Here is a 61420-nt window from a genome sequence, read left to right as displayed (position 1 = left end):
ATAACATTATTATACCGTTGTATAAATATAATATTCAGTTACCGTTTCGATGAGTTATTATTATTTTCGTATTTTATATAATACCTATATCGGCGAAAACAGATGCGGAGAAAATTGTTGTTTTATGCTTACACCGCGGGGGAATGAATGCCGGGATTATTGTTTCTAAATAATTTCGGTGTTCTACCATCAGTTCCGTTCGATAAACCACCGCGATTCCAGCATACGCACTTCACGGCTCACGTTAACCGTTTTCTCCATAGCCTATGATGATTGTAGGGGTACCTAAATATAATATATATTATAATACATTAATACCCATACTTACGGCCATCCGCCAATATGCGTTTACTTGTAAAAAAAAACAAACGAAAACGATGAGTTGAACAATTATTCGAAATAAAGGTTTGCAATGTTTGTAAACATTTTTTGGTATACATGGGAATGATTTAATATGTATTTACGAACCGTTTATTGACTCGACGATAGTCGATATATTTAACTATTATATACTTAATGTAATAACATACATAATATATTACATTGGCGTATTTAGAGGGTTCGTGTCCCGGAGATTAACCTCCCCTCTCCGAACCGATAAAAGGGTCACTACAATGTAGGGATGAATTTACCAATTATTATTTTTCAACAACTGGCGCATTACTACTATAATACTTCGACAACACAATATTATACTAATATTATTTAAACTGTTTATCCATAATATTTATTATTCAATATATACATATTTCAAAATAAATCAATAAACAAAAAAGCATACATAATACAGTGTTAATGATTGTGATAAATGATAATATGTGTTCTTCCTTAGCCCTTCCATAAAGACATAATATCAAAGCAGAATATTTTTTTTCAAACTCGAAGCAATTATGTTAAAATATTCCTGATTTCACGTAGGTTTGTGGTTACACGCTTTGCAGGGACAGGACAAAAAGTTTTACATGAAATTCTTGTTTCTATATTGATGAGTGCACAATTTAATTTTAAAAGTTGAATTAAGTATTTAAAAAATGTTTAAATCATATTTATACATTTATACGGTTACCGGTTACTTTTATTAGTAAGTAATTACTCCCGAAAGTATAAAACTTAGAAAACTGTAAATGTTAAACTCTCCATTTTATCTTACAATATTTAATCAAATTAATCGATGCTTATGACAACATTTTTCTTTTAATCTAACTATTCTAACTTCATAACACTAAAATTATCAGAAACACTCAATAGTCAAGAACATTAGAGTCTAATTTAAAGGACAAATTATTACAAAATACGAAATACCTAATTAAAACTGTGGGAAATAGATCAACAATTCCATGCAGTTAATACATTATAATATATGTATATAAGGTGCTTACTTAGGTTATATTAATAGTAATTAAGAAAGAAACTATCATAAGGAAAAACCACTTTATAGTAGGTGTTATAAGATAATATACTCTATCGTATTCATGGTAGCTGCAAAAATTACACCAGCTGAAGTTGATCATGAAATATTATTTTAGTGATCAGAAATCAGAAGATGATAAAATTAATTTTCCTCCATCGGCGGTGTATTAAAGTTTCAACAGTTGAAAATTTACTTAAATTTGTCTAGGTAAATTACGAAAATAACAATGTAAAATTAATTTTACATCTCCGTAGTTAGCCGTTACAGTCAGTCCAGGTCTAAAAAACACGAAATAAGTATTTTATTTTTCTGGGAAATTATTGTAATAAATTCTAAATCACATAGATACAAACATGTTTTATTTTTAGATTTCTTACTAGGTTGGCCATGATTCTTTTAAATTTTTTCTTTATGAAAAGAAAGAAATGTTACACCAAAATACTAAAAATATATCTTGATAAAAATTTGTATATCTAAGTACAAACATATTGCATAAAAATACAATTTTAAATGTCCATAATTTACCTATTATTGTTTGTTTTGATATAATATTGGTAAATACAGTCAGCTAGTGGCTGGCGGTTACTTTCACTTTCACTGCCATTAACTTTAAAAGAACAATTTAACCTCTTAATGTATGTTGGCACATAAAATGCCATAAAAAAGACGAATAAATAAATAAATTAAAAATACATAATAGCTGTATGGAAACACATTAAAAATGGATTTTCAAAAAAAAAATTGTCCATCAAGAGACAGTCAGATAACATGTAATACCCAGCTGATACTTTAACTTTGATAGTACCTAAAACAATTTGGCATCAATTGAAAACTTTAGAAACTTTTAACCTTACATCTTTGGTACTACCTATATGTAGAGTAAAATTTGAAGAAGCCCATTTAAATATAGGTCTGATTTTTCTAGATAGTTAATTTAATCTACAAGTCACAACACGCACGGCCGCGGCGCGACTCGTTATATAGATGCAATAAATGCATATTATATTATGAAACTTTCATATATAATATTAATATATAATAAAGTTTTAATGGCAACGAAAAAAATAGTTTAATAGAAACACATAATATACATTTGGTTATGGTTCTCAAAAGTATTTCGTTGAACAGATAATTTCATTAAATGAAAGTTCGTTAATTTGTACCAGCATAATGGTAAAATTTAAAGAATTTGTAAGTTTCACTGTAGCTATATAATTATTACGGTAATAGTTTATCACATTAAAAATAAATAAATTATTATAATATATAACAGCTCCCGCTATTTGAATTTAACTTTTCCAGTACGTTGAGTATTAATTCTACGATGTATAATGTTTCGATATTAATTAATATAGATAGAGGTACATTCAAATTATCTACATATATATTGTTGTATTCACAATTTTTAACAATTAAAAGTTTACACTCTAACTACTAGCTAGCACTCTATTCTAAAAATGGCCACTATCATAAATGAAAATATACTTTAATTTCACTATTAATTATTGAAAATTAAAATGTTAATAACATGCTTATCGTAACGTACGAGTATTATGTGGCATACAGTATAATATAATATTAAATATACATATCATGAACCAAAACGTTTTTATAAATAAGTTAATCTCTTTAATACAGAACACAATACTACCTACACGTATATAGTTCGAAATTGTAAAGGCCAAAAACTGTGATGAATCGTTTGTTTGGAAAAAACAATGAGAAGTACCTGTGCACTTTATTCTCGTAAATATAAGGGACTAAATATAAAATACAAATTACATTATGGTATTTATAATTGTTGTTACCACCACACCCATATAATATGTATATAATATTATATATAGGTATATGGTATACGGTATAACCCATATATTATATGGGTTTATATACGTATAGTATCTACATTCTATATGCCATGTGTTAAAATAAATTTTATTTAATATAATTCACACAGAATCTGTACAAATTACATTGTTTGAATTTAAAAATTACACACACAATAATAAATGGACTATAATATTGTATCATAAAATAAAGTGTCCTCTCATATACCTACATACAAATAAAGATATTTTTTATCAAGTTGTTTGTACACCTATAAATATTTTTGACAGCTATCTTATTAAAAAAGTAAAATTAACATAAAGTATAAATAACGAAAAAAATTGATATGCACTGTCTTTGTCATATTTTTGACTATCTTGTCTTCATAAAACCACATGAATATATGAATATATGATGTATAGTCATATTGCACTCGGCACAGCAATTCCATAAGTAATCCTACATTCCTATGCCAATTTGATTAAAGGCAAAAAATATTCATTACAAAAATAAAAAAATATTATTGTTTTGATAAAAGATGATTTTTAATTTCAGAAAAAAAGCTCAATATCTTTTTAATAAAAATTGATCATTTTAAACTAGTGTGCGTGGTATTATATACTTATAATTAATAAAGACATAAACTATGAAACATAATAACACATAATATTAACATCTTGTCAGTCAGATATCAAAAGCGCTATTATTGTTATCATTCATTTTTATCTGAAACCAAATTTGAAGGACTATTAATATTAAATTCGTTCCAGAAAAATGAAAATAATATACAAACTACAGGAGTGAAAAATACATTTTATAGTGCATACCTGAATACTTGTAGGGATTAGAATGAACAAAAAAATAATAGCGTGTGGTGCAGTTTTAATCGGAAATGCAAAATGTACTCCAAACATAATGCGATACATAAACCGAACACACATCAATATCGAAAATACGGCCATGGTTATATGTAGGTAAGCCAAAACGGAGGAGTCGCTTTGATGTATTGTAGTTTTCGAGTGTACCTCGAAATTGAGTAGGTCACTGTAATGGAAGGGTTTAATTTGAATTCAATGATAAATCACTGTATACGATAATATAGTGATTCTAAGCGTATATAGACGGTGTGTCCGCAACCTATACGGTTAGACAATTTCCGGGACGAAACTTTAAACTTGTTGAGAATTCTTTGAAATGGTCGGAAATATCAAAAGTTGAAACAGGGAGTAAATTATTTTAATTAATGTCACATTTAAATTACATTTTAGATTGTTTGATTAAATATACAATACATACGTAAATAAAGTTATACATTTATTATAACTAAAAAAAATTGTCATTTTCGTTAATCGATCAAATATTATAAACTAAAATTAAACATACATAAACAATTATACTTGCGTTGTGTTTTTGTGTCCAGAGAATTATTATCGGAAGGTTATAAATTATAATGTACGAATATTTATGATACAAGAACTTAAGTTCTTAAATTAAAATTGAATAATGTTAAATCAAATTTGATAATATTATGCTGGATATTATGTGGTACAAAAATGTTCTTTATTATTATAATAATATGTTAAATATTTAATCATTTTTTGTAATCTTTTTTTTTTGTTTTTCCAGATTGTTTTAAAAAGTACGTAGTATGTATTTTATCTGCTCCAAAATGTGATGACAGACACAAACAAAATGTTTAAAAAACATTGTATTATTGTGTAAAACTAATAAATTCATTGCTCCACTCTACAGAATCTAAAATACACACGTCACATCTGAACACCAATTCGATCACTCTGAGCTCTGCAAAATTTCAAATGAGAAATTCATTACAAACCATAATATTTAGTTGTATAATTATAGTATTAAATGTAAATAGTTTATGGAAATTAATTAACATTTTTTAATTATATAAATATATTTTTTGTATTATATTATTAGATATATAATTGCATAAAATGAAGGCATATACCTATATATATCATATTTTACCTTGATAAAATAAATATTTGTATACTTTTCGATTTTGAGAGGGAACATATATTCCAGAAGACCCGCGGTGTCTATTCCGTTTCCGGCTTTTATATTATATTATAAATTTTAACAAAGTCTATAATCAATCATCGACTCATTTTTGTTTTAAAAATAACATTGTGTTCTTTATCGGTTTTATAATAAATGATAATGAGAAAAATAAAATTATAATTCACTTACGAAGTATAAAATTCTACTTAAAGATCAAAATATTGTTATATTGCAGTTTTAAAAACATTATACGTTTTATTTCAAAATGTACAATCATTATGAATTATGATGTTATTATAAACAATATATAAACCAATAACCCTTTTTTTCAAGATTCATTTAAAATGTTTGCAAATATTGTTTGCTAACGAGTTATTTAAAAACGAGTTATTTAAAAAAATCCAATTGATGTATTTACATATAACATAACGGGTTTCGTCAGCAAAATATTGAATTCCCTAAAAAATCGTGATAAAACGTACGCAAGTAGACAAAAAATACTTACTCGAAATAAAAATGTATCCTCCGAGTAATAAACAAACAGAAAGATATCTAATGCGATCCGTAAATAATACAATTATCAAGACCCTTTAGGCATAATATATTTAAAAAAAATTTAAATAGGTAGGTACATACACTTACCTATGTGTATACTTATATAGTGGACAAGTTTAATTATGTTACCGTCATGAAACGAAACGGTTAATTTTGACGTAATACACACGACGGCGACGTGTCCAACCATGTCTCTCCCGAGATAAAACCCCTTAACGACAATCTGTTATTATTATACCATGTTTAAGATTTCGAAACACGTTCGTCCCAGCAGACGTACCTTCGTATCAGCAGCTGCTCAGCGCCTCACTACGTTAAACCCCATCTTAATTTGTCAATTGTCACCCTCTTCGTCGCTCGACTTAGAGAAAGGAATGCAATAATTACATTAACATTCGGATTCAAAATGTAATACATTATATTGGACATAGGTTGTGTTATAAATGTGATAACCTGATAATATCAGGGTAAGTGGGTAACACTTATCTAATAATAATCTCGAAATGATGTATATAGTATTTTTGAGGGAGTGCAGTTGTAGACGAGCGTCTTAATTTGTGTTCAATGGCATACCTTCTAATAAAACATATTGTGAATTTCACACGGCTCACTATGGCTGTACGTCATCGTCATTCACAGTTTTTCAACACCATAGAAAACAGACATTGTTTTGGACAGTTAAAAAATTATCAGTCATTTTACTCTCTTGAATAATTAATAAAAAAAATATATATAATACCTATTCATATCGTCTTAACTGGGATTAAAACAAAAATAGTACATAATTATGTCATCGCTCATCATCATAAATCAATTAAATTGTTTAATTAAAGTTTTAGTTTAAATGCCATGATATAATTTTGTGAAATTAATATAAATTATTATTTTGATTATTATAAGTTAATGACTATGAAAACATTTTCCAAAAAAATATTAATACACATAAATACGGGGTGATATATTTAACTAACTATATTACCATACAATTTTTAAGCTATTATTCTAAATCATCTTTTGTATTTTTAAATAGTTTTAAATACATATTATTATTTATTATAACATTATAAATTATAGATGTATACAACTACGTTTTTGTATTTCTATTTTATTGTAAAGTAATTGTTCAGGTTTTTTAGGTTTTTTCACAACAAACTATAAGATTTGCATATCATACACTCTACTTGTAAGTTGTAACTGCGTATGATAATAAAAGTTGCTTTGAAATTATTGTTGTTATTTCTTTGTCGAAATTTGTTGATTGACAGCATGTTTACAGCCGACACAGACCCACAGACCACAATAGTATAGAACCTCAACTCATAATCAATCCTGTAGCTATATATGTGTCATCGGCGTTGCAATATTTAGATACATAGCAACATAACTATAACTCGATATCCCTATAACATCATAAAATCACATATTATTATGTCTTGATTTAAAATTTGTAAACTGATACTAGTATCAGGTACCTAGGTACATATACACACTGAGAACTATATTTTCAACAAAAAAACTCCTTTAATAATAGAATATTATACTAAAGTTTTAAATAATATTCATAGATTTGTAAGTTGCTAAAAGTTTCTGTAAATGAAAAACTTAGATTATTTCAACTTTAAGATACATTGCCAAGAATGTTTCAAATTTATCTCTGTGTGTACCTAATACTGAATGTACAATACGCAATACGCATATAATATTAATAAGGCTGATATAGAATACTGCAATAGATCAGTATGTCATCGAGGTGATTACTTTTTTAACAGACATAAATTGTATTATCTTCTCAGTCAACTATTGTTGTAGTATTGAAAATGTAAAGTATTAAAAATTATAACACAACATTTCTGAAAAAAAATAGTCACATTTTTAATTATATTTTATTGTTATATTTTTTTGAATAGTTTCTATGTTTGAAAACTCTTATGGCTTATTTTTAAATTCATATTTTTATTTGATGAAGATATTGGCTCTTCTTCATAGTTTCTAATTGCCATTTTAGTAAGGGGTCTATGACCCTTTTTTATTAAATGCTTACTATAAAACTATACATATTATATAATATGATTGAAAAAAGTATCTAAACTAATAACTAAATAAAACTCGTTTGCTAACATTTTTGAAAAATAAATTTTAAAAAAGCACAAGTCTCGGATCCTAAGTTGGAGAACAATGATACAGCTAATAGGTCATATGCGGATTATATATGCAACGTTCTAACAACGGACACAGATTTATTTGTCAAGTCTAATTGATGAAATCAGTACAGACAAAAAGAAAATTATGCAAAATTTCGAAATTACTAATTATATGTTCTGGACAAATAGAGTTTAGTTTTTTATATTTCGAAAATAAACCTTCAGGAAAACGAAAGTTTTGATATTCTGGGGCCCATTCATTCATTTTCCAGATTATTATATCCTCTCAAAAAATATATGATTTATAGAAATATCATAAAAAATATTAGAAAGCAAAAACAGAAGTTGAGGTATATTTCTTTTTTAAGGACTCCTTACATAGCAAGGACAATCTTATCAGTTCTCACTATTAAAATTAAATAAACAAATTAATAAAATAATAAAAATAAAACTTTCAACCACAATAACAATGCTATTTTAAAAGTATTTGTATACGCTTAGGGCGCACAATTGCCCAATAGGTATAATAATATTAGGTTGTACATTAGCCCCTCAGTCACTGTTAATAAATAATAACCTTATATTATATTTGCTAAATATGATAACTCATATATTTTGATATATTATCATACTTTTATACACATGAAATTAGTCACTGAAATACTGAATTGTATAATTTAATTTAAATTATTAAAGAACTTATCATCATGTAAAAAACAAGCCTATCAAGGCTTTTTCTTTAATAAAAAAAAAAATAAATAAATTACATTTAACAATGAAGAACATTTAAAAACTATATTAACAGAGTATTTATATATCAACTATATTATACTACTATATAAAATGAAGTCGTCTTCTTTTATTCGGGATAAACTCCCAAAGTACTTATTCAATCGCCGTGCAGTTTTTTTTTATATTAAAGAGGACATCACAGAGAAGGTATTATGCACACATTTAGTCCGATAAATTTAATAAATAATTAGTTATTATTAATTAAAATACACGAATAAAATTGTATACCTATACCTTTTTTAGTAAGAACTAGTCGCTGGCTGAAAATAAATAACAATCAACTCGACAACCACGCAGATGCTTCTAGGCAGGTCGGTATCGATGTGAAATAATAAACAATTATTATAATTATTTAGTTTAGCAAAAAAAAAGCGATTAATTTTATCTGAGTATCTATTATAAGTATATTTATAATCAATGATGTTACATTAGTTATTGGTAAAAAATAACTAATAACCAATCGAATTTTCACAAATTGCTCGAGTTGCACTTATAGCTGCTCATCGGCGTATATACAGTCAAAATAAAAAATAAAAATAAAATAAAAAATATTTTTCATGTAGAGTATTTACCTAGCGTAGTGTACTATAATAATAGTATAATATAATATAACATAATATCCTACCTGGTAACATATTGCTCGCATTATAACAAGTGTGTCTCTTGTATAGATTTTGCATTTTCAACGGGCAACGAAGTGCACGGGATCAGCTAGTATTACTATATTAGTAATATTAGTAGGTATTACTTAATGGTAATTGTGTCAAATGACGATTAGTTTTGCAGCGTCAGACAGAAACTTGACAAGCCTAGTAGACAGTTGGTAATTTTTCGTTAAAAAAAATGTTTTATAAATGTTCGTACTGGCGATAATCGATTTTCGAAGAATTATGGTGGAATATTTTGGTTCCAACAACGACAGGAGAAAAACCATTATATATTTGTATGGTATAATAGAAAATAATTATACCCACCAAATCGGTTGTATCAATTTCATAGCAAAAAATATAACGCAACTTGTATGTTTATATGTAGGCACAATAAAACGTTAAATAAATACGGTATTTTGAATAATTAGTTCTTGTTAAAAAAAAAAAACTAACACATATTTCAATAATAGATTTCATTAACCCAGTTACAGTAATAACTAATAAATAATATGGAGGAGTTGTTGATGATAAAATTTAGTTAAACAGAGACAATTCGTTAAGTTATAAAATAATAAAATATAATCAAAGACTAGGTATTTGCCAAATTCAATGGACCAGTAGTACATGTTGTGACAACCACTGCAGTAATGTTAAAATATTGTAACATATAAAATGTCCATTCGTTATTTGTATAACCACTGGTTAGAGGCAGCGCACTTCCATATTTTTGAGTTATGCAAGACGTAGTGTACCTACTGCTTTGTTTGGATAATAGCGTTTAGCTAAACTACACTTCAATATTTATCCATCGTAAATAGTGTAATTTTACTACTTTTCAGATGCATTAAAAGTTTTTATCTGATAAAATTATTTTGTTTTGTCCAAAACTAAAATAAATGAAATGCATTCTAAATTTTAAATATATAACTTATTATTGATCTAACAAAATAATGAAACTGTAAATCACTTTCATAAGCACAACCCATTTGTTAAAAAAATTAATTACGTTTTTGTGGACACTTGCAAGTGTAACAGGTTGTACTTCAGATAGCCCTTTCTGAAATCAGAACCTAATGTAGTAAAGTCTAAGGATATTATTTGTTCAACTAAAAAATATAGTAGGTACCTAGAGAGTATTATGAAACTTAATATGCATATTTGCATGGCCGTAGAGATGATTGTACTGATTGTAGTAGGTATGGTGAATTTATATTATTACTGTTATTATTATTATTGTTGTTGTTGTTAAGATTAATTTCTTATCACATGCGTAAATAGTTAATTTTACCGGATAGATTTTTTTAACCATCTTGGCTCTAAAGTCTAGAGTATTATATGTACATTCAAAAAATGCAGAGATAATAGCAATTCACAAACTATCTAGTAAAACATAAAGTAACAATAAATTTTTAGTTCTCATCAACTTAAAATTAATTTAAAAACCTATGCATTTCCAATTTAAATACGTGTAGTACTAAGTTCACTTCAATAATATGAAATATAGTTTAATTCAACGAGATAATCGTAAAACAACTGGTTTGGCTTTGGCACAGTACAATGTTTCTGATTATAATTATTATTATTATTATTATTATTATTATTATTTTTATTATTATTATTATTATTATTATGTAAAATATTTGAATAATATTTTGGTTTTATTCCTACCGTCATTATTGTGTGCGCGTGTTATTATTAATAAAACTAATTTTTAGACAAAAAAATGTAATAGATATTAGGTACGTATTAGCCACAAGAAATTATGCTTAACATCATATACTTAGAAATAAATTTACTTTCTTTTTATTTGTCGTCTATTTTATTGTACACAATTATATCTAAATAGGTGTAGACGTCATGTGGAATAAGATTGGAATTTAAAATATAAATATTATAAATGCAATATGAAAAACAAATCATTATAGACCTATTAAAAAAAAAAAAAAAAGAAAGATTATTTGTATACATTTTTTTTGTATAAATTACTAATAATTATGACTTAATGTTTTTAAAAAGCCAATACAACAATTTCGAAAACAATAAACTTTTTTAATGGTGGGTTTTAAATTGACTAATATTATTTATCAGAAAATTACGTTACGTCATTGTACTAAATAAAAAATAAAGCAATGAAGTAATTACAAGTGTCAATTAATGTTTTTGTTGACAGTTGTTATAATTTCCCGCTCCAAACCACATCGAACACTTTAATATTAAAAATATTTTAAGTGACAATACCATTTATAATTTTTACTTTTTAGTAACATTCTGTATAGCTTGTGCAATAGATATAATATATTGCTAAAAGAAGAAAATCTAATAAAAATAACAACAAATTCAGAAACTTTCTAACTTTCAAACTATGCATAAAATACATCTGATATATTATCATGAATAAGACAAGATACTCCAGGGAAATCGATTTAGCTGTAGGCAGAATAGAAAATTGGAATTCAAAGGCTATAATATGTTAAAATAAATTTGACACGTGATAAATAATTGCGAATATCAACGGATAAAGTCCCGAGTTGGTACAAATTAAAATCGTTTTTATACCTAATACTATTATAGATTGATGATCTCTATTATCTTCAACGTATTTGCATATTGATTCAAGTCAAAAGACGATTGATAAGGAATACAATTTTATGTAGGCCAATCATCATTGGTGCAAATAGGGAAATTTAAACCTCCAAAAATCTGCAAAGTCCCCACAAATCAAATATTCCTAACCTATTAAGTAGTACTTAGAAAATATCATTGTTTTTTTTACAATTTTGAGATTAAAACCAATAAAAATTATTGAAAAAAACTTATTTAAAATGTTGTTTTTGTATCTAGTATCTATTATCATGTTATATTTTTCCATACCCAGCAGATTAATTTACCTATTATAAATGTATGAACATTAAATATATAACAAATTAGATCATAATAAATGTATAAAAACGTCCTCTCTTATCGGTTCTTAATTGATTCCAACGTTATTTCATTCTGATATTTTTTTCTGGATCAAGCACAAATAATATTAAGTCATAAACGATATTTTAACTCGAAAGTAAATTTATCGAACCTATGTCAGTGAGTCGAGCCTGTGTGTAGGTAATTCAATATAATTTGAGGAACATATTTTTGCACATTAATCGCATAGCAAACAGAAAATACAAGCTCCGGACCCCATAGTCAGTACCTATGTATATAATACGAACTCAAAATATTATACCTATAAAATGGAGATTTTTAAAACCCAAACGACATTTTAATGTGTTTGTTTGTGTTTTTGAGAACAACACGTGAACTAGCCATATGATATGGTTATATGATTCACGAAATATAAAACATCTACAGTTCTACTACAGGTTTGAACTTTTAAATTCAATTCAGTCGTTCGCGCAATAATACATAATATTATCCTCTATATATATATCCTCTTATATTCTCCTCTGTGGTGATTGACATCAATAATATATATCCATAACTTAACTGTTTTCCAAATACCTATATCGTTGTACATTTTGTTAATTTTAGTTCTATCTTGTGTAAGAAATAAAATAAAATATACTCACATAAGTCACATAAACGTTTATAACTTATAGTACAGGCGGTACCTATATCTTCAAGACATGAAAGACTCCGTAATTCAAACACCTAAAATCAAATTAATAAACATAAGAATTATGAACATGTTAAATCTACATGTTTTATGATTGCACCAGTGGTTTTCAGCGATAAGTGAAAAATAAAAATATTCGAAATTGGTATGTATTTATATATATTTTATACATTATTATACTATTATATTGTTATTTATTCTAATATTATACACTATTGCAAACTAAGCTTTTGTGCAAACAGTAATCTTTGGAATTTTTTTTCGGTAACATTTTGTTTTTTTTTAAGTTTTTTTACAAATATTTTGAAAAGAACTGGAAGTTTTCTACTTTCGCCTTCCTAAAATACCAAATAGATCACATTTTCTACAATAAACTACCCTCAATGTTTACTATCAAAGAATTTTCCCTACTGTAAAAAACGAGTACATTTTAAAATACACAAAAAACAACAACACATCATTGTGGAACCAATTCATTTATCTCAAAGCAGGTTGTATATTAGACTTTTGATTTCTTAGTATACGGAATTTAACTTTTCTTTGTAATACATTTTTCTGACTTAATATAGGTTATACGCTTCTCAGACCCTCCGCTTTAACTATCAGCAAAGAACGTTTAATTGTGTTGCTATTATTCGTTGAAACGCGTTCCCTTTAACTTGATAATTTATATCGTTTTTATTGTTTGAGTTATTTTTGGTTTTTTAACAGTAACTGAATATTTTATGTAAATTAAAAATAAAATCAACCCACCATAACAATTTGAAATACCACCTCTTTATGAAAATTGAGTGCCTGTACACAAGAAAAAATTTCAATGCAGCACGTAGCTTAGAAAAATGTTGAAACTTGGAACAGTGAGCAGCAGATTGAATCGATGTCATGAGCTTAAAGGATATTACAATATACTGCAAATAAACCGATCCTGTCTCATCGGCAAAACATAAATTCTATTTAATTTAACAAAGTAAATTCAAAGTTGCTAACTTATATATACGAATAACATTGTTAGTTGTTACACTTTTGTGTAAATTTATTAACAGTAATTAACATTGTTACGAACAACTTAGAAGTAAAATTACTTTATACGCGTATATAATATATATATATATTATATATATACCTTACATTTATTCATATAATTTTGCTGCTTTTCAAACTCAGCTTAATAATATTTAAACTCGCAGATAATTATTATAATTATTATATACGAGTATAAAACCGTATAGGTGCTACATATACTTATTATAATTTTTATAAATACTTCACAACCAATATGAATTTTTAGGACGATATTAAATTTAGTACAGTTTTTTACCACACCTATGTATATATTATATAACAATTTGTCATGTCCCCGTGCTCGTATATATAATATATTATTATATTAACTGCCGGACAGTTCAATTACCTCCACGACGGTCCCTCTGCAGCACTGCAGGTGTATATAGCACGACCGGATGATGAATATATATTTTTTAATTATACACTCCTGGCTGGTATTATTTCGAGTACGTGTGTTTTTTTGCACAGGTGTTTGTTTTGCGACGCAGTCCAAACAAATCAGAATTCGGTTCCTTGTTATTGTTTCGCTAAAACGAAATATCATAACTTCTCATTGGAGTTATGGACTTTTAACAATTTACTTATACTCTGTTTCTCTCTCCCCGCTGTCAGTACCGGACGACGCGCAACGACTGCTGTAATGCTGTGATACAATTGTCTCTCGAAAAATGTCGAAGAGCCGCTACTTGGATGTGATAACATGCCGTTTAATGATCATCGTCGCATTGATCGGAACGTACGACAACAACTGCAACTACTGCCGGGCGGATCAATCAGTGACTGTCACGAACTACCCACCGTACTTACATCAAGACCACTACTTCCGGTCGGACGGACTTCAGGGAGGCAGCAGCTTCGCAATCCAGGTCGCCGACGACGGAAACCGGACGGACGTGCAACGATTACTGGAGCGGACTTCGAACATAGTGTCCAAGTTCCTGCCGTTCGTCACTTCGGCCGATGTGCACACGCAATGCTACAAGCACACCGCCGCGTATCTCACTCAACTAGACGACTTTCAACTTTGGGCGACAAAAAGTAAGCCACAGCGCATTAAAAATTAACTAAGATCTAAAATTATTATAAATAATAAATGTATACATAGATATGACTATAATATCTTATTATACTATTTTTAGTATTGTTTACACAATGATAATAACAGATGGTATATTTAAGTCGACACGGTATAATACTGTAGGTACATTACAATTTCTATTTGTAATTTATATTATTATTGTAGAGGTCGAACGTCATTAAAAACTGGCATAATATATTATATAGAGAGGAAGGAGAGCAATAATAAAGTACCTATCTACCTCATATAAGGAGACCAACCTAATGGAGCCGCTTGCGATAGCTTAGTCCCCCCCTTCACCCCACCACAAAAAAAAATATTATTAACGATGTTCAACGAATTATCACTTTATAGCGTCCAAACGTTTAATATTGGATCGATTTGTCATGTTATTTTTAAACTATTTAAAGATTTAATTCTATTGAGTTTTAGTTTTTAAGTCAATAGTTATTATCTTTGTGGTTAGACTCGCCTCACCTCTGAAATAAAACATTTTAAATATTATTAAAGAGGTATACAAAAACAACTAAAAGCATATTATTGATTTTTTGCTGTTATAGAAAAAATGTTCGTTTAATGAATTAATAATTTAATAATTATATTATAATAAAATGTTAATTACATATAAATAAAAACTGCGTAAAAACCAAGCAAATTTAATCTCTTGTGATTTGCATGTCATAAGCATAATATCATAAATATTATTGTTTATTTTCAAAATGTTAAAAATATCAACAGCAACATACAACTATGAACTATACTCACTAAACACATGAAAGGCTGTGAGAAAAATGTTACAAATTCTACACTTTTCAAATATTAAAAAATACGAAGAAAAATTAAGATGTTTATTTAAAATTTGGAAATCAAAAAATAAATATAAAACAATTTACCTATCATAATAAAGTATTATTATATTATTATTCTTATGTCATAAAAGTAAAATTTAAAAATGATTGTTATTCTAGGACTATATTTATTAATCTCATAATTTTGTTGAAATTCATAAAATTAACAATGTCTTCTACAAAGATTTTCTATGGATAGTAGATATTTATTATGTCTTGAATTTCAACCTGCAAAATACAAATAACCAAAATTGTTTTCATTAAAACGAGCACAGTGGCACAACATACATTTTACCATTTACCTAACAGTTTTTGTGAAAGAATCTAAAATGCACTAAGTATATCAACTTACTTAGCAAACATATAGGATCACCAACTTTTTATCTTAGTCTTGTTCATATGCACTTTGCGCAATTGATAAGATGCATATAATTACCATTAATTGTGATGAACTAGTGCCTTATCGAAAACTTTCCAATATGAAACGACGTTGGTGATATTTATGCATTAAGCTCTATATTTTGATACTAGAAACACTTTTCATGTGGTATAACTTCTATTTACACGAGACCGTTTCCAGTTGTAAAAGACTAATGGTAGTTAAATAGAATAGAGACTCACGTCTCACAAGTTTGCATGTTATGAAATATGAGCTAATGAGCACCAGTGTTGAATATTATCAAGATACATGTTTCGAGAGAGATTATTTTATACATATTTATATATAATTTTCGGCGATTGAAGAATAAACACATGAATGTAATTACAATAATAATTTTAACTTATAGTTAATAAAAATAACAAAACATACCGGCGCCAACTGCAGGTTCCGCGACGGCAGTAATAAATGACTAATGAGTAATGACAATAATCGGCACCTATTATTATCTAACCTATTACGTTTACATTTATAATAATATTTTCCATTGCTGGTTCGTTCATTCTTGATAAACAATATAACAGTAATCGAAATATAAAAATATACTACTACAATTCTGCTTGATAAAATATACTTTTTATTTGCTAATTTCGTTGCTTAATGATTAGTTATCTGGGGGATTGAGATTTGGGGGGAAACATATTTGCACCACTGTAGTATGTACAGATTAGACTCATTGCTCAACTACATTCGGTTCAAGTGATTTCTGCGACCCCTAGTATTTACGTCCTGTCACGAGTTATATTACTTCACGATTAACAAACAACAATATTCCATTTACCAATGGACTCGTCACGTTTGGCCTGGTAATCTTAGGAACAGCTTCTTCGATCGTACTTCCGGTTATCTGTTCATCAGTAGTGAACCTATTGCAATATTTCAATTTGGCAACTTGTATGATATTTATCATAATGTAGAAAAAAAAATTAAGAGAGCGATAAGTAGAATAATTGGTCAAACGAAGTTGCAAACAACAAAAAGTATCAGTTGCGTTCACAGACAATGGAAGGGGAGTTAAGTTATAAAATCATGTATATCCAAATATTATTTTTATGTATCTACTAGCAGCTGACATGCACTTCGTTGTCCGTTTTATGATTCAAACTTTGTAACTAAACATGTTTGTATCGACCATCATCAATATCAAAATACTTATAGCAAAATACTTTATACTATAAAGCATCACTTTAAAATGTTAATTTTGGAAAATTTATTTTTGGCGTTCACTAATTTAGTGGTACTACGGTACCATAAAAATTTCAAGTCCCAAGCTACCATTGTTTAGGCTCTACTTTGATCAGTCAGTGAGTCAACAGGACACTTTCAATTATATTATATTATAGCCATCCCGCCCGGATTTGCCTGTGTCAAATAGGGAGCCCGCGAGACTCGCTTGTGATTATGCGAGCAGTATATTATCAGGTAGGCAATCCATCTTCGATGGACTGCGAACCCTTAAGGTGAGTACTTAAATGTATAATTTCTAACTCTTAAGTTTCAAAGTTATTCGAAGTTTGTAGTTTTTACTTAATCCAACTTAAGGCTCTTGGTTTATTTCCGAACGTGATTCAAACTATACTCGCTGAACTGACCTGGTAACTCTAAGACAATCTAAAATGTTCGTTGAAGTCAGTAGAGTGATTTTTGAGTTGGGCAACAAACATAGAGGTAGAATAATAATTGTATAAAAAAGCTCTCATATTAATTGTTTTAAGATATAACTTATTTATTCGAAACCATTATAAGAGTGACAATTTGATGCATGCTTTTACCTTATCTGCTGCCCGAGTACCTAACCGATGGAAATCTTTTATATAAAAAAATTCAAATTTCTATTAGTGCAGTTTGCAATTCTAACCTTATATCAATGACAACTATAAATAAACAAAAAAAATGTCCAATTTCCATCGTGAATCTTTAGCTATCATAACACTGGGCACAGATTGCTTATTTTAATAATAATTACCGTTGACATTTATTACACAAATTCCCACAAGCATCTAAAGCTATTGCATATACCTGCCACATAAATCTATTATAACTTGGTCAAAACATTTAAAAGTATTAGGAAGATTCAGGTAATCAGTAACTACTTAATATATAAGCCTATGTACCTTATAGTTAGATATTATAACATAGACAGACTGGACATGCTTCGCCGGAGGAATTTTCTTCTTCAAAAAAATCATGCATGATAACACTATTCGTATTATAATATTTGATTACTATATTACAATTTATACTATTAAAAATATATACTATACAGCTGATCCCGTGCACTTTGTTGTCCGTTAAAAATGCCATTTCTATATGAGACTTGGTGGTGATAATGCGAGTATTGAGCTATTTATTATGCCTATCTGCTGTGGGTTGCTTGATGAGTACTTCATATAAATAATATGTTTTATTTTGATTTTGATTGCGGGCAAGCCAATGAGCAGCTATAAGTGCAACTCAGCCACCTCGGTAGACAATGTGCGAAAATTCAATTGTATGCATGCTTATGCCTGATCTGCCCAATGAACCACTGAAGGCAACCAATAAACAAAAAAAATACCAATTTCTACTAAATATATTTGTATTTCTCCTATAACCAATAGCAACTATTTATAAACAAATATTTCCTTTGTAAATCTTAAAATTCCCGTTTGAACAACTCCCCGGGTCGGACCTATCGGGTCCAATTGTGAATCCAAACCATCCAGGGCGTCACTCAAACCCATACCAAAAAATTCATTCAAATCGGTCCAGCCGTTTAGTAGGAGTTCAGTGACATACACACGCACAGTCGAATTAAACGTTTAAAGAAGATAGTCATAAATAGCCGATATAGGCGTGTGTCCGTATATCTACGGGATATTGCAAAATATGGATATAGATTGTGGTGTTATACCTCCATAAAAATCACTATGGTAACATAATAATAAAACTGGCAGTCGTCGAATTTCAAAATATTATTTAATTTCACACGAGTAAAAAAACAGGCTCCAGGGGATGATATATCACCCTCATCACCCCAATAAACGCAATACCAGGCAGCAGGCCTACCTACCATAAATAGATTACAATCTGTTTGCTAAAATAATATTTCATTGCCTATATACGTGACAGAAGAATGCGTCATACACCGACATTGACTTTCTTTATATTAGGATCATGTTTGTTGTTTCTTTCTGCAAGGAAATAATACATTATAAGCTCATCTCATAAATAAATGAAACAATAAATAAAACCAAATTGTTTTATGTAATATAATAGTAAACGACTACAGTTTAATGCAAAAATATAATATTTGCATTAAAATAAAAACATAATAAGCTTTAGGTAATCTGTATATTAAACTGAATAATATTTGAATCTATTGTGTATAGGCACCAACTATATTAAACAAGTATACAACCGATAATCATGGAACTGAGTATCGCGTATTCACGAAACTCGACAGATATTTTTCATTGTGAAATAAAAAATTATAAAATACTTTAAATTATGAGGTGTGATTAGTAAACAAAAATAAATAAACAAAACGTAGTCATTATTTTCTTCACATTTCAATATTCCATTATACGATCAACTAAAAGTTTTGATGATTTTTAATTTGTATAATACTAGTTATACTATAATATACAGGTAATTATTTCATTAAATATATATTAATATGTTAAAACATTATGAGCAATTATGACAGATAAAATCAAAGAGATATTTTGAAGGGTTCGGCATCTCAATTTGTCTAACTATTGTTATAGGTGAATTTAATCAAAGTTTACTCAAAAACCATAAAAAACAATTTTACATGTATGCGTTTTGGTTATGTTATGTGTGGATATACAGAGAGAGAAAAAACAAATGGTGAGCTGACATCCACTAACACACGCCACCAAAATTATCACAGAATAACAAAGAATTGCACATGAATAATAATAATTTTACATTAAGTAATTTAATAATTTTTATAGATTAGTAAACGTTGTTAAGGTGTTATAACGGAGAAATTAAGTTTGTTAAACATGATTATTATTAGTGATAAGTGATAACGGCCAGTTAAACGAATTCTCTGAAGTTTATACAATTATCATAAAGTTGGAAACACAATGTACTGATGTAGACACCGTAGTATTACTATAGAAAGTATAAAAGAAATCAGTTTTTAAAAAAGGCCAGGGGTAGGTTAATCTGCCACTGGGCATATAACGCATACTTATGTGTGTGTGCCTATGCGACGTAACTATATTACATAACAAATTATTTTCAAATAATAAATACATAGTCTACATCGAAGACATTCCTACAATATTTAAACTAAATTATTGATCTGTATACCGTGTTTACTATTTGCTTTTAGTGTTTGACGCATCTGCTAAATTTATACCGACTGGTTGGTTTGACGGATCTACATACAATCTTGGGAACTTTGACGAATGCGTCGATGTCGAAGTATTTGAACGCGATGATTATATCCAAGGACAATACTGTCTAGTAGAAATCGAAATAAATCCCATAGCTCATTCCAAATTTAGATCACGTAAACACGTTTTTAATGAATCCTCGTGGGATACACTGCAGGCAAGTCGAGATATTAACACTGTATATTTTTTTTTTTTGACGAGAGAATAAACCCGTAGATTTTAAAAGAAAAAAACAATTACACATAAAACAACGAAATGAAAGTTTAACAAATTGATTCAGGTTTAATTGTGTGCTTACCTACAATAAATGATACAATTTTTTTCGTACAATAAACAGCAAACAAATTGTTATAACGCCCCTATCCCGTGCTTTTTTTCAGGAATTGGCATTCGACCCGAACAAAAGTATGCGGAACAGAATTTACATAGCGTACTGTGTACCACACACATGTAACAGCGGAGACGTGTCGAAACACATGGAAAGCATCCTGCGGGATATCCCTCAGAAAAAAATAACGACCAATGTTGGGACCGTCAAGTGTCAGAAGAATACTGCATTACCGTGGACCTGGGGAGATTATACATTTTTGTACGTGCTATTGATAAAATATTACATAAATAATATTGAGTTATCTATTCGACCCAAGCTCCCGCGATAGAACGAGTAGTTGCTGTAATGCTGTATAGAACATCTGACAGGAAGCGATTATTAAATGTGTAATTCTTTTTATATAATTTTACTATTTTAGGACACAAGACAGTAAGATAATAAGACAATTGGTGTAACACAAAATATTTGTCTCTCTTAAATTAGGTACCACTCATATACGTGTATAATTATTTTAGGTATTATAAAATTTATTATTATTATTTTTGTATTCAAAATAATAATACTATCTCTATTTTTTTATGCCAATTGCGAGTGGCGTTAAGTTTCCTCCGTTTGTACAAGGACAAATTTATCTATGTAGGAAATTAAACTTGTTCTATTAAATTTCCAATCAATTCAATTAGAATTGCGATAACATATTTGAATTTGTTGTGAAGAATTTAAGTCCACTTGACATCGATTTTCCGAATTTTTGAATTAATCTCAAGTTACACTAAAATACATTGGATAAATTGGAACATTCAAATTTAAAATATATAATTTATTGGTAAGCTTAAGGCAAGAGAAACGAAAATGTGGGAAAGTCCATTCCAAGTAAAATTCAAAACCAATTTAAATCTTTTTCGGGATCTCTATGCATCATTAGATAGACCTTTGCGATGGAAATATAAGACAAGTACGTCTATATTCCTATATTGCTTGTGTGATTGACATATTGTGGCGGAAAATCACTGTTTTCAATAAAGTCTCTAAGCGTTTAATTACCAAATTTTCACGGCTACAATAAATCAGCTGCTAGTCATCCACTCCGTTCTGCAAAACTGTGTACACGTAATATTATATTGTTATAATGGACTCTGCAAAAACAATAAATCACTGATAAATTAACTTGGCAATATATTATATATTTACTTTTCTTGTACGTCACTCATGACTTTTGAGAAATAAAAATTGTCTTAAAATATAAAAATATGCAAAGTCGTTAATTTCTGGACTTTATTAATCGTGTTAAAATAAATATTAAGAGCTATTAAGTTCGCACTAGCTTCACTTAATCTTTATTAACCATAAAACCAATTAAACGAAAAAAAACTCAGCGTCTCAACAATTAATAATGTCAAACAGGACAGTTGCGGCTGCGATTTTGTGCGCCTGGTATAGTGGTATTACAATAATTACACTACAGTTTTTTTTATTTATTTTGGGTCATTTTAAAACATTTAGATATCCTCTGATCGGTTGGTAAACCATACACAATCGTTTTCAGCTTGATATGCATTAACGTACGTGTCAATTTTGAATTTATTATTAACAAGCGTGAATAATGTTGTGTAGGGGATTATTCGTGAAAATCTAATATGGAACAGATATAATGACAAATTAATTTTGTATGTGGTGATAAAACAGTATGCCCATCTATTGAGAGGGATTAGTTGATGAATATAATATGATAGAAATACGAAAATATTTTACTTTAATTTTGAAAAAATTGTTTATTTGTTTAGGTCAATAATTGGATTCTCTTTAATTTCTATTGGCATGAGTACCTTCTATGACTTGTTTACTTCAATGTCTTCATTCGAGCATTTTCAGTTTTCGGGTAAGTCCCTGTAAAAAATGTTTGTATGTAGTATGTACCAAATATACGGAATTGTTATTTGTTAACCATATTACAGAAAAATCGAAAAAACATCTCATACTTCAGTCATTTTCACTATCGAAAAACGTTCGCAAGTTGCTTACCTTCCCGAAGACATCAGACAACCTAGAATGCATTCATGGACTAAAATTTATATCGATGTGTTTCATTATTGTTGGGCATCGCTTTATGTTTTCCTTAGGCTCGCCAATAATGAACACCAATTTTATAGAATACGTAAGTAAACTGTTCGTAATTACTAATTATCAAATAACTATAATATTTTATATTTTACATATTATATTACAGTTCTCATTACATATATTATTTATACAGACTATACATTTTAATAAATTTTGTTAATTGATAATGATTTGATATTTTATGATATATAACCTATAAAGTTCTCACAATGCAATAATGATACACTATTGTGTCATCTTCGAAATTTTAAAAAACTCTGCGGTCTCATGCTCGTCTTAAATACCTACAAATACAGTACAAACAGATATAGTTTTTTCGTCATTAGAATTAACTTATAAAATAATATATAAAAATTTAAATTATGGTGTTCTGATTTATTATCTATCGGCTTTCTTAAAAAAAGATAACAATAATAATGTACATGTTCAAAATTTCAAATGTTTCAATGTGCACAGGGCACTTCTCTAAAATTAAAAACTATACACGGCTGAATATTAATTTAATTTTCAAAACTGTATTTTCTCTATTTTAAAATCACAATAACAGAATATACCGAACAAATAATGAAATAAAGTCCATGTAGCTTTAAAAATAACAGCAATATTTGGAATAATATACACAATATTATACATTCCCCAAAATTAATAATTATTTGAACCACCGTACGGAGTACATAGGGATATACCTATTATCCTATGAATATAACCTCAGACCATCTATACTCCTACCACTAGGGGAATATGAAAAAAATATTATGTAAAACTAAAACATGATTTTTGAGTTTTGGTTTAGTTTTATAGCAAACTTGAAGCCATGATCATACTTAACGGACCCATACTAGTGGATACATTTTTCATAATAAGTGGCTTCCTTGCATGTTACTTACTATTGGAGCACATCCAAAAGAACCCAAAAGCTTTTCAAATACCACTTTTTTACATACACCGTTACGTAAGGTAGGTACTTAACAACAATAATTATCGATATAATAAGAAATTCACAGTGGAAAATGTTGATAACAAAGCAAAAATATTATTTACTTGATAGGTTGACACCAGTTTACGCGATAGTAATTGGATTTTACTGTACGATTTTTATAAGAATAGGATCAGGACCTCTGTGGAACGAGAAAGTGGGCTCGGAAGTGGAAAGGTGCCACGAGAGCTGGTGGACCAACATACTGTACATAAATAACTACATTGAACCTCAAAAATTGGTCAGTTAAAAAAAGTAAAATTGTAGTTGGTAGCACCGTTGATGAAGATTTAGAAATATTTTATGGGATGGGGGCTTGATTTTTTTTTTAAATTTAAATACCTTAGCAAAACATTCTCAAAACCCCACTTTTCTAAGGTTGAAAATAACTGGGTTCTGATTGATCTCGACTTTATTGAACATCTTTAATAATAAATGAGATATTTTTATTTCTTGGATGAGATGGGCCGATCAAAGATAAAACCATTAACTTCAAAAATATATCAAAATAGAATAATAATTTTAAATCAATAATACAACAAAAAATTCCAATATTACATACTCGTAATTCATTATTAGATAATAATATTTGTGGAATGTGGAAGTTGTTTATTCTGGTGGGTTGGGGAGTTATTTGAGTAGGGGCTTTGGGTACCGTATGGTACCGTATTGATTCAACTTAAAAAAAGGCAATTTATTAGATAAGCTGAATTGGTTCCCGTTTCTGTTAACTAATATTTATAAAAATAATTCAAATATTAAATTTTAAGCTATTATTAGCAAATAAAATCATACTTAAAAAACTGTATGGCGGACTACGTTAATAGTAATTTGCACGATAAAAATATTTGAAGAAAGTTTCATCAGAAAATTATCATCTTAACAATAATACATTTTAAATTCAGTTTATGAATTATTTTATTTAACTATTATTATTCCTTTTAAATTGGCAGCCCTAATAGTCTGTAAAAATGGGAATAGAAATGTAGATACTTGGTCATTTTACTGTGATAAACGGGAACCAACTATCGAACAGTTATGGGATATATCACAAATTTATACGAGATCCACTTCGGTCAAATGGGAACCAATTCAGCTACAGAGGGGTAATCCATTTCTCCCAATCTCCACCCGTACGTAATACCTAGGTATCTATATAATATTAACATTATAATTTTACTACGTTTATGTTTATTATTATTCATTATGTATAATAATATATTTACCTACGGTATGGAAAATTAATTTTTACCTCGTCCACCATGCAGTGTATGATACAGTCTTGGTACATCGCATGCGACACGCACTTGTTCTTGACAGCCCCGATCATCGTCAGTCTATTGTACCACAAACCGAAAATCGGGAACTCTGTGCTGGCACTCATATTGGCCGGGTCGATTTTCACTACTTTCTTCGTCACGTATTCGGGCAAACTGGACGCCTTCCTGTTAGTACACATCAAGACACTACGAAATCCCATCGACAACAAAACATTCCGCAGCCTCTATATACCGACGCACACGAGAGCCACTCCATACTACGTCGGCATGCTGACGGGCTTGGTACGGCACAAGATGAAAAACACTTCCTGCAAAATCAATAAAGTGCGTACTTACCTATTAATCGTAATGACGTATACCTACTATTCTGTTTGTAGGCACACGGACAACAGTAACAAACCGCTAGGGATAGTTGTCACTCGTCAGTCGTCTCTCATTCTCTTAAATGTCTCTCCGAATGCTACATTGGAAGGACGGAATGTATAACGAGGTGCATAACTACTAGGTGCCGTAACGAACTCGCAGAAACGATACTTTGTTTTATTTAAGAAATTGGCCCAGATCTTAATCAACCGAAAAATCTCCCTCTACAGAATTAATTACCTAATTTGCACATTATATAATATTTGTTTTGGCTCTGATGTAATCAGTTTGTTTGTAGGAACCTATTTGTTGTAAATCAAAAACCCACCCCCGTCGAAAACAAGTATGATTTCTTGAAAATTATTCATTATTAAAATATGATCTAGTTCATAAGCAAATAGGCATAATTAGAAGGCTTGGGTTTACTTAGCCACTCCTCAGTTTTATCCGTAGCCCCTCAGTTTTTAATGATATTATTTTAGTTTAAAATATCAATAAAATTATCAAGGCCTGTGCAGCTAAAATAATTCTGGATAAACCCATCTTAAAAATAATTCCCTATTGCGAATATGCATAAGCATGTAATTGAACCAAGATCATAGACTCATTAATTTTCTCTAACTTTTTTTGTTCAAATCCGTTTGTTAAAACAAGTATAAGTTCCATTTTTTCTATAAATAATTTATAACTTTCCCTTGATAAAATAATATTCTAGATAGTATGTTGTATTAGTAGAATAGTATGTACCAGCATACTATACAACTACAATTAATATCAATTAGGTACTCATAAAATAACTATTAAGAAATGAAAACCTCTTATGTCATAGATAATTATAATATTGTCCAGCCAGCCCCTGTTGGGGAAAGAAAAAACAGAAATCATAATAATAAACTAAATCATGTATTAAAATAGCTCCGTCTTGAGATTAATCTCATAACAAATAATTCTTATCACAAATAATACATATCGATGAAATTGTTAATCATTTTATTGCTGGTATTTCTTTTTCAACTTCTAATGTTAATTATTATACCTATAACTGACGGAACATGAATACCTTTGAAGCAAAATTCAAAATATATAGGACATAGATTAGGTGTATATAAAATATGAAAAACAATTATTAAAGTTAGTCGATGCAAACAAAACTTTCCGAGGTCATGGTGAAGTCAGCAGGTGGGCCCACGTCCGAATAACGTAATATTATACAAATAGGTTATAAGTAGCAGGTACCTATACAAAATGATTATTTTGTCACTAAAAAATAATTATTTGATTAAACTAGGCGTTTAAAAACAATTTTTTTTGAGTACAATATACATTGTTATAATTTATTACAACACAAAATTTTTGTTGAAAAAATAATATTATTTACTATTTTTTTTGTTAGGTTTACTTGTTTGTACACAAAACATAGGTTTTTAATTTTCAATTCCACAGCAGAATTTTTGTCTAAGCAACTTCGAACTAGTTATACAGTAGTTATATCTAGTTATAACTTATAACTTATAAGTATCAAAAGTTTTAAAAGTTTTGATGAACGGTGTTGAAGGTATTCCATTATTTTGCGGGATGCCCTTGCGCCACTCAAGAGTAGGTACATCACTCTTGTCATTTCACATTTAAACGTTTATAATTAGACTTTAAAGTACTAGGGTCTAGGAATATAATATTTTTTCAATAATGTTGATGTTTTCTAAAATATATTGAGAAAATGACTGACTGGTTAGTTGTAGCTAATAGCTATAAGAAAATTATTATGTACAATCAACCAAACCGTGGAGCTGAAATGTGTGCAAAATACGGAACATCATTACATCAAAGAATACTATTTTAAACAGTGGCAGATTAAAGTGAATAGTCAAAAAACAATAGGTACTTTTTAGACCTAAAAAAATGTTTTGTCATTTTTGTATTGACTAATAAATATTTTATTCTGTATAACCTAAATATAATACAATAATAGATTAAATGGTATTTAGAAGTTTTCTGCGTGGATCCCTTAGTTAGTGTCACAAGTGCATCCGGAATAAGGTATCACCCAATAGCGAGTTTCCTGAGTGTTTCCCAAAAAAGACCATATTTTTTTGAGTAACCCAAGTAGCTGCTTGGATGCACTAATCAATAGAATTCCTGTCACACTCTGGATACCCCTGTTGGCTGCTTATAGTATGTAATATATTATATATTTATGTATATCTTGCTAGTAAAACCTACGTAGGTATAACGTCGTTATCTACAAGACGGCAAGGCGAAATAATCGAAAAACAACCAAAATTTATCGACTAAATCTCTTTTACTGAGCACTATTCAATAATTATTCCGGTATCTCGTAATTATTATGCCCATTGACCTTACAATAAGAAGTACAACTGTAAACATATGTATTATATTATTATAACGTTTCCTCATCGGTGGTAAATGGTAGCAATGTTAATATTATTAAATGATTTGTTTGTATTGTTTATCAATCAGTACGTGGTATGGTCGAGTTGGATCGTTTCGATAGTCCTCATATTCGGTACGTTGTTCTCGGCCTGGTGGTTCTACAAGCCAAACTACAAGTACGACGCTTTCGTTGCCGCTCTGTACGGCGCACTGTACCGCATCACGTGGGCCGCGGGTGTTAGTTGGACAATCATCGCAGTATCCACCGGTAACGGAGGTAAAAACAATACCGGCCAACGATATTTACCCGGAAAAGTGCTTACCTATGGTCACTCTGGACATAGCCCATAGACCAGAGATGGCGAACCTATGACACGCGCACACTATTTTAGTGACACACACGAATGTGTAAAAGTTTGATAATAATTGAAGGGTTATCGAACTAGGCCTAGCTGACACGCAGGGAAAACAAAATCCGACCAACATTTTTATTTGGCACGCTGGTACAAAAGGTTCGCCATCCCTGCCATAGACTATCATAGCTGCGCCGTCCACGTTATTAATAATAATTATTAGTGTTCTAATGAGTTCGCATATTATGTACTATAGGTTTTATCGAACCCATCCTGTGCTGGAAACCGGTAATAACACTAAGCCGGTTGACGTACTGCGCATTCTTGTGCCACGGTGGACTGCAGTTGTATACAGTCGGCTCCATTCGGACACCGTTTCACGCGTCCGTCTATAACCTGGTAAATATTATTAATAAATAATTGATACCACCTCATTATTATTTTATTTTTAAACTCGTTTTTAAATTGCTATTGTTATCGTCATCGTAGGTGTGGTTGTCACTTGGAGACATTACACTAGCGTTCCTGGCAGCTTTCTGTTTGACATTACTCTACGAATCACCCATAATCGGTTTGGAAAAAATTTTCTTCAATCCAGGTTTATATGCAAACTGTTATAATTGACTTTGATAAAATAATACATTACCAAATTTGAGATGGGCGTATTTTAATTTTCAGGTAATAAATCATGTTATGTTAACGACATAAGGACTAAGATAAGCAATCTAAAAACAAAACCAGAAAAATTTCAACAAATCACAACTCCATAGTCCAGTTATAATAATATTTAAGATTTTAACTCGTGTCTGTACATCCTCAGTTCCTCCACGTTTTCATTTCATATTGTCTTATTGTACCAACTTTTGCTATATATTTTTTAACCATTCATAAAACTATGATTTAGTGTAAAAAATAGAATTAATACTATGCATATTATAAAATTAATATAATGTATATAATGTATAAATAAGTTTATTTGAATTGATAATTTTACTTAATTGTAAGAAATGTTTACCTACACTCATAAAATAAATACTTGTAATTAAATATACGCATAAATAATTAAGCACAGTTATAATAATGTTATGTGTGAGATAGGAGGTAAGAACACTTAGCTTGGAATTATACAATTAAAAAAAAAATATTGTGCAATATAAAAATCACTTGAATAGAAATATATTTTTTTTTATTAGTCCATAGTCCATACCTACTACATTTAATATTTTTTGAGAGACATTAATTTATACATTATCAAAGTATATGTAATATGTTTAATTATCCATATTATAAGTTTATCTCAGCAACAGAATTTTTTGTTAATCACATTCTAATTCCATCACATAAAAAAATTGTCACTTAAATGTGTAGTCAGCAAGGTTTAGCATGTTTAGTCTGAACAGTCAAAATTTATTTTACTAAATAATTTAAATGGGGAAAAATGTACATTAATGACCTAGATCAGAGGTATTCAAACTTCTTCATCTCACAGCTCAGTGTCTGCACAAAATGTTGATGGCTTCCAAATTATAAACGACAAAAATCAATGTTTATAATTTTATAATATGTACTTATGTAAATTATATTTTATATAATTTATTTGTCATATTATGATGTAATAAAAAAAATTATAAATAAGTTGGTTATGTAGAAAAAATTATAATTAAATATTTTGTTTAGTCTTAGTAAATATAAATCGATAAAAAAATTAATTAATATTACTTAAAACTAAATTTTTAATGATGGATGAGCTTGTTTATTTTTCATAATATGTTCAAATCATGGTTCAAGTTTAGAAATAGCTTTTGACCAATATTTTGTTTTAATTACATCTAACATAGAAAATGCGGTCATAAACACACCATTTTTAGTCACTAGTAATTTACTAATATGTAATAAATTAATAACTTTGGTATACATATGATAAAAAGCCTTAAAATAAGAAATATATATTGGTTTTCAATTATAAGACAAGGCTCTCTACGTCAATTCCTGCTGCGCACTGTTTGAATACCTCTGACCTAGACTATTTTTGGATAATGTTACTGGCACAGTGAAGAAGTTACTCCAATATTATGTATACTCAGATTTAAATAGGGGCATTATTATAACAATTATTTTTTTATCAATAACTTATTTTTACAATATTCTGATTCTAAAGAATAAATTAATACACACTCATTTTATAGAGCTGTTTTTATTAAACATCTACATTATATTATTGATTTACTTCATCACTTTCATACATTTTTTTCATTTAAACAGCTTTTATGTTGTCCTAAATGTAATAATGGACAATTATTTTTTTTTGTATAATATGCTATAGGAATTGTGTCATAAAAAGATAATTTGCATAATGGTTTTTGAAAATTCGAAAAATGATCCTCAAATTTACAGTTTAACTAATATTACAATCTGGTAAAGGAAATTACGGTGGCTATTTGAATGTATTCATAAAATGTTGCCTGAAATAGTGCAATTATTATAATATTAAATACTAAGTTTGTCATATTCTATTATTGTAATATGGTATTTTTGAAGTTGATAGTGACAAACCCTAGAATGGTGCAAAAATGTAAGAGAAATAACAACTCAGAATCTATAAACAGAATATTCTATTTCTTAAGCTCCTCATATTTTAGTAGAATATTAGGTTACCAAAACTTGACATAGGTAGTATCGAAAGAATGATCGATTAGAATTTTAGCGCAAAATTACTGATGTTATAGAACACATTACTCATACTGGCCAATGAATGTAAAGAACTAATTTAATAGACCTCATACAAAACTTACCTAATTTTAAATTTGTATAGTTCTTATAATTTTGATTTTATGAAAACTTTATTTCCCTTAGAGTTATATGAACAATATTTAAATTAATGCTGACTTCAACAAAATATATAATTACTACCTATTAATTTTATAACAAGAATATCATTTAGCAAATAATTGAACCTCAGTAAATTAAATTATGGATTTATTTATTTTATGATTGATCATTTGTTTTAGTTCATCACCAAAAATAATTATCATTCAGGGCATGATTTTATTACTTAAAATCTGAGATACACAAATTATTTCAAAATTTTAAAGGTTAAATTACTAGTTCTATTGTTGGAAGGTATGCAAGAAGATCTTAAATATAGTCAGGAAGCGTAAAGGAGGACCATAACTAAGTATGTATCAGGACTAACACACCAAGATATTCCACAGAACTCAAAAGAAATCAAATTATTTATCTAAGTGTATTGTATATTTTAAGTAAACCAAACTAATGGTAGGTACAATGAATAAAAATAACTTACAAAAGTCAACTTATTATAAAGCTATCAAATTTTATGTGATCTTTTGGAAATACCAAGCGATCTTGAGTAAAAAAAATTACAAATTAGATCATTAAAAAAAAATCATTAGGATTTCTGTAGAATACTAACAGAAATATTGAAGTTTTAAATTATAGGGAACAATAATAAATTGGGGCGTACTAAAGTTCATATTAAATGGAACCTGTATCATCGTTGTTTAAAATTTTTATCTTAGGAATGTGACGTACGACGTTGTCTTGGTGAGTAGCTCCTTGAACGTGACCGTGAAGGCGGTGCACGGCGTTTGGGAGATCGTGATCGTGATCTAAAATACATTTTAAATAGTTATATATCATAATAATAACACATACTATAGCCAATTCCATTTCTCGCCGGAGAATATTAATCATACTTACTTATTGCAGCTCCTATTAAAAATACTTATAAAAAACATGTCATAGGTAATTGTTTAAAAAACAAAACAAAAAACTAAATACCTTTTAACTTACAACTCTCAATTTTCAATGAAAGAATAAATAATACCATATGTTGTTTAGATGGAGAGTGTGAGTGGAGACGTTAAAACAGCCAAGAAAGCATACGAGTGCTTGTGAAGAGTTGATCGTAGGGTAGAGGCGTTGGAAGAATATTGTAGAATAGTGTAGAATAGGCTGTTTCCACCCGCATGATGTTAAATAACACGTTACGGTATTTCAATTCGGTAGAATTGATGGAGCGAAGTACGAAAATTGTTGGTCAAGTCATATTGTCAGTGTGAGATTTTTTTATAAGATGGGATGATAAATTTTTTTAGTATGGGCGAAAACCAATGATCCTTTTCCTGTAAATTATCCCAAAAATAAAAAAGATCCAATTAAAGCCCAATTAGAAAAAAACAAATAAACAAAAAAAATTATTTTCCTAAGAGAAGTGAACCTCATATTAAAAAACAAACTTACCAGAACAAGGTAGGACAAGGAAATAAACGAAAATTATATTTGCAAAAAATCAATGAGATAAAAAAAGGCAAATTCATTCAGCAAAAATACATTATTAATGATCAACAGAAATTCAAAATGTAATAAATTATTTTCTAGAAGAAAAAGTTAATTAATTAATGTTTTTTTTATATTTAAAAAATTATCTGGAAAGTATACTGAACCCACTGTTTAAACGAAACTCAAATTAAAACACAAATTCAAAGTTATTATTGCATTCAGAATTAATTAATAAAATGTTACCTCTCATTATACCTATCATTGTAGCGTGGAGGACCTCTGTTGTATCCACCACCTCCACCGCCGCCACCACCACCACCTCTGCGATCACCTCCTCCACCACCACCGCGACCATCGCGTCCACCACGAGGTCTATTGCTTGACATTTCAACACGCACGCGAACTCCACAGATACGGCTAAACAAATTGAACTTATTACTACAGGTATTTGAAATAGTTTTACATATATCATGTTAACTTACGTTCCATCAAGTCCCCTGACTGCATCTTCAGCATCTCTAGGATCTTCAAATTCAACAAAAGCAAAACCCGGTGGATTTCTAGCAATCCACGTATTTTTCAATGGACCATACTTGGTGAATGATGCTTCAATTTCATGTTTAGTACCATTTTGGCCCAAATTACCAATGTATACCTTGCATGATTGATCCCAATCACGATGAGACATGTTTGTTTAAGTCTTGACAACTAGAAAAACAAAAAAAAATTATTTAACCATAAACTTGTCAATAAATATTTAGAAGAAAAAATATTAAGTATGCACAAAAACCTACTTATAAATTTCAATAGTAAATAAATATGTAGATACATAAGAAGTATTTTTGATTGGGAAATTACAGATCTTAATTGAATATAAAAATCTCATTTAAAACAACACCTAAATTCAAAACTTGGCCATTGAGTATACACTTATTTATAATACCAACAATTGAACAATGTAAAAACCAGGACGTTGCACTCAAATCATTTATTCAGATTTCTAATACCAGATGTATGGTAAATAATTTTAAATAAACATTTGGATGTTATTGACTATTATCATAATACGAGTGTTAAGTAGTTCAGGAAAAACTTATATAAAAACTATGTACCTAATATTCAACCCATAAAATATTACTGATAAATTATACTAATTGATGAATGGATGAAACTAAGTGTTGGCAACAAAAAATATTTAATAATAAATACCTATCGTTGTAAGACTATTCGTCAATTTACCACAAAATAAACATACCCAGGTACATAGAAATATGGCATCACATGCAATTTGTGAAATAAAATTTTTTTCGGGTTTTAATTAATTTGGATATTTTGAAAAACAAAACATTAAAATTATATGGAGAGCTTAAGATTGTTTAAAAGAACGCCACACACGCACATGTTCTCTCTGTTTTACAAACACGTAACATACCAAATTTACACTCAGCAGTTCACGATTTATGCTGTTGGCTTAAAAATTAGAGTGGATTGACCTATTATGAAACTTGATGAAATATTATACACACATACCTCACTTAAACACTGAATTATAGTTAACCCCCAACAAAACACAGATAAAGTTCTTACCATCAAGTTTCATAATAGGCCAATCAATTCTAATTTTTAAGCGAACGACATAAAAGTAAATTTGGCATGTTACGCGTTTGTAAGATGGAGACAACACATGGTGTGACGTCCTCTTAAGGGGTATTGTGAATACCAGTTAATTAGGATATAGGTTCCTCTGAAAACACCATAATTATGGTACAACAATAACAACCCTACTTAATCACCGATAATATAGTAAAAATTTCCAATAACAATCCCATTTTTCATTTTTTATCACAATTCCATTTTAGTTAAAAAAATTAAATTTCAATTGCCTAACAAAAACTGAGATAAAACAAAACATTAACCTTGGAAAACGCTAAACATTAATAATATTTTAGGAATATTAGTTTCTTCTAATGATCTGAAAGGATAATAACAAATAAACATTATTTATAAATAAAACACTAAAATTGTCAACATGACTTATTAATAGGTTCATTATGCGACTAGCAAATAATAGCATTTTGTACTAACTTTATAAAAATGTTTACAAATGCTATTTTCCAAAATACATAATAGACACAACACAAACTTGATACCTAACATTTTACGTAATTAAATGTATAAGATTTTATGGTAGATGGGTTCCTATATATGTATATTTTTTACTTACTTCAAATTGAAAAAAACTCATTATCTAATAAAACATTCCAAATTTAGAAACAAAAATTGATTATATTCACATAGGTACTAATATTAGTACAAATAATATCAAATAAATAAAAACGCTAAGACAAAGAAAAAATAATTTTTTATATACTATAAACTTTTTCTCTACATTTGACAGACAGAGACAACACATGCATGAGAAGCTTCCTCTGAAGTGTTTATAAAATCAATAAGGTATTTTTTTGTTTAATTAAGTCTTTAAACTGATTTTACCTACCAAGTTGTTAACTAGTTATGAAGCTTCTTATAAAATGATACTTAGTCAGACACTTTTAATACCGCCCAAAGATCTTGATATTACAATTTATTATATGTAAATAGCATGCAAAAATGTTAAGACATTTGTTCTTAATTATATTAGGTACTGTTAAGTGATATTAGTAGATACTAAGTACCTACAGTAATTTTTTTCATTATATTATATGTTTAGCATGTCAATAAATACTACAAGTAGAAATATCATCAGGGGAATTTTACATATCATTTTCATTGAATATAAAAAAAATACCTATGAATCTAAGCACTTACAAACTCTTAAACTGAATAGAGTATAGGGAGGTTGATGCAAATCAATTACAACGGGCAAAACATAATTAACAGAATAGAGAGGAAAAAATTATGCCTCTCCTCAATTGCATTAACAGGGCAGGCAGAATAGCAATCTTCGCGCGGCGAGAAATGTTTAAGATTTAAACCCTCAGACATGGAAAATCTGTAGGATTACGACAACACAACAGAAAAAATATCAGTAAAATATCTACATATTTATACATGATTAGTAAATAGAAAACAAAAACCCGCTTCCTGAAGAAGTCATGAAATCGGGGGAAAAAAATGTCCGCCCCGCAAAGGAAGATCAAGCGGCGGCGGCGGCGCCGACTCGTTCATCCCTTTGTCGATTATGCGACCAACCTACCGGCAACGATTCTCGGTAAAATAGAGTTGTAAATACAGTTATTTATTATTAATATAATTAATTGTCGCTTTTGCATACGATGTTGACGATATATACTCACGTTTCGAAATTATATTTTGGTGAATCGTGTGGGCGGCGTACACTTGCTTGTATCTCAGCTGCTGCGACAAGAATGTGAAAACTTAAAAATTTTAAAACCGGTAGTTGTTCGTTACGTGACTAAATGTAAACCCGATGCGATATCGTCGTCAACGAGGTCTACGTAGACTACGAGGGGGGAAAGAAAACAAAAAGAACAACTAATAACGATAAATGACAAAACGCTCACACAGCGGCCGAGTCATCAGCAGCCAGTGGAGTAGAAGTAGAGTCGTGGAGGACCCCGTTCGCAGTGGTCGGCGGCGCTGAAATAGCGAAATGGTGGAAGACGACGATAATATGTAAACAAAATGGATGACGGACCCGGACGCGATGGTGCGACGTTGCCGATGTCAATGTCGCACGGTATGGAAGCAAAACGACCGGCTTGCCCAGCAACGTCGCGTGAAACATTTCAAAATAATAACAACAACTACCTGTTTAGTTGTTTATAATACTTTTTTATCAAAGGCCCTGGTTCCGGAATTCCAGATTCGTGTTTTACATGCGTTCGCATTAAAACAATAGAATAAATGATAGATATATTATGTAGTGTTATATAATATTATTACTATAAGTATTTACTTTGTAGTGTCCTACCACAACCACAAAATAGAATATAGATTACGATTTACATTTTACGATACAAGAATATACGATTCGAATGATGTGATTTATAAACCGTGTTTATTACATTAAACTGAAAGAGTCATGAGAATATAGTGATACAGTCGTTCTACCTCTTGAGTCATGCTATTAGAGAACATAAGACATAAACATAACGTGAAATATTATAATATAATAAGGTAATATTTGTGTATCATGTGTGGTGGTGTAATTTACATAGAAAAGTTATAAAAAATGTTAATAGTATGTACCTACTGTATAAGTACTTTGAACAGATTCCTAATGAATTACCATATTATCAATAAACAGAATGCAGATAAATTACTGAACTCAATACCTCTAAATATATACAGCCAGTCAGATTTTGTGTGCACAGTACTCTGGACGATAACTAATCAGTAGTCATGACTTCCCATCTATTCAAGCCGTTTAGTAGTATACCTGAACCAAAAAGATGGCCTCTACTGGGACACACGCATTTGTTCATCCCAAAAATTGGTAGGCATTATTTATATCGTTTTATTCGCTTTCTTATTTGTTGGATTCTGGATTACTTCAAATTTTTTTTATAAAAAAGGTCCTTATGACTCTCGACGTCTCACAGAAGCGATGGGTGACATAGAACGTATGTTGGGCCCAGTGTTTAAACTGATGTTGGGTGGCACTTCAATGGTCGTTGTTACAAGAGTGGAAGACGCCAAAACAATGTTTGCCCATGAAGGCAAGCACCCAGCAAGACCCATATTTCCAGCTTTAAACTTACTCAGAAAAAAACCATTTGGCACCGGAGGATTAGTATCTGAGTAAGAATAATTAACTACATATATAACATTATAAAGAATTTAAAATAAATATTTTATATTTTTTAAATAACCAACTGTTACTGAAACTTTTGCTTATGGGATGTCAATATTTGGGTTTAATTTTGTTTTCTGTTACTTTTTTTCGCAATCTTTATTTTTCAATTCAACCACATTTGTGAAATAAATAGTTAATTTTTCAGAACTGTACGACTTATAAGTTGTATCAATTTATCATGATATGGGTAAATCATATTAAATATCAACACATTTAATTTTAAAAAATGTGTGTCCAACTCTAATATTTAACTTATAAGTGCATAAAAGATTTGAAAAGTGTATGATAAAAAAAAATATGTGTTTTTACCTACCTTATACTTTTGGTTTCAGTTATAAATTTACTTCACAGTACAGTTCCTACCTAGTTAGAGTTCAAGGTGAATTACAAAAATGTAAACAATTATTATATACTCTGAGATTTTTTGTTTTGTGTATAAGAGATAGTGTTTAATTACAATACCATTTTAAATCATAGACACACAATAAAAATACATACTGATAGAATAATATTAAATATTGTGACTTAAGTGCTGTTGAGAAATTTTAAATTGCTATTAATTCAATGTCCATAGATTTATCTGTTTTCTTAATTGTTTCTTAACAATGTTATTCGTTGTTAGATTGACAATTAATTGAAATAAATATCTGATTGCAGAAATGGTGTCGAATGGTATAGACTGAGGAGAGCTATTGCTCCGTTAATGTCAAAAAATATTTATGAAAGTTACATACCTCGGCATAAAGAAGCAGCCGTGGATTTCATTGACTATATAAAATTGAACAGAAATAAAGACAAATGTTTGAAGGATATATTTTACCACTTAACTAAATTTGCTGTTGAGGGTAATTAATAGCTACATTTTGATTGCGTTAGCATCATTATGATTACTTTTAAGTTTTAATAAATTATTTTTCTTCCATCCAGCAATTTCTATAGTCTCGCCCGGCTTAAGAATAAAATGCTTAAACACGACCATGTCAGAATGTTTTGTAGAAGCAGGAAATAAATTCATGGATGGATTGTACAACACCCTCCAGGAACCGCCTATTTGGAAATTTTATAAGACAAATGCCTATAGAAATCTAGAAAGCTCACATTCCACATGTAAAAAGTAATTTAATACTATATATCACATCCAAAAGTAGTTTATATTATTCGAAATTTTCAGTTTTGTTGACGAATACCTGAAACAGACTCATGAACACAATGCTCTAGTTAATGCCATAAATACAAATTCGAATTTATCAAATACTGATAGAAATTTACTTGTGCTAGAAATATTTTTTGGCGGTATTGATGCTGTCAGTATTTATTTGTTTTTGTAACTTTAACATGAAAATAATATTATTTAATTTCTAATATAGACAGCTACTACATTGGCAATGACATTGTATTATATTTCTCAAGACAAAAAAGTACAGAAAGCTTGTCAGGAGGATGTCTTACAAGGAACAAATGCATATCTAAAGGCTTGCATAAAAGAAACACTTAGACTGTCCCCTACTGCAGGTGCAAATGCCAGATATCTTCCAAAAACCACTGTCATTGGTGGCTACGAAATTCCAGAAAATGTAAATGCAAAGTGATATTATTTTAAATATAGTACAGTCATAGTTTACACTTAAAATTCTTAAATGTTAGACATTGGTTATGGCGTTCAATTCCTTAACATCAACAAAAGAAAAATACTTTAAAGCTCCATTAGAGTATCAGCCCAGTCGATGGTTAAGAAATTCTAACATCCAAAAGTTTGATCCGTATGCTTCGTTACCTTTTGGACATGGGCCTAGAATGTGTCCAGGCAGACATGTCGCCATGCAAGAAATGACAATACTCCTATCTGAAGTAAAATACAAATACTAGTCATCAAATGAAATATTAAGCAATATTACATATTATTTTCAGTTAATTAAGAATTTTCAAATCAGTATGCCAACTGAACAAGCAAAAAATATTGGTATGATTTATCGCATGAACAGAATACCAGACAGTCGCATAGATTTAATATTCAACAATAGATAAACACATTCATTTCGGAAAACATTATTTATTTTTTTTTTTTTTATATATTTTCTCTAAACAATCTTCAACTTTTGTGAAATAAAAATGTATCACTAAATATATATAAAGCACGTGCTACTAAATGGTATAATATATCTTTATCTTATATACAAATATAATTACATAATGTATATCTATATTTTATGATATTATATAATGAAAATAAGAGATTTTTTGTTTTTAATGTTATACAGACAACATTATGTACAAAAATATACAATATCCACATGTATCATATTTAAATGTCACACATTGTACAAATATTTATGTGTATAAAATATATAATATATATACACATAATTGTAAGGCAACATAAGATACGTGTAAAAATGATAAACAATTCGTCGTTTTGTTTCTTAACAAATAACATGACAAAAAAAAGTCTAACAAGTAAAAAATAAATAATAGTATATCATTTTACAATTTTTTTTTCTAATTAGCCTGCATTTACAATTTCATTTGTATTTCTTTTCTATATTTTTCGATTTTAAATTGTATAATATTAAAATGACAGATGAGATCAACGCGAGAACAATATCTTGTCACAGCATTTTATAATTAGAAATATTTGGGTAAATAATAATAATAATAATAATAATAATAGTAGTAATAATAATAATAAAATAAATAATATAATAAATAATAATACAAATTATTTTTTTATAATATAATAAACTATTACTATCTGTCAGTTTAAATTGTATTCTACATAACGCATGAAAGTGTATGTTTTAGAGAACAAGCTATTATGAGCATACATATAAAATCATTAAAACTTAGCTCTAAATTCATAATTGACGTAAAACAATGATTAGAAAAATAACTCACTAGTTCATTTGTATGCAAAAAGAGTTCATGTACTTGAACAAGGAAATATCCAAAATGATAATAAATAATAATCTTGTTTGGTATTGAATGAAACCGTTTAAGCTTTTCCTGATTGAGTTAAAAGAAAATAAATGTAGATCTCGCATATAAGACGTAGAGTTAAAAGTATATTGAAATATCATTGACAGTTTAACAAAAAATATTGCTTGCAATAAATGACCCAAAAGTTCTTAAAGGGGAACTAACAGAATACCATAAATACTAAAAAATAATAAATGTATAAACCTATATAATAATAAAACCAATTGTTAACAATTATGACAATGGGTGTTTGAACATGTCTCAATGTTCAAAATTAAACTACAAATGTAACAAAGAAAAAATAATAATAAATTATTATTTTACAATTGCACTTGGGTTTATTGGGAAAAGATTAATTGCTTTCATAATTAATAGTTGGCGTCATTTTTACTTTTAATATATAATACAAATTGTTAAGGAAATTAAAACAATATTTTTGCTAAGAAGTATGAATTATTTTTGTTTTTAAGGTTGTAGACTACAGAGATGTAAAATTATTATTAGTAAATAAAAACTCATTTTGAAAAAAAAACAAGTAGAAAAAAGAAAACATTTTATATTAATGTTGTAAACTTGTTTGAAAAATGTCTGAATAATTTATTGGCTGACTAACATAGTAAAGAAAGGGAGAATTAATTTTAAGAAATTAAAAAATTGTTTAATCAATAAATAAAAGCTCCCTTTCCCATCTTTCTATGATAATAAGATAAATTAAACTGATTAAAAAAAATAAATAGAAGTTATGAACCAAATACACTAGTTTGATACTGATCGATCACATCTAAGTAGCATTAATAACTTATTTGATTACATCCAAGGAGGATGCCTATTCATAGGATCGTGCACATTTAAATACCCTGGTGGTGGAAAGCCTGATAGTCCTTGGTGCAACATCATCGGATGCCTCTGTAAGAACTGTGAATAAATATCTGAAGGGTTGGGGGGGTTGTATGCTTCTAATGGTGGAGGAGCATAGCCTGATGGAGGCCTTGCAAATGCAAATGCAGGATTTCTTTCTTCTGATTGTGCTGCTGCTGCTGCTGCAGCTTGATCTGCAAAATAGCCAGTTGACCGTATTTCATTTAGATAATCCTGGTAGCCATCCTTGATGGCTGGATTGAAGTTGAATGGTCCACTTGACATAGGTGGTTTTACAAGGGGTGGATAATGATGTGGGTAGGGGGGGTCAGCACGTGGTGGTTCCACACTACGAGGGGGTTCCACTACTGTTTGCGCTGTTGTTGACGCCATTGTAGAATGTGGTGGAGGCAGTTGTTGTTGAGCAGCAGCAGCAGCTTTCTTCTTTTTACTTGTTTTCTTGGCTGGCTTGGGAGGCAACTGTTCCATCATTAAAGATCGGTTTATATCCAATTTTGATTTTGTCATTTCAGCCACAGATGAATTTGGAGGATAAGCTGGTTGATTAGCTTTCACCATGTCCGCCATAGCTGTATTTACGTATGTCGGTTGATTTGCTTTAATCATCTCAGCCATACTTGGACTCGAATAAGTAGGTTGACTTATTTCCATTTTATTTTTCATAATTTCTGCTACAGACGGTCCAGGATATGTTGATTGATTGTAACGATAACCCATGTTTTCAGGTATAATATTTGGTAATGGTCGACCAGTTGTAAAATCAATATTTTGTGACTTGCCTGGTATCATATCTTGTATTGGGTGTGGATATGACTTGCTAGGAAGCACAGGATAATTGTAGGGCCGTAAATTGATTTGATCTGGGTATTGTTCATAAGGATTGTTATAATTAAGTCTTGGTTGAGAAGTAGGTTGCTTAAAATTAGGAGGTATAAATTGTCCAGACGTCGTTCGACTTGCATAATTTAATGGAGCTGTAGTATAACCTACAGCATCTTTAGGAGGATTTGAATAGTTCAAAGGAGTTGAAGTGTAATGTGGTGTTGGTGCTGATACAAAAGTCTGACTAGGAGCTGTGTAATTGAACAATGAATTTGGAACAGTTTTCTGTTCACTTTCACAACGGTCACGAGCCATTTGTAAATAGTTATATTTACTATTTTGATAGGTTACCGGTACTGGTGGGTGTTGGTGTTCCATATTTTGCTGGTAAGATGTTTGATCGCTACGTGGATAGCCCATCTGATAATTTAGTTCAGAACTGAAATTAGAATTAGGCATCTGACCTGGAGTAGGTACAAATACTCTTTCTTGTTCCTTGCTAGCATCAGTTGGAGTGAACGCCATCTCTTGAGATCTCTCACACTCGTTGTACACACGTTTCTTTACTGGGAATATATTTTGAGTTTTAGAAGGCACTGTAGCTGCTGCTGATTGTTGTTGTTGAGGATATAATTCAGTGTACGTATTTTGAGGTGAACTTTGTTGAGAGCCAATGTACTGGGAGTAAACATTTTGATTTTGTTGATAGTCATCTGCTAAACTGGCAACATGCTCCTTTGGACTATTGACTACATTATGAGGACTATAATAAGGACTATTACTTGAATCTTGTGGACTCAATATTAAATGATGTGGACTCTCTTTAGGGCTATTGACAACATTGTTGTGTGGACTACAACTAGCATTGTGAGGGCTTCCAACAAAATTACCAGGACTGTCACTAGGCAAGTCACAAGGACTAGTAAAAGTCTGATGTGGACTTTGTCCATGTGGACTTGCTGTCAATACACTAGAAGGATTTCTTGGACTACAGCTACTGCTCTTATCCGAATTTGGTCTAGCAAAAGCGTCTTGATAGAAACCAACTTTAATGGGAGCATGAGGAATGTTTAAAACATTTTGATAGGGTTTTAATTGTTGGGGAGAATTTCCAGACTGTGGTGATAAGTAAGGTTCATCTAAACTAGGCCGAGGAGAATTCCAAGAGTCATTTTGGGAAGACTGCTCAGAAACACTACTGCCAGTACTTATTTTTCTTTGTCGTTTAGGAGCTAGCTTGTCTGGTGAAACTAACGGCACAGGTGTGTTTGTCTTCTTAGTATCCATGGTAGTAAAATTTTCTTTCTTATCTGCGTCTTTTAAAGTATAATCTTAAGGCACCATATCATTCATAGCATATGCAGTGTACATTGGAGATGTTTCTACAGCTTCTTGCTTGCGCTTTGGGGTTGGTTGTGTCTTAGGTGCTCCAAATGCTTTGAACCATGCACTGAGGTTTGGTGTTGCCTTTTCAGGCTTTTCTTCTGGTAATTCTGTTTTAACTTCTTCTTTTTTTATGAGATTCAAATTATCAACAGGACTTTTTTCAGGTTCTACCTCAGTCTTTTCTAGATCCTTGTCTTCACTTGGTCTCTTTGAAGAAAATCCCATGAGGTCAGTGTTCAATACTGTGCCTAAACTAAGAGTCGGTGCTGTTTCTAAATCAGCTTTAATTAATTTTTGTTTGGCGGTAGTTTGATTATCATCTGATTTGTTTGATATTAGGTTGCCTTTACTTTTACCTGGTTGTAGACGATCAATTGTTCTTTGTACCTCACGCTTTCGTTTCAAAGGCAATACAATAGATTCTTTTGTTGGTCGCTTCTTTTCCTAAAGTAAAAGCCCATTAATTCACAATTATTTTTGACAATAATATAGTTTATAAATATAAAAACATACTTTGAAAGGCAAACGTGGTTTATCAAGCTTATGAGCTTGACGGTACTCAGCATCCAAACGAGATGTGACTTCAGCATCATCTAACACTGAACCAGCTAAAGTAGCCATTGGTGAATTACTTGCTGATGAAAAGCTTGGGGTATCATCTAACCATTTATTTATATCCTACAAACATATGTAATCAATTAAAATAATGATGAAGGCATTTGTCAACAAAATATTTTAACTTACCCTCAATGTCTGCTCAGTAACTTCTTCGAGTGCTTGTACTTCTATTGCACTAGTATTTTTTATAATCACACTTTTCTTTATCTTAGGTAATTCTTTTGGTGCCTTCTTTTTTGATTCTAATTTCGAATCTAAACTGCAAGAATCATCATCAGTTTGATTGATCCCAATTTCAAATTTACTATGGCATAAACAACAAAATATAAGTTTAAATTATGAGTTATTTCAAGATTTTTTGTATGTATTTACCTTGAGTCTAAACACTCTCGTAACTTTTCTTCATTTTCTTTATCAGTATTATTACAAGATTCTTTACTACTAGTACTTCTCTGTCGGTTTCTGCCCTTTCTGGACCTCATGGTTCCATTTTCATACCTCTTAAGATATGCCATTTCATCATCAGATCCTTCAGACATCTCCCAATCTAAATATTTGTGAACCCCCATGTTGAAAACTCTTTGTAAGTTTCCACACATAACTGTATATTCTAAAATGTAAACACCAACATAAAATCTAAAAATAATTGGATAGTTGTATTAATATTTTACCATTTGTAGATCCATTGTACTGTTTACAATTTGCAATGATTAGTTGGAAATCATGTTTGAACTGACTCAATGTTTCGTACAACCCATCATTAAGTTTGTCCTCCATTTGTTGAAGATCCATTGGAGTTTTCACTACCCTGTAGTAACTTGGAGCTATTTCTTCATCAACTGGTTCAAGAAATGGCCAGGCATCTTCGTGGTCTTTTAATTTGTTCAATATTTTGTACATACCTATTTGCAAATCTTCAGTAGTGGATTTAAACCTAAGAAGACATCTTAAATAATAAGAAAAAAAAATAACTTTACATTTGAATAGTAATTTAAGCGAACTCACCCAGCTTTAGGTGTAGCTTTAGACACGGGTTTTTCTTGCAAACCTTCAATAACAATTTGTCCAGTAGCAGAAGCTAATGAATTATTTGTTTGCCGTCCCGCCACCTTGGAACTACTCGAAGAATACCCATGACTTTCAGCTTCACTGTCTGATAGACCTTCTTCTTTCCCTTTAGGTCTTTTTTCTTGATGTTTTTTTACTTTTTCCTTTTTTTTTACTTTTTCTTCATGCTCACGACATAAATCTTCATACTTTTTTCTTTCTTCTTTTTGCTGTTTAAGTTTTTCCAGTCTAGTAGATTGTCTGCGTGGCTGCATTTCTAACATACGTTTCCTTTGCAGTCTTTCTTTTTCTTCAAATAAACGAGGAATTTCGGGTAAAAAGTCTTCGGTGATTACTTGGTGAAGAGCTTGAACATCTCTATTTTCTGAATCTTCTGTTTTTAAAGCCAATCTTTCCCAGTCGCTTTCTGTAAAGCAAACCACCTGCCATTTTCCAGAACCCAAATCTAATTCATCCTCTGTATCCGAGCAGACAGGAGGTTCACATTTCTTTTTTCGCCCTCGTTTTTTCTTTTTCTACACAAAATATTTATCGTATTAAGTTTTAAAATAATTAATAACAGCAATTAAAATAATAACTTCTTACTTTTTTGGGAACTACTTTTTCATAATCTTCCCTGTATAAACGGGTACCGTAAAAGTACCAATAAGCTGATTTATTCTCGTCATACCCTAGAGGATGCACTCTTAAACTATCCGAGTCAAGGTTCTTAAGTGATTCCATGACATCATCAGCATCCAATCTAAAATCGCACAATGCGTGGAGTATTTCAACTTTTGTTCGAAGTGGCAAAAACTGGAAGTCAATATCTGAATTGAATGGGTTCTGGAAGTTGTACTCCTAAATAAATATAAATAATGTTAATTACAATATTTTTTTATTTTTTATTTTTACATTAATACACAAACCTTGCATTTTTCCCTGAACAGTCTGCGTAAAAACATTTGATAGTTGAAAGTAGATATACTATTGTTGCCGAAGCAGCCAGATAACAATCTAGCAATGAGCTCCTGTAGCAGAGAGTTGCCATTGTCCTCAGTGCCATCTGTCAATAAAGCTGCTTCTAAATCCTGTAAAATTATTTGTTAATTAAAATGTTCAACTAAAAACAAAGTTAATTTTACTTACTTCAATGTCGAAGTCAAGAAGATCAAAGGACACACGAAACAAAGAACAGAAGTGAGCAATACTCGGAACTTCCCACCATGAATGAATATCTAAAATAAAATAAAATGTTTATAATATTGATGAAAGTTGAATTTTTCGCGACATTTTATGTATTTAAAACGGCCTACGGTAGGAAAAAGATATTACAATTATTATATTGGTTATTCTGTTACAAGTTACAAATTGTTACAGTTTAAATAATAAAAATGAATAAAAAAGGAGATATTAGCAATTCAAAACATAGGAACTGTATATGAACTACCTAATAAGTATCTATCATATTTTGGATTAACTAGGCTATTTTAATACTAGTCATAGAAAAAAGAAATTCAATTAACGAGGTCATGAATTACAAATATTTTGTCATTTGGAATTTCCACAAATACCGTGCCTATATAATAAGGTCATTAACAAAATAGTAGATAAATAATTTACCAAGTAAACGGCGATGTATGAACTTAATCGGTAATAAACATAAACTTTAACTTTATAAATTAACAATATTTCTTTTATATAAATTAGAATATTCTTATTTCTTGTAGAACATTAATAAATTTAAAACTTTAATTATATTACGATTGAATTTAAATAAGTAGTAAAATACGTTCATGGGAGCCGTTCATAATCTATAACTAATATCAAAATGTCACTCAAATATTTTATTTTAAATAGTACATAATAATAATAAAGTGTTTCCTAAACTAATTTAATCCAAGGTTGAAGCTAACTATTTGAACGCCGGACTTGCTAGACCAATGAACGTAGTAATTGAAAAAAGTATGGATTTTTGATGTAGGTACCTATTAAATTAAATTTAATAAAGTTAAAATAATATTACGAGTTACACAGTTATTGGCAAGCAGTACAAAAGCAATTCAACTAATAACGAAAATATTGTTTTTATAAAATATATTGATTTACAATGAACTGGGTACATAATAATGAGTACTAAAAATTTATAAAAAAATGTGTAACGAGAAGTGTTGCGTTATGCATGTGTATGTTGTATAAAGGTGATAGTATGAAAGAATTTAAAAAGTAAGTTAATTTTATAGGAGACACACTCTGTATAGTATTATAGTACTATATTATTATAGTGAATACATAATAAAGAGAAACTATTATTATAAAATATAATTGCCAGCTGCTCGTAACATTGGTTGCCGAAAAGTGGCATATAATAAGTACCTAGATAATAAGTTCTAATAACCAATGTTAAACATCATAAACGTGACATGTAACAATAATACCTACAGACACATATTTTAAACATATTATTTTGAACTTCATAAATAATAGCGAATAAAATAAATCATTAGGTTATGGTAAAATTATCAATATTTTGAAAATATTAAAAACATTGAACGTTTTTTTAACATAGCACATAGGGTTAGACGTTAAATTAAATAAACTGAGAGATTAAAATAGGCACTTATATTTACCCTAGATGTAAATTTATGTCACAATTTGTATTACCTAAATGTCCTAAATATATCACTAGAAATAAAATAAATGTTATGTTCAATTAAATATACAATACCTACCTACTAGATATATTTTATGAGGTAATAATAAGTAAGTTATAGATAAGCTATAGATACTATATTATTGTTTTTATTTGTCGTTATTTATTATTAAAATGAAATTTCATGTTAAATAATACTATAATTAAGTAGTTATCTGCATTAAAACACAACAGGCTCTAAATAAATAATAAATATTTATCAATTATGAATTAAAATAATAAATTCAATTCAATTATTTAAATAATAATAAGGGTAACTAGTTATAACAAACAAATCATAAACTATTAAGTATGTATTATATATAGCTTTATCAAAGCTTTGGGAGTACAAAAAGTCACAGAATATATTTTTTAATGAAAATGAATGATAAAATTAACTGAGTACCTACTTTAATTTTATCATTAGAAAATAATACTACAAATTTAATCATTAATCAACAATCCGAAGCTAAATATTCAAAACTTCGGTGAAGAATTAATAAGAATTAAAAATTACTAATGGCATGCAGATAATCTTCTATAGTAAAATCACAGAATAATTAGTAGTTAGTCTTTGGTAAAATTGACAAACATTAACATAGATATGTAAATACAATATATTTTTAAAATGGTACAATTATATCATTAACAATAACATAATAAAATTTAATATTTAAATTGGAAAAAACGAAATTCAAAAAAGATACGGGATAAAATTACTGAGGTACATAATATAATATATAAAAACACAGACGAGCCTTGAATACAAGAATACAAGAGAAGGGATATCAATACAATTATATTTTATACTGTTAGTACGATGAAGGTCTTATAATCATCAAAACCTAATTATTCAGATGTATTATAGATCGATATAGATTACAGAAGTTAATTTGACAATTAGGAATCTATTATTAAAAAGCAAATGTTATATTGTTCAAACTGTGAGCGTTAATAATGATAACCTTTATCAGTATTTCGGACAACTGCGTAAAATACTATTCAATTGTAATAGATTAGAAAATGTTTATGAGAAAAGTGTAATCCAACTTTGCTGTACAGTAGGGAGCATAGTGTATCTCGCCATCCAGTAAGTCACTGTAATATATGTGTTAAATTTGAATTTAGTGATAAATAATTGCATACGAAAAACGATTCTGAGTGAAGACGATCTGACAACCTATCACTACTAAGTATATTTTATGATATATTGCTACTTATTATGAAAGTAATTTATTTTACTATTAGTTACACAAAAGTAGGTTGAAATAATATTTTCTGAAATTTGAAAATGTCATTTTGTGTAGTTATAAAAATATAATAATACACATTAAGAGTTTCAATAATATTTTGAATTACAACAAAATGACTAAAATCGTTGCTCTTCGTTTAAAATGTTTAAATATCTAATTTTGATCGCATTGTAACTTCAATGATTATAAACAAAATGTTTTATACATATAAATTTTTATGATTTCAGTATGAACTACTTATGAAGAAACCTGTGTTAAATTTGCAAGCTTTAACAAATTTTGTCAAAAGTTGAATTTCAAATGCTTATAAAAAATCTTGCTTAAAATATTTCAAAAAATATATCACGTATAGAAAATGATATAAATATTTGGTGAAAATGTCACGTACCTATACTATATTTTAAATTATACTAAAAAAACAAAATCATAGAACTTCCAGTTTTTCTTTAATTTTAATTTTGTTACCGATTGTTTACCGATTAATTTGTAAAATACTGGATATTGTATGTAGATATGTATTTTAATAAATTACAAGCTATATTCTATAAAATAGTAATAGAAAAAAGTTAAGTGTTTACGTCATATTTAAATATTACGTATATCATCAAATCTAAAAAAATAAATTAACGATTTGTGATTAATTTTTTTTTAATTGACTTTAAACGCTGTATAGAAATTTAATTTATGACATAATACAATAAATTAAAGATATATATGCAAACAATATAATAGTATTAAGCATTAATCGGTAAAGTAATTAATCAGAAAACAATAAATCAAATTATTATCATTAAAAGTTTTTATAACTTCTATAATAGTTGAATGATTAAACTATTATAGAAATTATAAAAACTATATATTACATTTTAATACATAATTTTAATAGTGAAAAATACAGTCAATATGAAACATGAAGATATAATATAACTTAATATATATTAATATATTATTATTATTATTATTATTATTAGGTATAATATAATTTAGAAAAACAGCTTTACTACATTCTATTTTGTCTATTTCGTTTTTAATGGCATTTGTACTTTTTTATGATTTCCGGAGCTTTTGATACAAAATTTAAAAAAAAAATCTGGTATTAAGGTTAATCGTTAATAGTTTATTATATATATTATATATATTTCATTACCTACCTATCAACGCAAATAATTAAAAATTGTAATATTCATCTTAACCGAATTATCTGTTTAAAATTCCTTAAAACTAAAAAATAACCAATACGGTCAGCAGGCATACCCAATACATTTATGATCACTTAACACAAATTTACTAAATTCAGCAACATAACATCAACCAGCCTATATAATATGCATAATATAATATTACAAAACTATATTATAATTATAAATAACTAAAATTATATTATATTTCTATGAACTTAGCATGTGTTACATTTCAATAATTTTGTACTATTTTATATTGAAATTTATTTTAAGTAAATGTTACAAAATTCTCATTATTTAACATTTTTAGAGCATGAATAAAATTTATATAAAGCATATTCTCAACGATATGTATGCAATATAGTATAAACTATACAAAAGTCAAAAAAAACTAAAATAGGTATATAATATATAATCAAATAAAACATAATACCTACATCAAGTAAATCATCAATTTAAAACGGCGAGAGATAAATCCATTTCCTATTCATATATCACAATAACTAATAAGGCTTTTTCTTTTTTACATGAAAGGCATTCTACCTATAATACAGCCCTTAAAATATCTTCAAATAATATGCATAAAACAAATCTTCTATACAAAAATATTAATCCTATTTATTTATGTGGGTACTTATGAAAATGAACCAACATTGCGATGGAAATGTGTAACAATACAAACAATATTTAATTATAAATATTTTATGGTTAGACAATTTGCAAAACTTAAATTACGAAAACTCGCAGAAATCACGCTGCTATATACTATATGTGTTAACTACTCTACAATCGAGTATACCTCTTCATCAGGTATAAAGGATGAGTTGAATTTAAATTCAATGATAAACCATTGAATATGAAAAACGATTCTGCAGAATGGATATCGAGGTCTGTCAGCCTATGCTTATAAAGACATTTTATAAATCTACGAGTCTAAATCTGCTAGCCTAAACCAATTTTATTTTTATAATTTTATTTCCATTTAGAAAATAATATTATAAATAATTGGAGTTTTCTCTGAAAATGAGAGTCTCTTATGTTATTCATATTTGAATTACAAACACGTACTGGGAGTAATGGAAATTTTCTACTTTTGACTAACTCGAAATGGTGGTTATAGATCCAAAAAATAAACTACATAACCGCTCTGCTGTACAGTAGGGGACGAATGTAAGTACTTTGTTATTGAGTAGGTCATCACTGTAATAGATGTGTTGTATTTGAATTCAATGATAAATCATTGCAAAAGAAAATGATATGAGAGGAGACAGCATAATATCATTAGAATATATTGCTATTAATTACTGAAGTATTTTTTTTAAATATTAGTAAGATGGAATAAACTATAAATAGGCAATAGCATTGAAATAATCTAAATGTTTTTAAAATGTCATTCGGTACCTATACATAGGTAAAATATAAAAATATACCTATGTACGTTAAAAATGTAATCATTATTCTTTGTTTAAATATTGAATTTTAGGTATCCAAATTGTATATTCAAATGACTGCAAAAAATTCATTTTACATATTTTTTTAGAAATTCTGTTATAAACTAACTATGGGGGATTCTGTATTGAAATTTCAACCCCTACCTATAAAATGTAACCACTTTACATATACATTTTTTTAAATTTAACTACAAGATAATTTACAAATGTTCATGATTTGACACAGTTGAACTTCAAATGCTTATAAAAAAAATCATGACAATGTCCCATGATTATTTTTAGATAGCTATAATAAAAATTTATAACAAACCTTGTATTAAATTTTCAAACTTTTTGACAGCGAATAATATTTTTAGACATTTATAAAAAAATAAACTAAAAAAAGTCAAAATGTCTATAAATAGCTAAAATAAGAGACAACATATTTTTTAAATCATAGTACCTATGTGTACATTTATTATGATAATATATAAACATTCGGTAAAAATATCAACTGTCAAGTATTAACGATTATTTGTTTTTATAAGAAAATTGTTATTTTATGCGTGAATATCCTAATTCATTAGAATTTTAACTTCAGACGCTCATAAAAAATATTTTTGGAATAGCAGTCAATTTTTTTTTTTAAACCTCATAGATATGAATATTAAAGATTTTAGGAATTTATTTAACTATATTGTATAAATATAATATAATTTTTACTTTTTCGTGATAATGACGGATTTTGTAAAAATTCCAACTTTAAACACTAATAAAAATATATTGTATATATTTTTTAATTTGTATATGAACAACTTTTGATGAACCTTGTACTAAATTGTCAAGGTTTTTTACCGAGCGAAACACATTTTAATGACGCATATATTGAAAAAAATGTCAAATATATATTATATATGTGTAGATCAAAAATAGTCTAAATATTTTGAAAATGTCGTCATATTATATAAGAATTTCCCAGGAAATCACTAATATAAAACTCGACTATCTAAGGTTTTATTCACTTTTATCTTTTAAGTAACATTAAAAAAAAACCATTTTATCAAAAATTCGTTTCCTGTTTTTCCTAATTTTTTAAAAAAATTTTCTATTATTTTGAAGAATTTTCCATTTATGCCTATCAAATGTACAATTTTCTATCATTAAACATATCAAAGTTTAAGATTGAAGAAAGTTTTCAACTATATATCATGAATACAGACATTTACAAAAAACACACATCATTGTGAAATCAATATAAACATTGCTGAATCGCTCCATTCAGAAACTAAAAATAATACGTACTTACTTTGGGAATTTTGGAGTATTATATCGTTTAAAAAACTTTACATTTAAACAAAAAAGTACCAACCTTTAATGAAATTACTAAATTCTATATTACGTCGTACATAAATAAACTACTTAGTTTATAAATAAATAACTTTTTCAGTTACATTCAAGGCTACATTAATGTAAAAAAGCTCCAAAAGTTTCAAGCAGACAATTTCTAGACAAAAACAATTTTGTAAATGAGCAATCACAATAAACGCAGTTTTAAATTAAGTCGGCTCAGAATCGTTTTTCAAATCAAATGATTTATAAAAAATACATGCAGGTATAATAAATAATAATACACCACTATAGTAAGCGAGGCAATAATAATTCCTATGTTATGACTATTTTTCAAATTTTTACACACCAACATTATAATATGTACCCTACTCAAAAAAATATAACTCCGACAATTCAGCTGCAAGTATTGGATAACGAGTTCTCTATGTTGAGGTATGTTAGTTACTACTTATTAGCTATTACCGAGGTTATTATGTATTATTCTAATTTATGTTAGGTTACCAGTTACCTACTGGCTGTTATATTATATTATTAGGTATCATATCAATAATTTGTGCAAACTATTCATCACGATAACGTCTACCAATCAATTTTTAGATTTTTGATAACAATTATGAAGTCAAACTTTGTATGTACCTATGCACGTGACGACTGAAGAAAAAACTCAAGAACTTCAATGATTCTAATTAAAGCAATACTTTTCTCTAAGTTTATTGTTCAATATAATTAACTAACAACGCACAATAGTATCTTCGGCAGAAACAATAATACAAATTTAACATAGAACAGTAAAGCCAGAATATTAACTTCAGGGTAAGAATTATAATCTTTTATCGGATCGTTGAGTATACCGGATACTGGTACGTAAGCCTGACCACTGAACTTTTTAAATGGACAAATACGTGCGCTTGTTCGGATGCCTGTACGATCACTGAAGTCTGCCGTCAGGAGCAGCTGTGTCGAGCAACGAGGGCCGCCGACTACTGAGCAAGCAAAATGTGCGTGTGCGAGCAACCACCTCCCTCTTTTTTATTCATTTTTTACTTCACCAAACAGCTACCGATTGCTTTATGCTTATTAAGTTATAACTAACTCTACTGTTCAATATGATGAAAAGTGAACAAATATTAATATTAATAATATTATTATTTTCGTAATTATATTTATTGGGAATAAATGATCGATTATTGGAAATTGATATAAACTACATATTATTATCTATAATGAAATCGTTGTGTTATAAATGCACAGAACTATTATTTTACTTAGATGGTGGATATATTTATTTTTTTTAACCCTTACATTCATAGATTAATAATTTAAATTTAATGATACTAGTACAAAAGTGTATAAAATATTAACTCTAAAATCCTATTTAGGGCACCGTCCATTGGTATAACTAGGATCTGCAGATCCCGAGTCACAGGTCCCACGGAAATGTTGGGGCAATTACCTATAGCAGAGTTGAAAAGAACACAGAGAAAAAAAATTGAAATATTAACTATAACTATTAGGTATTATACATTTTATTGTATTTTATACATAGTAAGCCTATCTATACTCCGATTATGATAAGTAAATAAATAGTAGTAATAAATACTAATAATATCATGCTCTTGGATTCCAATAAAAATAAAAGTATAAACGCGACTTCACGTAATTCTATGTTGTGCTTCCATGTGCGTGTGGTAATGGCCACGATAACAAAAAAGCATTTTCTACAGTACTGCGCAGCTATGGCGATAAATATTGTTTTTATTCTGTGTCTTTACTTCAGAAATACATTTGTACCTACGAGTATTTCCAAACTTACCAAAAAACTATTTTAAGAGCCTCTTTAATACTTCTCGATTTTGTATCGAGATTCACCTTTGCGTCATTGCAGACATTAAGTATAATTTAAAACCCGGGAAACAACCGTAGATGTGAGTTAAAAATGTACCTATATAAAAGGACTAATATTTACTTTCATAAATTTTTTATGACGAGTACCTACTAGGTGTCTATTAGCCGTAAAGGCTATATTATTAAATAGCCATATAGTCATCTAGATAAGGTAAAGCATTAGATTTTAAATAATGTTTAATACTGCATAAAAATATTTTTTTTAAACGCAAACATTTTTTGGTTTGACATTACGACTTGTGTGTGTATTTGACAAAACCTTGTCCAGTTCCAAGCATACATGTTAAGGTTACTAATTTATATTGCAAAAATTACTAAATAATTTAATTTATCAATTTTATACTTTTCCGGCTCATTTTTATCATTTTATAGAACGCCCGATTCAACACTTGACCGGTAACATATACAACCGATTGTAATAAATATTGGAATTTGAAATATACGTGTATCAATTATAATTTTAATTTTAAAAACTAATAATTATTCTAAGAAATATTTAAATTTATCTATACATTACATAATGAAAATTTACATCAATTTTTTTTTATCACTTGCGTTTTGTGAATTTTTTCAATTCATTTAAAAAACAAAAAGATTTAATTATTGTAAAATATTTTATTATAAGTTTGAACTATATTATATGGTTTATTTAATGATTTAGCTTCTACAAGGTTTCTAACACGGTAATTATAGTTTTTTGTAAAATATATATTGGTTATTATAGCTACAGTCACAAAACCTAAACTCTATTCATTTCTAGGAACCTCGGCGGCCGACTTGTACGCAGGAGCGTGGCTTGACTACACAGCAGACGTGCATAATATGGTTGACTCGGTGGGTTGACAAACGGGTGTTGCTGACCACCGTCGGCGAAAACTGGTCGCCGCCGAGGTTCTCTTACGTCCAGAATAGGGTAACATTGGTCATAACCCATAAACCACAAAAAAAATATTCCTATTTTCAAAAAATTAGTATTGTGTATTATTATTTTTTTTATTTGAATAGGATACCCTCGGGAATCAGGGATAACTAAATAAATAGAAGATGTAATCGACGGTACAATATACTTGAAATGTTTCAGACTTTTGTATCAATTATTTTTTTACAATTCTCTCAAATTCTGTTCAAAATTCACAAACTTTTTAAATTTAAGTTAACTTAATTGTTAGGTAAGTAAATTATTTTTTAAGAATTTTGTATTCATATTCGACATTTGAACGATAGTTTCTGAGCATCAACATTATGTACTAAGAAATAAGAATAATATTCTTTAATAAAGATCTAACATAAAATAAAAATTATAATAAATTAAAATATTAACGACTATAATTTTCAAATCAAAATAGCTTCCATATCTCCTAAGCCAGTTATCATAGACTCCCTAGTATTTATAAATTATAAGTTATAAACTTATAACTCACAAACTCCATGACCCTATTTCAATTTACATACATCATTATTCTCAAAAAATTATCTCCAATATAATGTATAACCAAAAAGGGTAAAAAACTCATTTGAAAAAAGTATGCATCACCACCGGGCACCGGATTCTCCTTAAATTTCATAAAAACGTGCATATAATATATAAATAAAAAAAAGTAATAAATACCAAAATAACGTAGATAACCTATAAGATAGCAGATACTTTTTCAGAAATCGACCTTTAAACTTTGTTGAAAATATTAGAATAGGTACCCCACTAGCTGCCTACTAAAATGAAATATTGATTGGTTATCAGGTGATTATACTTGAAATATAAATGAACAGTGGACATAGATATTATAACTTATAAGTTATAACTATTGTTTTCACGAATAAATAAATGAATATATTAAAAAAATATATTTATGAAAATAAAATAATGTTCAAGCCATTTACTCACCCAAAAAGTAATAAAAAAAACAAACAAAATAGATATAGGTACAGTGGGTACATTAAAATTAATAAATTTAATTCACTAGAGAATTAATATATCTAGGTAATTTGCAAAAACAATTAGTATGTTCCGTACAAGATTTATTAAGTTTCTACAACAGGAATGAAATTTAATCGAAACTTGGGGAATTGATTTTAGAATATTTACATGGGTTACCTACTTGCTATTTATTAGTAATATAGTTTCGCACTATCACGCTGGAAGTATATAAAAAAATGCAATGCCGTCGCGTTCGACATTCATTGTACGACAAAGGTTTTAACCTTTATAATGATATGCAATAAAATAATTTACAATATTTCTTATAAAAATGTTTGATTTTGCTTGACTGGCCAGGGGCCCAGGTTAGTTTTAAACGCATGTATCATACATTAATTAACTATTAGAATTGCGACCATGCCTACAACAGAAGCGGATCTAGCACGCACGACGTTAAGTAGGCGTGGCTGTTATTTGTTGTATGGTAAATTTATAAAAAACTTAATACAATATTAGTTTGGATTACTGTTGTTAAAGTGAATGTGCCGAATTTTCGTCTCATTCAATAAAAAAATTAATAAATAAATAGTTTATACGCAATCAAGTGTCGTCTATAATGAATGTGACATTTAAAACTATTTAGTATAATCACGCCGAATTCCATAATTCGGTTGAACGTAAAGCGAAACACTACACCGCGAAAGTAATTTCACCGGATTAGTTTAAATAATTATTATTATACGAAAAAGATAATGACAAGATAATGCTGCAAGCGCAAGAACGGGAATTGTTACTAATATGTGTACTGAGTAAAAGTAGTAAAGTATTGTATTTTACGAACACATTGGAAGACGAAAATATACGTTTCACACATTTAACCTATAGGTACGTATTTAGAAAAAGGCCATCGAAACAGAATTAAAATGCGTAGGTACGCGTTTGCGGATGCACGTATATCCTATCGTGGACAGTCGTCCGGTTTTTCGGACGCGTATTGCCAGTTTTCTCGAAAACGTAAGACTACTATTATAGCATGTCGATGTCATGTTTCCAGTGTTTCCACAATATTACGATAGTATCGAAATAACGTAATGTCGTCGGATATCGTTTATACTTATCTCGTTTCATTATCCATTACACTCGGACTAACGCCGGGACGGCAGTTGTAGATGGAGAGGAGGGCGCCGATAATGGCATTAATTAATAAATACACGATTATCGTGAAAAATTTACAAAATGAGATGTTATAATATTTTACTTCTAATTTTTTTTAATGCACAACATGTAGGACGTTCGACACGAATCGTCATTAACCGCGGTTAGGTTGGGTCGAGGCAATAACAGTATAAAAACCCGTGTAAATTATCCCGTGCGGAATGATGGACACGAAGATGGACTACAACTCTCCTCCTACTTCCGCGTGGAAAAAAATATCGAGCAATTTCTATTTTCGAAACTGACCCCACGACACCGCGGACACACTTGAAACGGCATACGGTTGGCGGTCAAATAATCCGAACAAAGCAGAACGCTATATACCTATTACCTACCAAAGACTACCAATGGTTTCGAAACGAGATCGTCCGTTCGCGACGACAACTACACGTCATAACGCGCAGAGAAATTATACGGGGCGATCGTATTTTAAATACACCGTACGCGCAGTCATACACGCCGCCTACGATTACTAACAGAGATTATATTTTGGTGTCTAGAAAAAAAAAATAGAAAAAATTAACAATTTTCGAGGGACATTCGTTCGTAGTGTTCACTGTTCAGGGCTAAGTGTTAACAAATATCATAACTCATGCACGTGTTATTATGAATTATTGCCTCGATTTCGTGGTAAAGACAAAACGAAAATTTCAGTTTCATTCGAAAACGGAACAGGATATCACTACGAGGCGGCGAAAAGGAGACACGACACCGGCAAGATACCGAAAGAAGAAAAGTGATCGTAACGTTTCCCCCCGGAGAACACCGGGCGATGCGTCGTCTTATTTTTCGAAAATTTATAAATTGTATCCCACCCGGGTATATCCTGCTCCGGGGTATTAAAAAAAAAATTTTTAATTCCTTACACGTGAAATGGAACCGGCACGATACACCACATGAACAAGCGTCGTACTCGTACGCACTGCGCGCCGAACCGAAAGAGAGACCCGACGACGATTATGACGTTATCCGCCGTAGAGATCTCGACTTACTCAGCTGTGGGCCAGCGGCGGCGGCGGTAGCGGGGGATCGGCGGCGGCGGCGTTGTTGTTTGCAACGGGCGCGCGCTCAGTGGGCCCCAAACCAAGCGACGGCGCGCGCGGCGGCCAAGTGCGCCACACTACGTAGCTGCGGCGGCGGCAACACGCCAACCGACGGAGACCGCCGCCGACGTGCCCCAAAAAAACGTGTCTGCTACTGCCCGCTCAGCGGCGGGCAGCCCCATCCGGTTTCCTAAGGCGACACCGTGTAATTAACATTAAACGTTACTCGACGAAATAACCATAAGCGGATCATACACCACGTGAAAGAGACGGCCGCGGGCCGTAATCGGACGACGATCGTGTATTGGGAAAATAAAAATATAAAAATTTGGAAAATACGAAAAATAGCCAACAGACCGGACTCGACGGTTGGTTTGTCCCATTCGGGACGATCGCTGATGATGCTTACCATCCATTTAGACAGGCTGCTTTCAAATCGTTGGACTGTCCCCGATGGTCGACTGGTGTAATGTGCGCGGCGAAAATTCCATTTGCCACGAGAACGGACGACGTGAAGTAACTCACAACCAAACGCGATCACCGACGAATGCGGACTGGAGAGGGAGCGCCGAGCGGGACGACGGACGAGTGTGCGTCGGTGTGCGAGTGTATGTGTTCACCTCTCGGTCTTCCATTGATGGTGGGGACGATAGTAGCGACGACGACCGATCGCGGCCGAACGGTTCGTTGCCGCCACCACCGCCAACACCACGGCACGGCCGCCGGATACACGGTAAGTCGCGGGCTATCGATGTCGCTAAACTTAATGTTATCGATATAGTTGTATTTTTTTAAGTTACAATATGTCGCAAACATCGCCAAATTAATATATTAATTTCGTCGCCGCCACCTCCGCCGCTGCCAATCGAAAAATGTTGTGTGTGTGTGTGTGTGTTGGGGGGGGGGGTGTACGGTTATAGACCATATACTTGTACTGTTGTACGTCTTCCGTGCGACGTAGATCGCTGACGGCATCGAAAAATTTAAAAAACAAAATAAAATTGTTTCTAATCTTCCGATTGACGACAAGCGCCGTTTGCCGTTTGCGGGACCCGTCTGTGCAGTGTGCCTTCAGAACGCCATGTAATAAAACGTATCAATGTATTAGTATCATTAAATATAAATCGTTTACATTGTTTACAATAATTAATTACGTTGTGTTTTACTGGCCTCGTCGCACACCTCCCGGCTCCCTCCCTCAGTCACACTACCAGACGACTGACGAGCAACTCACATGCATTATAAACCTATCGATGTTTAATACAATCGAGACAGCCGGCGGCGAACCACAGACGGCCGCAGCGCGCGATCGGTCGGCCGACGGCAGTGCCACACCGCCGACGATTATGCTCGTTGGTCTGTTTCCGTCGTGGTCCGGTCCGGTGACACGAATCGACCGAAAGCGGATTGTCTGCCGCCTCGGCGCACCGTTACGGCGACGTATTTTGTCCGGCTACACTTGAAAACGTAATATATCACAACCTAAGATACATTTATAAAAAGTAATGTATTGTTTTTTTCGTATCAATAGTACGACGAAAAAACGTTAACATTTTTTAATACTTAATATATAATAATATGCGTCTGGTACTGTGGTCGCCGGTACATTATTATTTGTACGATATTAAGAAGAGTACCTACTTAATCGTAGTTACTCTACAACTCATCAATTCAAAATCAACAGAACGGTTTAAATAAGGTGGAGAAGGCTAGTTGGTTGATCAAACGTAACAATTGATTTATAATATAATATCATGATATTATCAATAATTCAATATTTGTTTGCGGTCGACAACGACCACCATTGTCATTATACCATCTCCATGATACCGTAATATTATGAATATTATTTTGACTTTAATACAAATAATACAATATCATAGGTAAACAATAGTATAACGTGTAGCATAATAAACTATGTA

At 29.8% G+C, this 61420-nt stretch overlaps 4 protein-coding genes across 12 annotated transcripts; 2 read left to right on the top strand and 2 right to left on the bottom strand.

The window, feature by feature from the left end:
• The first annotated feature begins 14434 nt into the window (after positions 1 to 14434).
• LOC111030469 (nose resistant to fluoxetine protein 6-like) lies at positions 14435 to 30299 on the top strand. Its single transcript, XM_022309982.1, has 12 exons — positions 14435 to 15117; positions 20790 to 21010; positions 21234 to 21442; positions 22969 to 23063; positions 23140 to 23339; positions 24099 to 24262; positions 24354 to 24522; positions 25550 to 25885; positions 28403 to 28592; positions 28925 to 29067; positions 29158 to 29266; positions 29347 to 30299. Exons 1-12 carry the CDS (start codon positions 14748 to 14750, stop codon positions 29436 to 29438), a joined length of 2298 nt encoding a protein of 765 aa, XP_022165674.1. The 5' UTR covers positions 14435 to 14747; the 3' UTR covers positions 29439 to 30299.
• Positions 30300 to 31898: 1599 nt separating this feature from the next.
• LOC111030462 (RNA-binding protein 1-like) lies at positions 31899 to 36596 on the bottom strand. Of its 5 annotated transcripts, XR_002604115.1 has the most exons (5): positions 36267 to 36596; positions 33453 to 33678; positions 33214 to 33387; positions 32470 to 32813; positions 31899 to 32297 (listed from the first exon to the last, which is right to left on the bottom strand). XR_002604115.1 is itself a non-coding variant. In XM_022309971.1 (4 exons), exons 2-4 carry the CDS (start codon positions 33656 to 33658, stop codon positions 32783 to 32785), a joined length of 411 nt encoding a protein of 136 aa, XP_022165663.1. In that variant the 5' UTR covers positions 33659 to 33678; positions 36267 to 36596; the 3' UTR covers positions 31899 to 32782. The 5 variants fall into 5 exon arrangements, 4 of the variants coding, with proteins under 4 accessions (XP_022165663.1, XP_022165661.1, XP_022165665.1 ...); XM_022309971.1 differs by having other exon boundaries at positions 31899 to 32813; XM_022309969.1 differs by lacking the exon at positions 32470 to 32813.
• Positions 36597 to 36703: 107 nt separating this feature from the next.
• Positions 36704 to 39910, top strand: LOC111030460 (probable cytochrome P450 49a1). 5 transcript variants are annotated; one of them, XM_022309966.1, is made up of 9 exons: positions 36704 to 37110; positions 37241 to 37429; positions 37509 to 37734; positions 38447 to 38634; positions 38717 to 38903; positions 38961 to 39093; positions 39157 to 39363; positions 39434 to 39637; positions 39698 to 39910. In XM_022309966.1, exons 2-9 carry the CDS (start codon positions 37336 to 37338, stop codon positions 39812 to 39814), a joined length of 1356 nt encoding a protein of 451 aa, XP_022165658.1. In that variant the 5' UTR covers positions 36704 to 37110; positions 37241 to 37335; the 3' UTR covers positions 39815 to 39910. The 5 variants fall into 5 exon arrangements, with proteins under 5 accessions (XP_022165658.1, XP_022165657.1, XP_022165659.1 ...); XM_022309965.1 differs by having other exon boundaries at positions 37207 to 37429; XM_022309967.1 differs by having other exon boundaries at positions 37195 to 37429.
• A 1574-nt stretch (positions 39911 to 41484) lies between these two features.
• On the bottom strand, positions 41485 to 60074 carry LOC111030454 (bromodomain-containing protein 4-like). Its single transcript, XM_022309948.1, is given in 10 exon segments — positions 41485 to 44293; positions 44363 to 44527; positions 44594 to 44771; positions 44840 to 45077; positions 45139 to 45413; positions 45473 to 46050; positions 46121 to 46375; positions 46444 to 46605; positions 46664 to 46752; positions 59908 to 60074. Coding segments are annotated over 10 exon segments (4671 nt in total). The 5' UTR covers positions 59915 to 60074; the 3' UTR covers positions 41485 to 41569.
• Between the last annotated feature and the right edge of the window lie 1346 nt (positions 60075 to 61420).

This window comes from Myzus persicae, unplaced genomic scaffold (assembly GCF_001856785.1).
Source record: "Myzus persicae strain clone G006 unplaced genomic scaffold, MPER_G0061.0, whole genome shotgun sequence".
Classification (NCBI taxonomy): domain Eukaryota; kingdom Metazoa; phylum Arthropoda; class Insecta; order Hemiptera; family Aphididae; genus Myzus; species Myzus persicae.
The sequence above is the reverse complement of the archived record's forward strand: the minus strand, read 5'-3'. Positions and strand labels throughout refer to the sequence as shown.

Bases quoted from the DNA above. Each gene is read 5' to 3' on its own strand.
- LOC111030462 (XM_022309969.1), bottom strand. From the start codon at position 33,658: ATGTCTCATCGTGATTGGGATCAATCATGCAAGGTATACATTGGTAAT. The intron at 33,388-33,452 runs GTAAGTTAACAT...CAATTTGTTTAG, and splicing joins GTCAGGGGACTTGATGGAAC to CCGTATCTGTGGAGTTCGCG. The intron at 32,298-33,213 runs GTAACATTTTAT...AATGTATTTTAG, and splicing joins AATGATAGGTATAATGAGAG to ATCACGATCACGATCTCCCA.
- LOC111030469 (XM_022309982.1), top strand. From the start codon at position 14,748: ATGTCGAAGAGCCGCTACTTGGATGTGATAACATGCCGTTTAATGATC. The intron at 15,118-20,789 runs GTAAGCCACAGC...ATTTGCTTTTAG, and splicing joins TCAACTTTGGGCGACAAAAA to TGTTTGACGCATCTGCTAAA. The intron at 23,064-23,139 runs GTAAGTCCCTGT...ACCATATTACAG, and splicing joins CGAGCATTTTCAGTTTTCGG to AAAAATCGAAAAAACATCTC.
- LOC111030460 (XM_022309966.1), top strand. From the start codon at position 37,336: ATGACTTCCCATCTATTCAAGCCGTTTAGTAGTATACCTGAACCAAAA. The intron at 37,735-38,446 runs GTAAGAATAATT...ATCTGATTGCAG, and splicing joins ACCGGAGGATTAGTATCTGA to AAATGGTGTCGAATGGTATA. The intron at 39,094-39,156 runs GTCAGTATTTAT...TTTCTAATATAG, and splicing joins TTTTTGGCGGTATTGATGCT to ACAGCTACTACATTGGCAAT.